The sequence below is a fragment of the Borostomias antarcticus genome (assembly GCF_949987555.1).
Source record: "Borostomias antarcticus genome assembly, chromosome: 11".
Classification (NCBI taxonomy): Eukaryota; Metazoa; Chordata; class Actinopteri; order Stomiiformes; family Stomiidae; genus Borostomias; species Borostomias antarcticus.
Window position 1 is genome coordinate 23,709,870 of NC_140244.1, and position 72,089 is coordinate 23,781,958.

The 72,089-nt window shown below is 42.1% G+C and overlaps 1 protein-coding gene across 1 annotated transcript; it reads right to left on the reverse strand.

The window, feature by feature from the left end:
* Positions 1–3,667: 3,667 nt before the first annotated feature.
* Positions 3,668–44,864, reverse strand: tshz2 (teashirt zinc finger homeobox 2; the record flags this gene model as incomplete). The annotated part of the gene is made up of 2 exons (XM_084445242.1): positions 3,668–6,732; positions 44,825–44,864. 2 exons carry the CDS (start codon positions 44,862–44,864, stop codon positions 3,668–3,670), a joined length of 3,105 nt encoding a protein of 1,034 aa, XP_084301368.1.
* Positions 44,865–72,089: the final 27,225 nt, after the last annotated feature.

Here is a 72,089-nt window from a genome sequence, read left to right on the forward strand (position 1 = left end):
CCTCTCTGAACATTGGTGGAGGAAGGATATCCAGTTGGTTGAGGAATCCAACTATTCTAAAAATGTAAATCAAAGATCTTAATTATGCCTAGTGCCTTATGCATAATGTGTGTGTGATTAGGGCTTGCTGTAAGAAAGGGGGTGATTAGGGTGGATATGTTAAAGATTAGATTAACTGCATTAATATGGAAGCATTTAAGATGAATAAACATAATTAATCTGAATATTTATATGGGTTCTCCGTCGGATTATCTGACACAAAACGTTGATTTCTAACAGCCAATCATCAATGTTTCTACAGATTACATAAATGGCTGCTAATGAGTTTCATCCAACTACAACAAGATGCATTTAAGTTATTTCAAGGGTTTGAGAGTTATGTTATATATTTCACAAAAGGTGTAAGAAAATGATAATTGTGTAATTAATTGTTGTCCTTTGATATAACATTTGTTTCGCTCAAGATAATATAACAGTAATATAACATAGCTTTGCCTGTAGACTAACAATAAATCCTAAAGTGACTTTGACTTATTAGACCAAGTGAAGGTAAGAAACAGCTCATTTCCTCCTGCTGATTGCATTGATGACAGCATTTTTCTTTTGTAGCCTAATGAGAATCACTAGCATGTTGTGCTGATTCCTCTAAACCCACATGTGTAGGCACAGGCCCCAGATAATGACTTATCCACATAGAATGCTGTTAATGATCACACAGAGAACTAAACAACTCCAGTAATATGGAGAAATTCTGAATTATTACAGCTGCAGCGATGCGGCATATCCTTCTCCAATAATACAAGTCAATCTCACATTTTAATTTCAATTAATAAACACAAACGACCAGACTATTGCATTCATTTTTCCAACCTATTCTTCCATATCTTAGATCAGTTGCTGGCTTCAATTTAGAATAAGTTGCTACTGTATAATGTCTCTACCGACGAATGTGAGATCCATTGGTGAGGCGAGGCACTCAATAATTTATAGCTTTAATCAGCTCACTGAGGTGTGTGGTCTATGACAGTAATTATAAATGCAAGGAGAAATTATAGCTGAATACTTTAACTGCATTAGGAGTCATCTGATGAACAACTATGATTGCCTGCTCATTTCCAACAATAGGGGGCAAGTTGGTGTCACAGTATTCAAATCACCATAGCGCCAATGTGCTTTTTCCCATTTGCCATCAAATGTCAGTTGCCTGTTATAAAACAGATATTTGATGGGTGGTGGTAATTGAGGACTTGATTGCTCGAAAAAAGATGAATTGCATAAAATGTTTATGAATTTAGAAGGCAATTATTTTTAATAGCTTAGAAATAATGGGACTGAAGGACTATGTTTAATTGTTATGATACCACTGTGAGGCAGCATTCACAGAAAGGCAATAAAACCAGACAAGATTTCACAAATAAATAGATTAAGAGATGTCAACTAGAAGGGGACAAAGTCTGTTGTCGTGAGTGCCATGTTCTATGTGGTTGTGTGCTGGGGGAGCAGCATCAAAACAGTGTATGTCAACAGGATGGACAAGCTGATCAGGAGGGCGGGCTCTGTCCTGGTGGGGTGAGCCTGGTCGTCTAGAGAGAAGAACGCTCAGATGCTGGCCAAACCTCTGGTCATCATGGACAATGTCTCCCTCCTTAGACAGGACATGTACGTACATTTACTTTTACGTACATTTACATGCACGTACTGTACATTTACTTTTTTACAAACTCTTGCACACCTTAGACTTGTTTGCACAATCTAGGTATGTTATTATGAAAAACTCACTTTTTCAGTGCGTGTACACATACATTAAGGTCTCTGATGGGCCTATTAACACACAAATTGTGAATAATTAATTATTAAGAACTCCAAGTAATTTCTTTGTGGGCATGCCATTCAATAAGCCATTCAGATTTGCCTCCTGTTCTGACATCAGAACAGAACTCATTATACTGCCCCTCCTCCCCCATCTGCAAAAAAAGTTGCAAATAATTTTTAACTAACCATCCTGTCCTGCTGCATTTGCATCGTTTGCACTGCTGGAGGCACGGGCGGTTTGGGGGTGGGGAGCAGCAGCTCATTTGAATTTAAAGCTACAGCCCGTGTAGAACAGGACTGAAACAGAGGGGTATTGAGGCATGCCGAATGCTTAATCGGAGTGGTATTTTTAACAAAAATATTCAAAGACATGTTTTGGAGACCACAGATACTTAGATTAACTTGTTGGAAAGGAGTATTATAAGGGACCTTTTCACTACCTACTGTTATGTTATACACACTTATTTGCACGCTTGTACATTTTGATTTCTGTTCTGTTCTAGTCTGGATTATATTGCTCAATTGTCGTTTTATTATGTCACCGTGAAATTTTCACCCGGGGATTAACAAAGTGTTATTATTATTATTATGATTATTGTTATTATTATTATTATTGATAATAATAATAATATGACTATTACTACTACTACTACTACTACTACTACTACAAGGTGTGCTACTTTTCTACAAAAGCTCTGTCAAATAGTGGTTATGGGTGCAACGCTGTGGTGTTGGATAAAGTATTAGGACAAAACTTTTGAGAAGTAGAGTTTGATTACAAAAGCATTTCTGTACTATTATTAGACCAAACTCAGTCTAATATGAGAAATTACTATATGTATTAAGCAATTTAGAACCATGCATCCTATAAGTAGCCCTGTGTGAATGTACTTGCCTGAGGCAATGTTTCACAGGCAAACTGTCCAGTAGATGCTTGGACATGGCAAACGGGAGACCAGGGTCCCACATCTGTTTACACTATCCTTATTCTAGAGATATAAAGGTGTTACACTATCCTTACCCTAGAGATATAAAGGTGTAACACTATCCTTACTCTAGAGATATAAAGGTGTTACACTATCCTTACTTTAGAGATATAAAGGTGTTACACAATCCTTACCCTAGATATATAGAGGGAAGTCATGTGAAGCTTATGAAGGACAAAGGCAGGTAGCAAATGTTAACTCTTTATTTGAATTGGTAGAAAAAGGTGCAGGTATTATTTGTCTCACTGTTAACCTTTGAACATGAAACACTAATTATTTGTTTCCTTAAAATATATTTACAAGTGAGACATCCTTGTTTCCAAACAACCTAAATTTGTAGTCATGTACAGAATCCGAGGCTAAACATGTGATTAATCATTTATTAAAGTGCTTTTCTGTTCTATCATTGCAACACAAAACATTTTTACATAGCAATACACTGTACAGTTCGATACATGTGTTATCATGTGACTGGCTACCTGTTTTCATCAGCAAATTTAAGCAGGTGTTTCACTGAAGTTGTAAATTACAATTATTCAATTTATTTTCTTTCTTTGAAATACAATTGAAACTTGACATATCATACAAATAAATAGCAGTCAGAGCTATCGCATGCAAACATCAGCAATTAGGTTTCAAGCAGTAATACATTTCATTACTGGTGATGCATTGGAGCAGGGTGCAAAGGTCATCATTTAGTGTTTCCTTAAACTTAAGATTTAGTCTAACCAGTGTTTCTTAGTTTTAATGAAATGTTCTCAATGTCTGTATGCACAATACACAAAGCTACTAGAAAAGATTTTGACATTTCTGACCCGTGTTTAAAAATCAACAAATCTGAACAAAAAGGTGGCAAAAAATGAACACAACTACTCCTTGTTCATTTCCACATATTGTGAGTGGTTCTCAGGCGATTTGCTGTGAGTTTTACTCAAGTGGAGTTTGACTGCATGGTTACTGGCAAATGTCCTACAACAGAGCTTACATTTGAACTTAGAGTCAATGTCCTCCTCAGTGACAAGAACCTCCGTGGCTCTGACACTCAGAGCCTTAGACAGTTCTGGTTCCTCTATCTTGGTCTGATGTTCTATGGGCAGTTTACACATGTCCTTGATTTGGAACCCTAGGTGGGATTCGAGGTGGGAGATGAACATGGGCGGTGTCCTAAACTGGGATGCACAGTCATTGCAGTAGAAGATTGGATGGCCAGTGTCCATATTCTTCAGAAATTTGGTTCCCCCTGTTTTCCTTAGTTGGTACTTCACATTTGCCAACCAATGACTTATGGTGGTCATGGAAAGTCCAGTGAACTTCGAGATGTGCATGCGTTCCTGAGGGCCGAGATCTGCGAGCAGATATTTGCCTTCAGACGTCATGAAGAGGCTGGAGGCGAACTGAGCCTGCAGAATGAGGAGGTGACGGGGGTTCCAGTTGGACTGTCTCCCCTTCCGCTTGTGAACAGAGTACACTTCTGCCGACACATCCTCAAAGCGTCTCACATCTGATTCCAGTTTCATGGAGGGTATTCTTGATGGCATGGAGGGTTTTGGTGTGGTGGCTTTAGGAAGAACCTTAACCATGTCAGCAATGTCAGACAGAGCATATTTCAGTGGAATCGGGGTGGATGGCTGTAGAAGAGAGGGCATTGGCTTGTTGTGTTTAGATTTAGTCAAGTCTATTGGCTGGTCCTCACTAGCAAATAGGAAGGCATTGTTGTCCCTGTTTCTGACAGGGCTGCCAATCATTAATGCTGGTTTCTCAATGCTCCTGTTGAGTTCTGAGAATATAGACTGCATGCGAGCAGACTTGCTATCTGATCTTGGATTGGTGGGCTTATTTGCTTTACCCAAGTGATTGTTAAGAACTGACTGCAGTGCACTTAGAGGGTTTATGCCAAGTATTTCCGGAGTGTCATTGAAAATCTCTGAAGTAGTGCTGCGTCCATTGCTGGCAGGAGGGCTTGGTGTCTTGCCTCTGTCTGAGAAGGCTGGGCTCAACTTCCCTTTGATCACATCACTCCCTTCATTCACGCCGTCTGCATCCAGCTTTGAAGAGGAAGAGGAATCATCCTGACAATCGCTGTCATCATTCTCCAGCTGATCAAACTTCAGATTCTGACTCTCTTTACCATCACTAATGCCAACCTTTTCTTTACCATCACTAATGCCAACCTTTTCTTTTTTGATGTCCACATTTTGATGCTGTGCCTGAGGAGTCTCAACTCCTGCAGCACTCTGATAAAACTTCCCCTTTGGGGCAATCGGCCTCAATTTGGGGTTGAATGTCTGTTTTAGCTGAATGGGCGGAGATGCTGAGAGGGAAGTGTTCTTCATGATCCCAGAGAGTTGGTAGGCAGCGTGGATACTAGGATAGGCACTCCAGCTTGGTGTTCCTGTTTGGGCTTTGTTGATTGCAGAGGCCACAGTGTTGGCTAAAGACTTGAGTATGTCCCCTCCTCCTCCCGATCCCTGCTCAAGATCTTCCTCTCTGAGATATGGATATTTAAAAGCCCCATTGCCTGCTTTTTGATCTTCACTCTCTTGCTTTTCATCTTTAACCTCAGTTTCCTCAATTTTCTCTAATGTGCCTTCCCCCTGGCAATCTTTATCACTCTCCCCTGGGGAGGCGTTTTTCAGGGGCACTTCACTTTCAGTTTCATTAAGAGCAGGTTCAGCAAATACCTGCATCTTCTCTATGGCCAATGGGTCAAGAGCTAACTGTTTCCCCTTCTTAGATGCTGAGTTTGTAACTTTAATGAAATGTCCAGTAACCATCATGTGAGTGGTGAGCTGCTGAAGAGTGTCATGTGAACTCCCACACTCCATGCATTTCAGAATCTGAGACTTACATGTTTCAAACTGCCAAGTGTAGCTAGCACCATTCTGATAACCGTATCGGTTGTTATTTGCATTAGAAATGGCCGCAGCCCTTTGTGCATCACTATAACCAGCTATACCTGTAGTAGAATCAGGAGAACACGGCCTGGCTGCTTCAAAGGCCCGTTTCTTAGCTGGTGGCATTAATTTGTGGGTGATTACTGGGATAGGTTCTTTCAAAGGCACTTTTTGGTAATGTTTAGTTTTTATCATGTGCACACTCAAGTCTTGGAGGGAGTCGAATGAATGGCCGCAGAACATGCACTTCAGAACTTTCTGCGCATCCTCTTTTCCTTCCATGTCTTGCAGATTTCGTTTTCTTGATTTGGAGGAGGAGGCGGAGGGGTTGCTTTGTTTGCCGTGGTTGTTGTCCTTATAATGGCCAGTCTTGTTCATGTGGACTGTGAGCTCTACCAGAGTGTCGTAGGCAGCACTGCAGTCCTTACAGCGGAATCGGCTGGCTCCAGTGAACACCGTGCCACAGGCTTTGCTGCTCTGCCTGTAAAGGTGGACCGAGCTGAAGAGGTTCGGTTTGGACATAGGCTTTGGGGAGAATGTCTGCTGTAAGGTTTTTGAGAGTGCATCCTGGTGCCAATCAAATTCGTTCTTAGTGCTTCCATTAGTGCTGTCACAGTTGGCTTTACTGGCACTTTTGCCAATTTTCAAGTCCATTCCAACACCTGTCCAATAGGAATCCGAGAGAAAATTTGCATAGGCTGCCCTCATTTTTTCTAGACTGCTGTTCATCTCATCCTTTTGTTTTGAGCTGCTGCTCTCTTCTTCCTTTTGGCTTTCAGGTGGTGAAGGATTCTTGAAGTCTGAGAGTCTATCACTGGTGTCACTAAGGCGTGACTCCACCTCAGCCTCTTGATTGGAAAGGACACTAATGGGGGAATTCTGGTAGCTGCAGCTGTTAATGCTTTTGTTGTCTATCTCTTTGTCCTCTGAGGCCTTGGGACTCGTCTTCTCTGAACACTCCTCTTCAGTTGGAGTGTCATTCTCTCCTTCCTCATCTCCAGCAGACTCTTGAAGGTTGGTGTCATCATCAGGTTCGTATACTATGAGAGATATATAGAGATAGATAGAGAGAGAGAGAGAGAGAGAGAGAGAGAGAGACAAAAATGAATTATTTTTAGCGAGATTGTATTATTATTATTTTTTTTTACTTTTCTTGAAATGAGTGTTGTCCATCCAGAACTATATATTAAACATGCAGTGTGTTTGGATCTTCTGAGCTATATACAGTATTCATACTGCAAGTTTGTATTTCCCAACTATTATTTTTTAGGAGTTGGCTTGATATGTTCTTGCATAAGTTGGGTGCAATTTATGTGAAACCTTGGCGCAATTGATGTGAAACCTGTTGTATCAATTAAAAACTACAATATATCAAAACATTGCAAAACATTGATGGCTTTGAGACTTTCGTGAGGATCAACATTAGGCCTTTTCCTCTGCTAACAAAGCGCTGGTGGCTAAACAGCTCCCTCTGATTCACTACAGCCCATTGACTTATAGTGCTGTGTCAAAGGTGTCCATGCCTGATGTGGAGATGTTTACAACAACAATTGGTCACTGAGTGACAAAAGGTAATTGATTTCTCCTGGACTTTGCTAAGTGATATTGCAAATGACCTATTCCAGAGTGATTATCAGTGTCTCTGAACTGTAATGAAAATGTAAGCTTTCTCTTTTGGATAAAATCTGGTCTTGCTTGGATTCACATTATTTGGCTGCAGCACTATGCAGGACGAGAGTCTAATATCTATCAATAAATTAAAAAGCCTGATCCTTGCAATAAGATAGGGTATACATATATTTTAGTATGAGAATTCAGCTGCAATGTATCTGCACAGAACATTTAGCTAGCTTCCTTTTGTACAATATTCCTGTAGTTTAATTTTTTTTTTTAAACTTTATTACTAAGAAACTAAAAAAACAGTAATTGTAAGTGCCCACATTTATCTTCAGAATCAAATACAAAAAAGTGAAATAGAAAGCTAACAATTTTCATAGACCACATTGCAATTGACCATGATGATGTTGACTGCTGCCAATTATCATGTTGTTGGAAAATAGATTTGCTTATTAGTAATACAACCAGACTGTCATCAAATTTTTTGATTACTAGCAATCTGTCACATCATTATATTTCCCTTGACAATCTCATAAACAGCAATTATGATTTTCATTATTCACCTGTTTATGCTCTCAATAAATACTGTAGGGCACAAATATTACAGCATCAATTAACTGATAATTAAACAACAGTATTTCTAATTGACATGTTTACCATCATCCAATTTGTATTGACTCTGATTCAGCATACTCGGCTGTTTTCATGAGACTGGGGATACCCTAAGATCACAATAACAATAACAATTAAGTTATTCTCTGTAAAATACTATTGATTTCAGATCCCTATTTAATTTGACTATCCCACAACATAAAAATATTGCAACTGAAGTGACAACACTTTGGAAGACATCCTGCAATATATGCTACAATGTATTTGTCAGCTTATTCACGTACAATAGCCTGATATATTTTCCTCTTCAAACTCATGTTGGAAGGTTGTGCAAGTTATAACAAATGTGCGTTCAGTTAAATATGAATAGGACATAACCGTCCTGTCCAGGCACTTATGCTTTTTTTTTGTTTTTTTTTAGTTGGGTGCACTCCATGTGGGGCAAGGCTGAATGTGAGCACTCAAGAGTTCTACACTGGGATGGCCCATAGAATGTCTTCCTCCTTCGCATTCTGAAAATAAGACTTTTTAATCAATATTTCACAAGTGCCTCAGGAGAAACCCTGGAGGTGAACTGCTTGCCAGCTAATGGATGGGGATTGAGATGGGATTCAGCCTTTCAAAACAAACATTGAGAATGGGGCCCCATGAACAAGGGCCTCGCACACACGAGAGACTCTTCTGTGACCTTGATCTACCACCAGAGAGATGTTTTGATTGGCCAAGCAAGATCGGTGATGGCCTCCAAAACACCCTTGATGCTGAGGGGAAGAGTACAGAGAAATGTTTCATTTATAATTTTATGTGTATATATATATATATATATATATATACATATATATATATATATACATACAATTATATATATATATATATATATATATCGTTTGTACTGAAAATGACAGCACAATTGGTTATGACAGGTTCCTGGTTATGTCTTTTCTTTTGAAAGGCTTGACAAAGGCTAATACTGTACATAGTTAGGTCTGGAAACAGAATATGGGAGAATGGGGATTTTCTGGCTAGTTGAGATTAATGATGAACTATTTACATAATGCATGGTATGCAAATTAGCTTGACTGAAGGTGACTTGCTGAAGTATTATGGTTTTTCACCACTTCAATCTAAACAAATGCACAGTAAACATGTTGTCCCCCACCCCAGTGATGCATGTTCCTTTGTGGTAACGATGGAGCAGAAATGTTTAATTTCTTTTTGAATGAATATGATACACTAACCTGTAGAAGTGTCCTTGAATAGACAATAATTTTACTGAAACATAGCAGTTTCAGCCTTCAAAGCAAAATGTATTAGCCATACAATTGGCAACTAGAGTACCACTAGAGTTGAGCCCTTACCATCTCATGTGGAAGATGACAATGTATCCAATAAACAGCATATACATATACATATATATATATATATATATATATATATATATAATATATACATAATCTGTTTTTCAAAGTGTGAGGCGTGCTTCCCCTGGAGGGCGCCAGAGTGTTTCAAGGGAAGCACAGAGAAACCCAAACATGACGCGCCAGATGGTTTGCTCACGAGGAGGCTAGAGAAACTAACGTGTAATTTGGTTTTATGTTTTTGAATGAAATGTCATTTTTTAAGAGAAAATTAAAAAAATAATGAGAGAGATGTGTTTACAATTTGAGGATATTGCAGGATGTAAATTTAATAGATGTAATATGAAATATAATGAGCGTAGGCTAGGCCTACTGTCAACTCTGTGTTGTATAATATAAATATATAATTTATATATATAGTATAACTACTGTACCTATATGTATACCTTACAGTCTATAGTAGACGAGTCTATACCAGTCTATTTCATACAGTGTAACTATTTGTAAATTAAATTGAAACAAAATTAAAGAGCAGCATTTCCTGCTGTTCTGGCCCTTAGATCAGATGCTGTGAGTTATAAACATCCAGAGGCACCCATTAACCTTCTAGCAGGGATCATTCCTAGATACCCTCATGTCTATTTCGACTTCTCACATCAGTTTTCCAACCCTTGCTCTCTGCCAAACAGCATGACTCTTGAATGCAAGATCAAATGCAAGGACACAGCAGCTCATGAGGCAATTTGAGGCCAGTCTAGAATCCACACCTCTTACACTGAGATATAGTATGCAGTATAACAGTCTAGAAACCACACCTCTTAGATATATTATGCAGTATAACAGTCTAGAAACCACACCTCTGACACTCATACATAGTATAACTGTCTAGAAACCACACCTCTTACACTGAGATATATTACACAGTCTAACAGTCTAGAAACCACACCTCTTACACTGAGATATAGTATGTAGTATAACAGTCTAGAAACCACACCTCTTACACTGAGATATAGTATGTAGTATAACAGTCTAGAAACCACACCTCTTACATACACCTTCTACAAGAAACGAAAAAATAAACAAACAAACACATGCCACTGAAAACATGACCTCTCACCCTGCCCTGTTGCTGGGGCAGATGTAATAACAGTCTAGAAACCACACCTCTTCACTGAGATAAACTGTAGTGTGCAATAAAGCAATCTATGGAAAAACATTATGGGAGACAATGCAACTGTGAAAACCTCTACATTTTGACAAAATAGTAAAATAAAAGTGCAAGTACAAGACTATATTGATATATTATACATCTTAGTATGCATGCCAATCTTAACTGCTAAATCAACAAATACAAAAATGATCTACTGACAAACTGCTCTGTTTAAACTCGGTAACATTCAGCAAGATTCAGTCTAACTAGGCTTCCAAAACAAGAGGCTAGCATGCCAGGCCTGAGATTTAGCATGTCATAAACCCCTGTAACGCCTCCAATCTGTGTCACTACAAATTTATATCTTCAGACAGGGATATGCAAAGGTCAAAAAACCTAGGGTGTCCATCATAAATCAGCCACTTGAAGTGTTTATAACATTAATCCGTTAGAACAGACTCCTGGCATAACAAAGCTGGATCTCCAGGCACGGCAGTATATTTCGGAGCCAAGTCATTTTTCCTGCCTGATGTTAGAAGTACTTGGAATCATTTCCTGACAAATTGGCTTACGTCTGTTAAAGACACCAATTGGATATGTAAGCTATAGCAATGACCAAATTGCCATTTTTTATAGCACACAATGTTTTCCCTTAAGAATCTATTTTCAAGATCCAATGATTGCACCAGGCATCAGGCACCAGTATGTCTCCTGTAAGAGCATTCCATTTCCAAATTAGTGTGTTACTGTGATAGTCAGAACATCAACATTTATCTCATGGAAGGTCAACGTTTCCCTCATTAATCTGACAAGCCAAAGTGAGCAGCCCGAAGGTTTAGCCAATGGACAGCAGCAAAGGCCTTTGTGAGTATCCACGGTAACACTATCTTCAGAGAAGGTTGGGAAATTCGTATGTGCCGGTGACAGGTCTGCATGTCTGTGCCACTCTCACCACTGCTCTCTTGTTGTCTCAAGCTACAGTTTTTGCTGCTCGCAAATCAATACCTCTTTTTACTTCTCATTGATTGGCTGGCGGTGGGACTGACCTAAGCAGGACTGTTATGACATTTCTAGATTTCCCCCTGTCCTTGGAACAATCAATTACACGCACATGGCAATCAAAACCTCTTTGCAGAAAGAACCTACTTCATGACATTTTCATCTCCTGGATTTATGCCACACTAAGAAAAAAAAAGAGAAGCAGGCCTGCTGTGTCCCACATAAGAATGCAGCACATGTTAACAAAGCAGGTCAGGCAAATCCATCCGTCTCAAGTCAAATTTATCAACGACCTTTATTCAAATAAACTACTGAACTAAAACAATTAGTACTCCACTGTTAAATAGCACCATTTCTTAAAACAGAAAGTGTCACCCATTATACATTTATGTATCATGTGGTTAGTTATCACAAGCTACTGTTTTTTTTGTATGACAGACCCTAGTGTGTTCCAATGGGTTTAATATTTGACAGTGAAACCCAAGTCAGGTGTGTGCCATTTATCAAGATCAATCTGAGGCTTTGTCAGACATCCAGAGGATACTCCGCTGACATTGCTCCGGTTAATTCTTAACTGGATCACGTGATGAATTTAAGGTAGCAGTACAGAGCCTCAGGGCTCTGTGAGCTCTGTAAATACTTCCCTCTTCATTGTTTCTTGTCAGGTTCAGAGACTAATTCTCCCCAAGTCAAGGACACCGTCTAGAACTGTAATCATCTTATTGGTGTTATTACTCAGTTTCTAATGAACAATTACTGGAGGTTAATAGACAACAGAATGGTTCCTTTTTATCTAACGTCTTTCTAACGGCTTAGCTGTAAAGCAAAATATCCATGTGAATATCTCCTTGTTTGAACCTCATCTGGGGACAATCCACTATAATATTCAAGTTTAATGCGTCCTCATGTCCTTCACAGGATTTTTAGTTTAGTTTAGATTAATCACACCAGCGGTGGTTCTATTCGTATTAACGTACTTGTGTTATTAACCCTACATTTAAAACCAACGGTTTAAATGTTGTAAAAGGGAGACATCTACCTCTCCACAGAGTGATTGTCTTAAGATCTCTCTGAAGGTTCTACTGCAAAACCATGCGACTGAAAGATTTGTGTTAATTTTAGTATGCATGAAAGGGATGTTACTTAAAGCGCATTACTTACTTCACTAAACACAGGCTATTCATGCAGATAAATGCCTTGCTTTCATACACCCATATATTAAATATTTAATACTCTAATAGAATCAAATAAAACCTCACATCTCAAAGTAGACATGAACAATGTGATGACAGATTGTGGACACTGCAAATGGCAAGATGTGCTCAGATGGACTCAGTGGCAGATTAATATGATAAAATCACAAAAATGACACCATGTTCTACCATCTGGTTGTTCATTTGGGCAAAAATGATCACAATAATTATGTCAATTAATCAAAAATGTTTTCACAATCAACATTATGTTAATGATGGTAAAACATGGGCAACTTTAGAAAACGCAATTGAGATATTTTGCCTTCAGAATATCTTGTAACAAATCATAACCATGAAACATCTGTGTTTCAAGCCTGTTAGCATACAAACAAGAATTTGGGATGAATTTTTGTGGGGGGAGACAAAATGTAGGGATTTAAGTCGGTCCCTGTGTGTTCTATCGATACTAATCATAATTCTCACTCAGTCACATCAAGCTGGGCTGCCTAGCTCCAGGAGTCCCTTCACTCCATGATGTCACTGAGCGACGCAGCTCTTTTTGATGCCTGCTAGAAGCTTCTGCTCCGAGACGCATCACTCGGCCCGCTGCCTAATTGGAAGTGAGCGGCGGGAGAGCATTGCAATCTGCACTCCAGCACCCAAGTCATCGTTGTGAGTGTGCCACGACGCCGACACCACCGCACATGCAGTTGTCTGGCATTGGCCATGCTAATATTGCCTTGTGGGCATTGCCGTCTAGTTTCCCATTTAATACATAGTGGATAGAATGAATATAAGATTGCTAAGATAACTGATTTTGATGTGTTTTTTTTAATGCCTTACTGTATTGTCTACATGAACCTTTCAGTCCTTCAGCAACAACAAGTGCAATCAAGGCTAACAAACAGCTAGGCTAAAAAACAGCCTGCATAGGGACAGCTAAGCTAAAAACAGCCTGCATACAGACTAATCTAAGATAAAAAATTAAAATAAAATAAAAATCAGCCTGCATAGGGATACCTAGACTAACAAACAGCCTGCATACAGACTAATCTAGACTAACAAACAGCCTGCATACAGACTAATCTAGGCTAACAAACAGCCTGCATACAGACTAATCTAGACTAACAAACAGCCTGCATACGGACTAATCTAGACTAACAAACAGCCTGCATACAGACTGTCTTGAGAACACAAGTGAACCTGTCGTCCCCCATCCATGATGCATGTGTAACCCATCTGTTCCAGCATGCCCAGGGCAGGATTAGAACCTGGGCCTCCTGCTTAGGAGGCAGACATGCTGACAGTTGCACCAATAAGACCGTCCCTCTTGGAGGTACTGTCAGCGGTCCTTCGAGGAGTGAGTTTCACAAGCTACTCCATGTTTCACTCGGTTACACTCATCCTTCCAAATTCACTCCACACCACTGGACATCGGGGTCACACCACCATTGTAACCCATCTGTTCCAGCATGCCCAGGGCGGGATTAGAACCTGGGTCTCCCACTTGGGAGGCGCACTGACATTTGCGCCAATAGGAACGTCCCTCCTGGAGGGACTGTCACTCCTTCGAGGAGAGAGTTTCACCAGCTACTCCATGTTTTACTCGGTTACACATGTTGTCATCATGTAAAGTTGTTGAATTAAATTTCCCCATTCATTGTCTATGGCAGCCGGTTTAATACACATATCTCAGGTTGTTCTGTCAGAGCGCAAGCCTCTCAGCACACGCTCCAATCGCAGAAGCAGGGAGCATTATATTGCCGCCTGTGACAAAATCCCACAACTTTGTTACAGTTGGACAACATATAGTCTATGACCTAGCCACACTTTATCGCTAATTTATCCAGTTTGATCGAAATACCTACAGTTAGATAAGAGTCATATGATCTATGTTGTGAATATTTGCCTATAAGGGTTAGGCCTACTGTTAGCATATCAGAGGGTCCTGCAAATGTGGAATGTGTGAACTCTTGCACCTTTACGGAAAGGTTCAGTGTAATATGACACATACGTAATGAGTATTGTGTTTCATTCGTGCGTCACGAATATACAGACTGTCAACTTGCAAGCTTTTTTTACCTGTCTCACCTGTACAAATGTTTCCATCTAGTGGCGCAAAAAACAAATCCAGGCAACTGGTCCATGCCTATGCACTATGAATTTTGAGAACAAGCACCAAAACAGCTACAGTACTAAACACCTCAAGCTCTGCAATCTGTGGATTTAGAAAGTAGATGGCTGCCCATATTGAATCGACTTCACTTTTACTCAGACACTGAACATAGGTTTTATGTAGAAAACAAAATGTACTTGGCAATGGGCAAAATGAATTGTGGCGAGCACCCCCTGGTGGTGGGCCCTGGTATATGTGTGACGGACACACACACAAAAACACAGGCCAACCCGATTGTTAAACGTGTCTATGCTACGTTTGAGCCTTGCTCAAATGCCCGTTTTAAAAAACAATGCATTTCTATGTGCCAGTTGACCACATACAACACATGCGTGGAGGATTCTACGTTTAAGCATGGCTAAAACGTGAAACTGAGCCGTTTCCACGACTGCTTCTACTTGTCTATTCTATGTTTTCCTTGCGATATCGGGCTGCACGGACGCACACACTACCATATAGCACGCACCCCATATGCACATATGGGGTCAAATTAATACCCCCCACCCCCCTTGATTTCATTTGGTAGGGGACAATTATTCTCTGATGGTAGACGCTAGAGAATTACACATTTGTCATCTGCATACTGGCTTCTATGACAAAAATGCTTGTCACGATTGATAAATAGTTACACAGAGGACCAGAAACAAGCAGCCGAGTGTATAGCTTGGGTGGCCAGGGTGTATTTTCTGCTAGCAGACAGTGAGGAACGGCCTGGACAGAGCCGCATGTCACTTGGTTTCTGAAAAGCCTGTGACACGCTCTCCAGGAGAGACATGATGAGCTCTGATGGTTCCTTTCTGCAGAACAGCAGTTTACCCCTCATTCACCCTCATCAGAGAGAGGACCATCATCTTACTGTACGCCACTCATACCGCTTCGCATATTGGAGGTGACCAGTCAAGCAAACAGGGCGGTACTAATAAAAGACCATCTTGCTTCGGTTCAAATTTCCCTGATTGAATGTCAGTCAGGAATGTTAGTGTGGCAGCCGGGAGAAAGTGGGCCATGGTTTAAAGGACCACTGCCTTGCACACATCAGGCCTTTGTTCAAGCTTTTCTGAGGTACTGGGAGGAGGCTATGATAACTTGCTGTGCATTTATCTATTATTTATATGGAAGCTAGGCCTGTACCCAGTCTAAAAGTGAAAATGATCTGAAAATATATGTACTTTTAATATAAACTATACTGCTTATCCATTTGACATAAAATCTGAATTACAATGTTTACTTTTCAGTTAAGCTTCTTTACTTTTCAGTTAAGCTGTTGTTTTAGCATAATTCACAATCATTTCTGACATGAAATGAAAGGTAAGAGTGTTAAAACAGGCCACTGGTCTCCATATTACTCACTGCTGGCTACATGGCTGCTGGTTCCATTTGTTCTGCTCCCCTGATGTTAGTGGATGTGTACCATCACTGCATCATGACCTTTGCATGAGCCCTAAATGATGGCAATCATCAACAACAACAACAACAACAACAACAAAGAACCTCCTTCAAGGTCAAGTCTTGATGAAACGGATAGTGCAGCTAGAACAGTGTGTACAGTATTATATTAAAAACAATCTACATTTCACCACCTCTCTCCTCCACCACCCTCTCTCTACCCTCCACTACCCTGTCTCTCTCCCTTCCACCACCCTGTCTCTCTCCCCACCACCCGCTTGTCTCTCTCCCTTCCACCACCCTGTCTCTCTCCCCTCCACCCACCTGTCTCTCTCCCTTCCACCACCCTATCTCTCTATTTATTTATTTTATTTTTTTATTTTTTATTTTATTTTATTTTATTTATTCCAACTTCATTATATTAGGAATTATTAGGTACTAGATAGGTACTTATTCTCTTCATTAGGTACAATGAGGCCACACTAGTCTTGCCGCGGTTGTCGGTGTTACTGGTGTTACTCGGTGTTCGGACATCCATGGTGTATTCACCGAGTCATTACTTAACCACCGCCCCACCATTGTTTTCAGCCCCCGCCATTGTTTTACCTATTTAGTTAATTTTCGTCAGCACCAACTCATAAAAAAAAACTCACATTTGTAAAATAGACTAAGTGTGTTATTAATACTTTGGTCTAAGTTATCACCATTACTATGAAACTGTGTCTATGTCTGCCCATCAGCAGCAGAAGTCACAGGCAGCACAGAGCAGTGGGCTGTCAGCCTACTCTGTTTACCATGTGAGGGAAGAGGGTGGTTATTTGTTAAGCTAGAAAGGCTTTATTGATTGTTCTTTTAAAGAATGTATGTATATAATGTCACTTTTAAAGTAATGTTTTAGCTTACCTCCAAATTACTGACTAGTATTTATATAAGCCTATCAACTAGCTGACTAGACGTAGTCAGCTTGGGTATGCAAGCCGCCATCGGTCTTGTTCCTAACCTAGCCACCGAGGACAGGCTGTTGATCCGTCTTATTCCTAACCTAGCAACAGAGGAGTGGCTTTTGCCATAAACTAGTTGGCTAGCTTATTCTAGCAGCCTATTCTAGCAGCCTAGCAGCGTTCTGTTCATAACAACACCGATTTGCGCAAGTACCGTCATGAGTAGCCTAGGCTATCCTCAATTTGCTGTTGTGTATGTCCCCATGCTTGCCTGCAAATGCACAATCACAGTAAAGTAAGATATAAAAGTTACACTCGGTCTAGTGCGTCTTTATAAGTGCTTTAATACAAATACATAACCGTGCTGTTCAAAGTAAGGGAAAGGTCTAACGTTAAAGATCAAACTAAGCGCTCTCTTATTGTAGACGGTGTTACCGGTAATACCGGTGTTGTCCTGGGTTTATTAGTCGGTGGGAAAAAATATACAATCTGGCATCACTAGGCCACACAGTAAATTTGCAACAGGAGTGTGGTACTGTCAGGCTGCTTCGTGGCATGTTTGAAGGGAAAGAAGCATGTCCACCAAACCAGATGCTTCAAACCCTCTGGCTCCTCCTAGAGAGGCAGCAAACCCTTTGCTTCCTCCTAGATATGCTTCAAACCCTCTGCCTGCTCCTAGAGAGGCTTCAAACCCTCTGCCTGCTCCTAGAGGCTTCAAACCCTCTGCTTCCTCCTAGAGAGGCTTCAAACCTTCTGCCTCCTCCTAGAGAGGCTTCAAATCCTCTGCCTCCTCCTAGAGAGGCTTCAAAACCCTTCTCCCATGCAGATCCATTTGAATCGCCAATTTGTTGTCAAATATTGTAATGCAAAATGATTAAGCCTGCTGTTTTCTGCAAAGCACTAACTTCTGGATCTGCCTGGTGCACACTGTCACTTTGACAGCCTGCTCTGAAAACAACGGCTGCCCAAATAATGAAATGTGTTGGCACCCAATCGCTGAAAGTTTCCCCTCAAAACAAGCTTTGTGGATATTCTACAGCGTTGATATCTAGATGTTGATTAGAATGAAAAAATAAGTCAGTGAATGGAGGGCCCAAACAGCCCCCCAGAGGAGGCACATCTACTATTGTGAGAGACTGACAGTCATTCCATTGAGTCAGTGTTGCTGTTTATAAAATCATTTTTCTCTAAAAACTGGTTAAAGAGTACAGTCCTTGTTGAAGTGAGCTGAGCTGAGCAGTAACATGTACAGTAAACCAGTCTGATTTAGAGGAAGGGGCCCACCCACCAATACAGAATTAGTACATATTTAACCAATAATCTGATTTAGAGCAAATGATCCAACACAAGTACTCATTTAACACATATTTCTGTAAGGGAACTTTTGTAAGGACATTTCTGCTTCTGTGTATCAGTCGATGAATATCTAACAAGATGACCTGACTGTGAAACAATATACAGTATATATATTATATTCTATAATAAAAAAAAGAAGTACATTTTCCGTTAAGAAGTGATTATCCGCCTCCTGTTTGAAGGCAAATATGCTTTTGCGTGACGTAGCCAGTTCAGGTCCAAATTAATATATATATAATATATACATACATCTAATTTAATTCTAGAAATTGATTTGATTGATCTATTTTTTAAGTCCCATTTCAAAGAATAATCACTGACATTTTAATGGATATACTGTAGCTAAACAAAAGAGGGGTAGCCTACATTTTAATAAAGTGTTTCTTGATACCTACACATTTTAGGGCTGTTGATATATTTCCATTACAAAGCAACACTAATGTTTTCTCTGTCCTATATCCTCATTTAGGCCAGGAGTCACTGCCGTGACATTTCTCTGGTGTTCAGTCGTAATGGAGGAGGAGTAGGGCGAGCTCGCTGTTAGGCCCGTTTTATTCATTGCATGGGAGAAAGTGGTTAATTTATTGAAAAGAAGGTAGGCAGCCGATGCAGTGGGATGGAACTGATACCCCGCGTGGTGGTAGGGGGGGGGTTATACCCCGCCTGGCTGTAGGTTGTGCACTGAGGAGGGGGGAGGGGGGTGGGGGGGGGTAGGGGGGGGGGGGGGGGGGGAGGTTGAGGGAGGCGGAGACCAGCGCGACGGAGGAACGGCTAATGGAAATGAGTGACAGGCTTTCAGAATGATTTACAACGGGTGGCGCTGCGGCAGAGCCGGCACTTGATGGATGATCCTGAAAGACGGAGACGAACCATAAATCATGTCTTTGAATCATTGACAGAGATAAAGGAGGAGGAGGAAAAGCAATGGCATTGACGTTCATTCTTCCAATAATGTACATTGACGAGTTACACTACAGAGCCTTAATTAAAAAGTGAACACGGGTCCTCTCCCTCCCCCTCCCTCCTGGCTATGTGCTCCTCCATGCCTCTGCTCTCTATGGCGATATCAATGGTAATTAAAGATGTAGTGTCCCAGCCCAGCCCCTGTCCCATAGCCACTTCCTGCTGCTTCCCACAGCAGTCAGATTAGATAAGTGCTCTGCTAAAAGATAATGTCACTGTTCAACAATATCAATGGAGGCCCAGGCCATTTGTTTCTACTTCTGCAAACAGACCAACACACACTGTGAAACACCTATACACCTTACACAGCCTTTTTTCTTCAGAGGATAAATTACACCCAATGCAAATTTGAAGCCAGCTATAGCCTACTACAGAGCATGAATTATATGTTTGAAATTGATTGAGTGTGTTTTTGGTAACCAACATTTCCTTTAAATATTTTATGAACTGATTCAAGCGAAAATAATTAAAACATGACACTTAAGTCGTGGCCTCTTCTCTCGTTAGTGCAGATGACACTTTGAGGAGCAGAAGCCCTATAGGAAGCAGGAAGTCTGAATGAGTGGCATTCCACATCAGCTGAGCTGCCTTAAAGTGCACACAATAGAGCAACGAGGTGAAAGTAATGCTGAACATCTGTCTCATGTGTCCTACACGCACAGGCCGATGGTTCCAGTTCTAATGAAGGCATTAGCAAGGACAGAAAGAGAGAGAGAGAGAGAGAGAGAGAGAGCAAAGGAGAAGGAGAGTAGGAGGAGAGGGATATCAATTCATGCACTAGCTTTCCAAAGGGATTCAGCTGTTGTGGGTTGTCTCACCAAATGAAGATGACTGCCCTACTAATTCAAACAGTTGTGTTTTCCCGTATATACAGTTGTAAGTGTGAATGTATAAATATAGTCAGGATAAAATGAACATACCTATAATGTATTGTTACTAATTAGATCTTAAAATTAGACGACAACAACAACAGCTATACATCATATTGTTTTATGAGAGACTGCTAATGAGAGCAGCATACTAAAGTCTAGAATGCTTTGTACTGGGCCTTAGTACGCGGTGGTGAGATGGGATAAAGTCGCACAACTCCTGGTTTGAGAAAGGTAATGGTGCCCGGTAAGAAGATATAGTTGAAGAGTCTGGGTGAGATAGAAGCCGTGTGAGATTGGACATGTTAGAGTGATGTTAATGTAGTGAGAGTAGGCTACTAGGGCCTGGTGAACTGGCCTATTTGATGGCAGCAGAAGGAGACTGGGGACAGACAGTCAACATACAGCCAAGCGGGTATGAGGATATTCACCTATGGAACTGAAAGACACAAAAAGATCTCTCTCTCTCTCTCTCTCACTCTCTCTGACACACACTCACTCACTCACTCACTCACTCACTCACTCACTCACTCACTCACTCACTCACTCACTCACTCACTCACTCTTTCACTCTTTCACTCTTTCACTCTCTCACTCACTCACTCCCTCTCTCTCTCTCTCTCTTTCTCTCTCTCTCTCTCTCACTCTCTCTCTCACCCCCCCCTCCCTATCGTAAAAGGAGAAAAAGAAAATACATTTTGGCAGGAATACACAATGGTCATCTTGCATTGAAGTGGTGGCAATCATCTTGGTCAAGCAAAAGGCTTGGGTTCAGTGTGAATGCTCTCCAGGCCCGTTCAGACAAATATAATGGGTTTGGAGAAAAGAGATCATTTTCAGTTGAAGATTTGAAGTTGTAGGTATCATGTTTGATCGTATGCTATCAAAACAGAGTTTGATGGACAGCTGAAGTAATTACTTGTCACTCAGCTGTCTGTGTTTTTTCTGTTTTTGTTTTTTTTGTTGAACATGTACCATCTTTTATCTTTTTTTTCCTTCCAAACCCCCCAAAAGCACCAAGACAAATAAACAGTTACACAAGAAGCTACAAACTTGTTAGAATTAAATATATTCAAGGCTTATTTATTCTGTAAATGAAACAAACAAGGCCCACTCTGCTGTGATAACTACTGAACTGAATGAATCAAATAACTTAATGAACTTCTTGACTCTCGAGCAGTCAGTATTTGACTGTGGGCTCCGTGATGTTGAGCGGTCTTAAAAGATGATCCATATTGTAATGAAGCAGGTTCCCTGTTGGCCTGAAGCCCACACTGGAACATAATCAAAGCCAGTCACCAGGGATAACACCGGACTGTAGCTGGGAGCACTGAACAACCACTTCCTCTCCTTAATCTTACAAAAGAAAATGACTGTAAACGAATGTTACAGAAAATATTTCATCAGATACATTACAGATACAGTACACAGAATTATGTGAATTCAAATAGACAAACAGACCAAGCCCACAAACCAAGAGCTGTTGCAGCCCACTGTGCCTGTGCACATGCAGCACGTACTGTTCAAGGCCCACCCCTCTCTCTCTCTCTCTCTCTCTCTCTCTCCCTCTCTCTCTCCCTCTCTCTCTCTCTCCCTCTCTCTCTCTCCCTCCCTCTCTCCCTCTCTCTTCCTGGACCACCCTGTTCGCTGTGTGGCTGCACATGACAGTGTGATGCTGCTCAGTCCTTGGACCCATCGCATTGTTTTTCTTGGACCACGGTGAAAGCAAATAGCAGCTAAAGAGCCCCGGCGCTCGCAGTAAAAACCAAAAACCCGTGCAGTCATTCATCAAAGCCCAGACAACCTGGTACTCCCCCCTACCCAACTACTACCCCCCAAGGCACGGCCATCTCCCTCCACTCTTGGGTTTTAACTAGGACTCCAAATAATTCCAGAAATGACAAATGATACTTATATCTCTGGCCTGTGCCGAATCAATAAGCATGCAGAACAATCCATCTTGAGAGCTATCGACAGATGCAGCTGGACATCTGTAGAGAAGCTCTTGGTGGCTTTGTTCAAGAGCAGGATGCAGAGGGATCACACAACGCGTATGAATTACTAAATATTACAGCTTAAAAGTCAACGGTATTGTTAACGACACCAAAATATTTCATAAAAAGCTAAGCGTAGAGCTAAGACTAAAATATCAGACGAGTCGTCCCACAGAACGAGGGTCACTATTCTTTACGTGTGACCTCATGAACCGGGACAGGGGTTATTTTGACAGCAGCACCTGCACATGTTTACATGGCAGTTGTGTGCAGGCTCTGAGCTGATGGGTGGCGATAGGACCCCTCTCTGGTCCCCTGGCTGGATCCCAGCAGCTGACAGATAGCACTTCAGACCAGCTTTAGCTGCGGCTCCCCTTGAGGGGCTGTGATTGATGACTCGCACCGCCACCTAGATCCATTTTCTCCTCCAATCTGATTCCTCGCAGGTAGTGGATACCCCCCCCCCCCCACACACACACACACACACACACATGCTTGTCCTCCCGCCACCTCCCCCCCTTTCAACATTCAAGAGGGCTTATTTTAATGAGGGCATTTACAAATATAGTGACTATCAAACATCTAGGTACAGTACTGTAGGTGAAGAACATATGCAACACTTTATTCAACCATGTTCATTTTTTCAGTCATCTTGATCTTGAACATTTAGTGATCACAGGAATAATAATGGTGGGATGTTTAGAGGAACAATAGCATGGACCCGAGACGCCTGTAGGTCTAAAGGCATTTAAGAACACTTAGCTTAGCCATCTGCTAGACAATTACACAGAACCAAACAGCCCGCCTCAGCAAATAAGGCTTGGCTCATCAATCACCAGAACGGCCAGAAGTTTGCCTGTTATTCATCCTGATTTAATAACCCCATGAACTGCAGCACTATCCACCACAACACCGTTTCAGACAGCTCAAAATGCACCACACCCCAACACATGAGAGACATGTACAGTAGTTGATAACATTCTATGAGAAAGAAAGCTTCACTGTTTAAAGCTCAGCTACTGTATATTCCGTTTGAAGCAATAACAATATTTAAGCAATAACACATGAGAGGGAGTACTTTATCATATTTATTGGCAGGGCTGTGCTGCAGCAGTGTGTTATGGCTTTTATACAACAGCACTGCATTGTCCTTAAATCTTTTTTTGAAAAATATGGTTTAGTAGTGTTCGATTTCACTGAATTGCATTGCTTTCAGCCCTCCGCAATCCGAAATAGTTCCCTATTGTTTACCATTGCTACTTAACACCAGCTGGGCTGGTCCACAATGTAAACAATGTAAACACAATGTGTGACAAATAAAGATGTTTAAACAGAGCAAGCAAGCTAGCGAGCGGCTAATCTAAACTTATGAGACAGTTGGTGTATCGATCGTGAATCACTCCGCTTTGATACATTATATCACGTGAGTGTAATGACATCCATACAGTAGTATCACATTGTGATACAATGTATCAAATATGTTCTGTATTTGCAGAACAGATACAGTACGTCGAGGTTAATCTGTAACACAGGGCTTGAAGTCAAGGAATTTGAAGCGTTCATTGTTTCCAGTTTCAAGTAGTTTACTTAATTAACATTTGCCCCATGTTTTAATTGTGATCATGGTTTCCCTGGGGACTACAGACAGGGACTGTGTGTGGTAATTGCAAATGTTAATATGAGATGGTGACACAATGTCAAGCCTCTTGGTGGATTTACAGAGCAAAAAAACGCAGATGCTGGCAAGATGATCAGCCATGCTTATCTACTGAACATCATGGACTGGGAGACAGGATGGATGATCAGCCATGCTCATCTACTGAACACCATCGCTTCCCTGCACTTCGGTAATGCTGGAAATGTTCATATGAGGACATAAAAGTGCCGTTAGAGAAACATTACCCTGAGGGATAATTAACACACAGTAGCGTTATACTTTTACTTTTAAAGAGTACGACAGCACAGTTCATGCAGACACTGTGAATGCTACTGTATAGCTCCATATTACCTATTATTATTAAGCCTAAACTGAGTAAAGTGCATTTTTCTAAATGCAGGTCATTCTCAGTGGACTTTCCGAGCCAAGAGTGGCCTCATGGCTGTTTGTGGGTGTTGGCTTGTTCTGTATAGAGGAGTGGTGGACCAGACCACCACCACCACCGTCTCCCTACCGTAACTCTTTTCATTAGCCCACCCAGGGGCGGTGTGGCCATCGGGAGCACCGGAAGTTCTCCTGGTGGACTGGCATGCTAACTGGCCTGGCCTGGCTAGAAGAACCCCCCCCCCCCAAAAAAATTAAATAAATCTGTCAACACCCCCCCCTGCCAACAACTCATCAACAGTTTATAATTTATAATGGGAAAGCAGGACAGCTGCTCATTTCACGTTTACAAAGCAATTGCCGAAACTGAAAGTGTTCCATTTCACTGAGTCGGCGCGTCGCAAGACGGGAGGGGGGGGGGGCAGATCCGGCTTAAAAAGTGGCCTGACTGGGGCTAACTTTCCCGGCCTGAATTATTTCCCCAGTCCGACCCTGAGCCCACCCCTGTCACCTGAGATGTGAATGGGTCTGGCAAGAACCACGTTTTCATTTACCTCAGGCGCCTCTACACTCTTCTTTAGAGGGCAGCGGCAGCCTAACATGTGAAGATAGCGACCTGGGACTCCAGGTTCCTCAGTTCACAAAGCATCAAGATATACAGAGCGTTCTGTGCTCTTCACTCACCGAGTGAACATATCAAAGGTAGCTCTTTTCAAAACACCCCGACAGCATAACATACTGAGACCTTGTGAAGACTGAAAATACATTCCATCACACCTTTATGCTCATACTGGCTTATGTGTTCACAGGGTTTGATGGATCTTGATTATATTGGGCAGCAGGGAGTGGAGATACTTTATAAGCTAAGCTCAACACATCTATTTCTAGCTGAAGACTTGCTGACAGCACATTTAACTTTGTGATCTTCATCTGAGAGACAGTTAAACTTGCTGACAGTTGAATCGCTCTCAGCTCATATTCCAATACCTTCTCGCCCCTGTTCATTAGATGAGGTCTGACCGGGTATCCCTTTCGGATAAAGAACATTTACCGGTAGCTGGGCAGGTAGAAAAAAAAAAACAGTTGCACTCCAGCCAACCTATGAGGACCAGTAATGGTTTTTAGGGGGCTTTTCTTGATGAGATGGAGGCTGGGATTGGGGGCAGTAGCTGTCTATTGAAACGTGATTCATGATGTACTTAGTTCTTGCATGTGCGTTCACAGGTTTGTGGGATTTACACTCAATCAGAGCAGCGGGGGGTGGAGCTATTTTTTCTGAGGATAAGTTAAAGGCCTGACACATTTATTTCTGCTGTTGCAGTTGAAGACTTGGTGACAGCACATCGAAATCATTTGTGTGATCACCGTATTCTAAATGTGAAGCGGAGTAAACGCTGCTGACAGTTGGAACCCAAAACACCTGAACCTCCTCATCCTATGGTTGACAGTAAATGTTTGTTTTTCATTACAAACTGTAGACTGTACCAAAATTAAAAAATTAACAGAATTATAAAACAATCTTAAAACGTTTAGTGAATATTTGTATTCTATTCACTAAATACAAACAGCTCTATTTTGCAATCAGATTTCAACAAAGTATCAGGGTGTTGTATCACTGTGCTACTGTTGAACAAAACAAACACTGTTATCTACACTACATGGACTTGGTGCCACAACAAAAAAGCAATATGTTAGTTTGTCCTATACATCCAGGAAATCTCTCCCACATTGTGTGAACCCCCGAGCTCTGCGCTCTGTCTGCACCTCTCGACCAGAATTCTGTGTGTCTGTAACCTGATTATCTCGCCAACCGGCCTCTGTATGAAGTTGATATGCGGCAGGTGTATTGCTCAGGACCCAAGGATGTGCATGTGTCACGTGCGAAGTTGTTTGGATGAGCGATTATCGCTGCTGTGCCGGTAAAAAGTTGTTCCGTGCGGCACGTTACACTGCCAAAGTCAACCCCATACCAAGGTGGCCTTACAATGGTACCAGGAGCTACCTAGCTATTTACACATAGCCTGCTATTCGCATTGCTAACTGTAGGAATAAAGAAAGGTCTAAATACCTAATGTGCAGAATGATATACATTACAACTGAATGTTATGTTTGTCCTACCACTGGATAGCAAGGGGGGCAAATGTTTACAGGGAAGATGGAAGCTAAGCTAGCTAGCTACAGACCCAGACAGCAATCCGATCAGGGCCATTTGTTCAAAAGACTATTAAGGAAGGGGAGTTGTTTCAATTAGCCTATTGTATGAGTAAATTCATTTTAAATAGTACATTAAAGTAAAAATGTAATAATATGCATAGCAATAGCCTTTATAAGGACTTTGTTGTGAGTTGTACAGGCATGGCCCAGGGCCTCTACGGGCACTGCACTAGTTGAATAAAGCAGGAAGATCGTATTTTTATATAGGTTTAAACGTTTTATGATTGTGCCAGACAATCCAAAGTAACAGTAACTCTTATCCCTATAGAAAAACTCCACCATTTAATGATACACCACTAAGGAGAATCCACACACCTCCAAAAGAGTTGAAATCCCTTTTCCCTCAGCCTCCTCCAGCCCCTATGATAAATGACACCCGTCACTCCGCCTGTGCCAAACAGCACAGAAGGGAATTGTACTGATATATGATTCACAAGAACAGAATATAAGCTCTGCCTTTCTCTACTGCTCCCCCTCTCTCGTCAAGTGGGACAGTCCTGGACAGTATCAAGGCCCAGTCGAGGCCCAGCACAGAAGGAACGAGGCACTAAACCCAACAAGGGAATAGACAGAAAACATACCCCCCCCCATCCCCTTCAAGGACTTGAGCTGCTACTGATTGATGAAAGACACAAGAGCCGTTTCATTAAAATAATAAAGGAATAAACTAGCTGGACCAGATAAAAAAGGAAACATTGAAAGCTGCCCCGAGCAACCTTAAGAGTGTACTTATCAGAAAGAAAGAAAGAAAGAAAGAAAGAAAGAAAGAAAGAAAGAAAGAAAGAAAGAAAGAAAGAAAAAAAGAAAGAAAGAAAGAAAGAAAGAAAGAAAGAAAGAAAGAAAGAAAGAAAGAAAGAAAGAAAGAAAGAAAGAAAGAAAGAAAGAAAGAAAAACATTTCAGAATGTGCAACCTCCTTCTGCCCCCAATTACAATACAGCAAGTAAGGCTAATTACTGCTCTGTGATTATCTGTCCTGAGTGTGAGTGAGTGAATGAGGAAGAGGAAGAAAGACAGGCCATTTTAAAAGTAAACGGGTGGGGAACACAGTGGAGAGACAGAGACAGTCAAAAAACATCCATTGTAGAAAAATACTTTCACCTCTATGATTACATTATAATAATGAATACAATTTAGCCCCTGTTCTTATGGTGTGGCTGGCAGGGAGAAAGAGTGAATGCGAGAGAGAGAGAGAGGGAGAGAGAGAGAGAGAGAGAGAGAGAGAGAGGCCTCTACTACTGCTGCAGCTGTGTGGCTGCTGGCTGTTAGGACAGCCCCCTCAGGCCAGTGCTCTGCTCTGCTCTGCTCAGCGGTAGGCCTCCCACTCGGGCTCTGAGCGCGGGGATGTGCCCAGGGCCAGGACCAGGAGCACTCCATCACCCAGACAGCGACATCCTTTCGCCATCACCATCAGAGGGGCCCCTATGGGGGGGACAGGGATATTTATGGGCAGCGCGTTCACACACACGCCCATGCGGCTGCGATTCCGCTGATATACTGCCGGCTGGACTGTGGGATGGAGCCATATAGTTCATCTCCTCCTCAGTTTTAGCCCCCATCCCGAGCCCTGGAAGTGCTCCTTAGAGCTTTGCAGGTTGGATCTGATGTAGGAAGCAGACTCTCTCAGTCCAGCACATGTAAATCTGTGTTCAAAGATGGCGGATTCGGCTACATTCCGCTGTTTGGCATAGTTACAGGGTTCATAATTCATTGTGCTCATCCCAAAAAAAGTGTGGACAAGTTCAATAAATGTGACCAAAACATGTTGCAGCAGATAGAACATATAGACAGTGTTTGGCAATGTTTGGGTGCTTTTCATTACCAGACATTTTCTGACATTTCTGACATTGACATTTTGAAGACTGGGATGTTTTCCCTGACAGTAGTGTAAGATTACACCTCTTGGTTTTCAGAGATGAATAATTGCAAAGGAAGCCCTTAAAGACCTTATGGTAGATTAGAGAGTGAATTGGAAATGGTTTCAAATTGTCGTTCTAAAGTAAAGAGGCTACTTTGTACCACGAGGGGTTTCTCTCCTGGAGCGGCCAGAGGGATTAACGAAGCCGTAAAAGGTCTCAGTAAAGGCATCAGTAATGTCGCTCTGCCATTAAAAATGGCGAGAAAAACATCTGCTTTGCATTTTCACTCCCTCGCTGCTCATTTGTCTTTCAAACTATCTATGTGCCCTGGTTTTAATATGCTCACCTTTAAACAAATATAATACAATAAAAATAAGGCTGTTTTTAAAGACCTAGGTGTATGAATGTTAATATGAGAGCAGACTGTACTGTAGGTAAATACACATGTACATACATGACCTATTACTGAACAAGCAAACAAATGAAATAGTACAACATAGTGTTTCTATTTCCTTGACATAGCTGACATTATGAGGCAGCTACAATAATTATCTACAGTATCAGAAACAATTTCACCCTGTGCCATTTTGTTCTTGTGCCTACAACAACAAACATGTTGTGTGTCTATGTTCTCCACACACTAAAAGAAAATCATTTAAAAGTGGTTGCATTCACACCCAAGTCACAAAATGGGAGCCCGTGTGGAGTAAACACCTTGATTGCTTTATGGCTGGCCTCTAACCGTCAGAGGCGCTCCTGTGTTGGGTTTCTGGGAAACTCTGGCCTTGCAGTGAGCTCTTTCCCTGCGAGCCCTTTAATAAACCGCAGCCTGCTTCATTAGCCTGCTTTCACACAGTGATTGATTGCTGCCAGTCACAGAAACCCCATCCTCGCTCTGCCTACCTCTCCTCAACCCACTAAATAAGCCACTTTTTCTGCTAGCTACCACCCATCACCCTATTAAAGGAGAGTATTCACAGACAGCCAGATAGGGAGTGGTAGCAGCAGGGAACGGCAATGCAACAGTGGTCCTTTTGTTCAAATGCTACAGTGTAGGTCAAAATCAATTTATGGGATGTACTATACAGGCCTGCATATTCAATTCTTATGAGTTCACATTCTGTTTTGGCATGAGGAGGAGAAAAAAGAACGGTCCCATGTAGGGATTTCACAATGAGCTGTTCATACACATGAAAAGACGTTCAGAAATGCGTAATTAGAAGGAGTAGGTTGGCATTAGTAGAGCCTCTTTTTCTAGATGGGATGGCACTCATTATTCTGGTTTGTAGCTCAACAAATCATATTGTAATCATAAATTCTGACTTGATTCTGACTTGTTATACTCGCTGTATGTTTTATGCTATTTATTCTATGGTAAGTATTTTTGTTACTATTGTCTTTTGATCAGTGCATGTCTAATATGTATTCCTTTAATGTGTCAATGAGATTATACACATACATACATATATATTATGTTTTTATTATATATTTTATAATATATTTCTATTACAGTATATATTTTATCTTTCTTTCTTTCTGAAAACGGAATCTATAGAATACTGTATATACAAGACTGTATATATACTGTATGTATATATATATATTATTATTATTTTTTTTGGGGGGGGGGCTATTTGACTAATATAACATACACTATTCTATAGATTCTGTTTTCAGAAAGAAAGATGATACTTGGGCTAATACTTGCTTTGAGAATTGGTGCGAAAACATTATGTACTTGTAACATTTCCTCGTCTGTATTGCTGCACAGTTTCGAATCTTCCCTTTAGCAGCTAAAATGTATGGCTGTGATCCTTCACAACTCACTGCTGTAGAAGAACAGATAGACAGAGGGGGGAGCTGCTAGATGCTGTTCAGCTGCAGTAATAAAGTCAGTAATATCACTATCTCGCCCTCCTCTCCCAAGAATTGCTATAAACCTATTTCGAAAATTGCACCCATATATTTGAGCGAGACAGTTAGTTCATCCCGATGACAGTGCAAACTTTTAAGGTGAATTATGCCAGTGTCATTCAGAGGAGTTTATCAAAGAGGGTCAATTACTCACAGGCCCAAATCTCAGCCAGAGTCTGGTGCCATAGCCAGCCTGCTGCTAGTGACACAGGACTCAAGATGGAGCCCAGTCATGATCCCACAGAGCTACGACACATTCCACAGACCGCCCAAACACATGTAGCCATACACTGCTGCTACACTACTCAACCTGCTTGGTCTGGACATGTACTGAACTGTGCATCCTTTCTTTCTCAGACACATACTGTACAACAGCACTGCTGCATAGACTATAAGGAACTTTTTACAAATAAAATAATCATCTTAACTCCAAACTCGTAATCTTACTCCTCATAACCTTTCTTTGCACTCATTCAAGTCTCCAGGCGTGCTGATGATCTGGGCGTTGTTACTGTTGTGTCGGTGTCCGTGATTCACTCCGGCAGACTATCAAGAGGAGGAGAAAGGCTGAACGTTCAGTAACAGCGGCTGCACCTACACACCGCACATGTAAAGTTCATGTTGGGCCGAATGAGAGCCCCGAACACTTCCTCCTAGAATAAGCATAAACCGTCCGAACGGCCGCCTGTCACGGATAATGATCAATGTGGGCGGTTTGAAAACCGCAGACGTACTCTGCTCAATACGCCTGTTAGGCAAGGAGCGCATTCCAGAGAGCCCGTCCTGGTTTGAGAGGTGGGATGATCCTCTCACAACGGGCCTAGCTGTCTGTGTACATGTGTGTTTAGGGTCGACATGGCAACCAGAGCCTGTACACTCACACGGAACCCGGCTCTCCACCCTTCAAGCGTGTGATTTCGAGGGGGGGGGGGGGGGCAGGACGCAGAACCCTTAATGGCTCTAATACCACAGGTTTAGATAAGTAGGTGCATGTGTACCCGCTTGTATGACTTCATCAAAGTATAGCGCATAATTACGGAGTTCGGTTATGAGACTGTTAAGTTTCATTATCATTCATTTCCCGTTCCGGAGAAAATAAACATACACCCACCAGTTTAATCACCGGGTTCTCTCAGACCGTGGGAGATATCTCTATCTCTATATCATCGTACAGAGTGAATAGATTTTTTTTTCTATTCATGATGAGAAGCAGATCTCTAAGAGGACGCTTAAGTAGCTCTAAGGCAAAATAATGTATAGGTGACTCATGTGTTTAACTACAGTGTAGATAACGGAGCACAGAGCTCAGACTTTTTCCCCTTTTTTCGTCACTCAGCTCATCTTACATCGATAATCACCAAGCTTTCCTTCTTACGTGGCATGATACCGTGTGACTAGTCCTGTCCAAATGCGAACGAGTTTGCAGGTCTTTGCAGATTTACGTTGTGTTGTAATGCACCCCCTTGGCAGGAAGTCAGCGTGGGGAGGAAAGCCAGCCTTTCATCATTTCCCCCAAATCAGAGGAGGAAATGAATATGGATGCCCTCGGGTGAGAGGGAAGGAAACCCAGGGGTTGATGAGGTCCCTGAAGGATGCGTCTGGACAGTACCGGAACCTCTCGGCTGGGTCGCTGCCAGGTGGGCGGCCTGCCATGGAGTGTGTAGGAAACACATGCAAGAGGCATACATACTGACACACACATACTGTACACACACACACACACACACACACACACACGCACGCACGCACGCATACACTCATACTGTACACACACACACACACACACGCACGCACGCATACACTCATACTGTACACACACACATACACTCATACTGTACACACACACACGCAAGCACATACACTCATACTGTACACACACACACACACACACGCACGCATACACTCATACTGTACACACACACACACACGCACATACAGTACACTCATACTCTACACACCCATACATACACTCATACTGTACACACACACACGCAAGCACATACTCATACTGTACACACACACTCACACACGCGCATACAGTACACTCATACTGTACACACACACGCGTGCACACACAGTTTTCTCACACAGTCAATGAGGACTTCATAAACACATGATTTCAGAACACACACACAAACATACATAAACACACACACACACATGCAAACACACACACAAAGAGATATTACTCAAACCTAGTGCCCAGCAGGTGTTGTTCTGACAGCCACATTTGTCTCTTTGATTGATCAGGCAACAGAACATGACCAGGAAGTCATGAGTCATGATTAAGGACTTTTGGATCATCCTATCGTGGATTTCAGCAAAAGGGAGCAGGAGTAGATAGGGGTACGGGTGAAATGCGGGTGAGTGTGTATAAAGAGTGAAGGGGGTGGTCCCAGAAATTGAAAGTCCTTTGTTCAAATTCAGTCAACCACCGTCACCAAGCGGACCTCGACCAGCCTGACTGAGCTGTTTATGAATGGATGTACAGTGTTGCTCAACCACTACTTGGAAACAGTTGATACATAATGAAACCAGACTGTATGTAGTGTAATAGCGCTCCAGTCCTGCTCTTGTATGTTGTTTCCCAGAACTACCCTGACACTGTCCTTCTAAGGCCAGTCAGTGTTGATGTCACAGCCCCCGGCCATGGCTGTGACCTGTGGGTGACCTCTGTGACGTACTGTAGACATCAACTCCCCACACACAACAGTTACCAGGGAGACAGCACAGCTCGAACATACCACAAACACACACACACACAAATACACACACACACACACACACAGAGAGAAAGACAAGCAGAGCGATATACAGACAGACAGACAAACAGACAGACAGACAAACAGACAGACAGACAGACAGACAGACAGACAGACAGGCAGGCAGACAGACAGACAGACAGACAGACAGACAGACAGACAGACAGACAGACAGACAGACAGACAGACAGACAGACAGACAGACAGGCTAGCAGAAGACAGGAGTGTCAATGTTCTCCGTTTTATCAGACACAATGGCTTTCTGCTCGCTACAACACTGACCACACTAACATGGATAAATGGTAACTTTCTCTGCATCCTTATAATGTCCAGAGGGGACAGGGAGATACAGTACTAGTGTAAATAATACAAATACAACTGCTGTGTCAATATGTGCTTATTGGAGAGAAAATAGTGACCTTGAAAGCTGCAGCAGTTAAGGATTGAATGCAACTCACATTCTTAACCTCATTCAAAACTTTTCACAATTCAGGGACTTCCCCTGACAACAACAAAGAAATGCTAGAATCAATTTAAAATAACTACCTGTGCATGATAACACATTATCAGGTTCAACATAAAATGCTGTCCAGGTCATTCATATTGCCATAAGCCATAGATATTACAGATATTACTCTGTAATGTGTAATAGTATCCTCCACCCCTCCACTGCTCTGCTAGTGCAATGGCTAGCATTAGAGAGCTGATCCCTCCCTGGCTTAGCCACACACTAACTCACTCTGGGCCCACTGGCCAGCAGAGCCTACACTGACTAGCACACCGTAGTCGAGTTTCTGAGGTCACCTAATCACAGTCAATCATTTAGTGAAAGCTGCCCTGGTTTGTGTATAGCTAACATCTGAGAATCACGGAAAGGAACGTAGCCTCCATTCGATTGACAGGATGACTTATGTTTGGCCTGGTTAGAAACCAACCTCCTGAAAGCTTGTCCTGGGAAATATGAGCATGTAAAAGACACAGGACAGGGGAACCTGAAATCCCAGTATCAGGGGTGAGTGTACTGGACGTATCTTCTCATAGTCTCATATCCTATGTGGATGGAGATATCAGTGAGTTATTACTAAGGTCAGTGGTATCGTGAGGTACAGAAAGCAGCTTTGACGACCTGTATAAATACAGGAAGTATAACTTACTGGTTTAATCAAACCCTCTCCATGCTTTGATAACAGCTCCTCTGGAAAACGTCTGCCTGTGTTGACATACCAGAGATGCATTCGTCCAATCAGTCGTAAAACATTTGAAAGCTCAAATCTGGCAGATGACATCAGCCAACAACACCCACATGAGGCGTTCATGATGCGTCAGGTCACTTCCTATACAGGAAGCCTTTGGCATTATGTTTGCTTTCAGCCAGTTAAACTTGGCACACTATTAGACATGCTTCTTCCTGTACAAAGACCTCCCTATGTAATATTAATCATGTGAGGATGAATAGTTGTAAATCCATTCCCTTTGGAAATCCCCCTTTTATACCCTCAGACTGGTGAAAAGGCTTCGAGTTGTGCTTTATAACATTGCTTTAGTCAGAAGGCACCTTTATAACATTGCTTTAGTCAGAAGGCACCTTTATAACATTGCTTTAGTCAGAAGGCACCAGTGTAAGGTCTGACAGGGGCCAAGATCCTACAACTGATACATAAGCCTTATTTCCACTGTCGTGCCGAACCGATACCGTGCTCAAACCGCGCTGCTCCGGACCCGTGGGAACGGTTACAGTGTCGGTTTCCACCTCTCGGGCTGTTGCGTTCCACGGAATGTTGTTTGCGGAACTAACTTTCACATTTCTACTAAAGAACGGTTCTGCTTTACTCAGTACGGTTAGACAACCGTGCCATGGGAGCGGTTCTGCGAACGGTTCTGGGCCCAACCGGTCCCATGTGGAAACACCGTCGGAACGGTTACCCTGCGTGCTCAGAACGGTTCGGCACGACAGTGGAAATAAGGCTATTGTACAATCAGAGAAAATAAAAAGTGTATGACCGCCGTAATCAGACCTGGATCAAATACTTAATGCAATACTGTCAAGTACTGTACATGAGGTGAACTTGATTTAACTTTGCTGTTCAAAAAACAAATAACAGTCCCAGAAAGACAAATCAAACGTTCCTCAATTACTTTACAAATACTTTCAAGGTATTGATCGATGTTATGACCCAGCCTATAATCAACTATGTATATGCTTTGAGACATGGCATTGCAATGGTGGGAATTATATCATAATCAGATTTAAATGGATATTTTGGGGATTTTGTGAAATTAGTTAATCTTCAAGGCTTATAAAAATGCAGCAGAATAATATCTTTGCTTTGCCCACATTCATTTTCTCTCCCTAAATGATACCATTCATCATACACCCATTACAAGGACAGTCAATTTTGAACACATTCCAATTGCCTCTCACTTCTAGATTTGATGATACAGGATGCACATTTCTCACATCTCTGTCTAATGACAGCCTATTTTAAGCACCGGGTTAATAAATACAGTGATACAAGAACATACTTTGTAATTTGTGTTTTTCATTTTCTCTGTCATTTCCATCACATCTTTTTTGAGACGTAAACAAAACATTGTGCAGTGTATTACACAAGGATTACTACACAGTACTGGCAGTGTAACAGCCCCCTGAATTACCCTGTTACAGGCTAGCGCCGTGAGTATGTCCATACCGATGCATTCAGCATGAATATGTTCAGTGGTTCCCCTTAATCAAGCTGTAAGTACAACAGAATTATTTTCTATTCAACACAGACACCTAAGCTGTCACTGCCATTTAATGAGTTTCAATTAAGCTGTTAGTTTCAACAGACTGGCTTAGCACACCAGGCAACTATGTAAAGCATCAAAAGCACCAAGAAGCACAACACAAGCATAGACGTTTCGTGACATGATTTATGGCGCATATTTCTAATATGTAAAATATGGATGTAATATGAGTCATTATTTTGAAAACATCGTCACTGTAAAATGTCTTTAAGCTGCACACATTCAATTAATTTACAACCTTTTTGTCTTCTGTCGATTGATTGATTGATTGATTGATGATATGTTGTGATTAATACATGTTATACAGGACTATACACATGCTTGATTGGTGGTTATAGGAGCAATTTAAGCATTGTTCTCCCAGACGTGATTGGTGGAAATGTGAAAGCCTCTGTTTGACCCGAGTCTGGAGAAATGGAGAACGCAGGCCAGTGAGGTCAGCTGAAGTGATAGAACATTGAGTTGATTCATCAGATCTGCTCCTATGTAATTGCACGGCCTGACAACACATAAAATGTGTCAGCTATAAAGCTGCAAGAAAGCCATCAGCCTCAATGTTAAATGAAGTTACAGAAAATGCAAGGTTCACAATTTCCCAGCTGTTATAGTGGGTCATCCTCCTGTAATCATGCATAGACATGGACATCTTGACACCTCAACTGAAGACATCATGTTTATTTCCTTAACGAATGCAATTTCCAGAGATGCATTTGCTAATCATTTTTGTGATGCTTGTCAGAGAAGTTAGATTTGGAGTGGGCAGTAGAATAATTGCTGTTAAGATAATGCCGTTAGAATAACAGTATGGCCTCTGTATAAAACTAAACACATTAAAGAATAGAGTTGAAGATAATGGCATTTAAAAATAGCACTTTTAAAAACACACGTGCAGGTAGGATTACAGTCCAAATTGATCACATTGACCGAAAAGCACAGACCATGTGGAGTGAAGACAGTTTACCTTTGTAATTGTTACAGATCACACCATTAGCATAATATTGTCATAGCTCCTGCTCCTTTAGACTGTAGCTGCGGAGGGTTAATTTGCATAATAAATCTTAATTGGAGCCCATTAAGGATTTGATTAGAAGCAAATCAGGTACACGGTGCATAACTTCAGATTAATGTTTTCTCTGTGTTTTGTCATTTTCATATTCAGGGACAACTCTGCATTGTTTCTTGAGATGTTACCTGTTATTCTCTGCTATTTATATTTGGTAATTGTACACTCTACTCTTGTTCATGATTATGTTTTAATTCAATTATCTGAAATAAGACAATTCTTCAAAACTTTGAATCTAGTGAGTCAAACTTTTTGTGTATCTAGGTTGGAATGACTTTCTATGTTAATCATATAATGATTCATTCCTGATTAAATGATTCATGATGCTGTCATTGTCTATGAAACTATGAATGTGTGTACCTGCTCATGTCCCTGTAAACACCATACCTCTGAAATGAGAGAGCCCCGTTGTCTCTCTAGCAGCAGGATGTTATCTGTGAATGAGGACACAGCAGATGCAGTAACCTCTTTAAAAAAGCATCTGGGGTTGGTAACCTGATCCAGCACTGATTGTATTGAACAACTTCCTAACCATATGGCCAATATCTAGGCCTCCTGGCTGACTTTACTGTATATAGGTCAACTAATGTCATTGGGTGTCGTCTTTTTACCTGTAGTGTGCATGGAAAGGCACGGGCACTTTGATATGGGTCACGCAATGTGGAGAAACTGCTTATTATTACACACATAGGATAAATCACACTGTTAGCGAGCACAAGCTCTAGTCTACTTCATCATAAACACACACCCTCCATGTAATCAATAGCAGGAGAACAGCCTTGCTGTAAGAACACTAGGCCTCCCCCAAACCTCCTCCATTCTCATCCTCAAAGTCCACACATTCGTACGCGCTGCCCGACCCCAGCAGTTCAGTATCTTCCCTGTTTCACTCTCTTAAATCATTATATCTGTAGGGACCTGGACAAAACACCATAACATCATTTATTTTGTACTTGGTATGTCTGGCAGAAATAATGAGTTTTAGCCTGCTTGCAATAACCTCTCCCAATATCCTAGTTATTGTCGGACTTAATGAGGAAAAAAAACAAAACAAGAAATAGCCTTTTCTGCCGCGATGATCACATGGAAACATTATCCACATGAATCACCCCAACGGCATATCAAATTGTGTCATTTGCCTGGAAACTAGCGCAGGTCTCAGAGGGAAGGAGAGGTGAGCGAGCGGCTGCCGTAGCGAGGTGCAACGCAGCACAGGCACTTGCCTTGAGACCAATCATAACAGCCCCTTTTTTCCACACAGGAGAGCGGAGGAGAGATCACTATGCTCCAGGGCTCAGGAGTCTCTGTTCTTATCACCTAGACAGTGCACCACCCTGTCTGCCTCTCAGACAAACAAAAGCCTCCCAAACTATTAGCTATCCACACCTGTCATGTCCCTGGCATGTGGGTGGAAATGCAATGAGCTCACACACTAAACAATCCTGTATTACTCTTTAGTCGTACTATTGTAAGAGCACTCTAATGCTAGACGATAGGGACAGCTTGGGGAGGGTAGCCCAGGGGGTGTGTTGGGCAATTTTGGGGCCCCAAGCAAAGTTCTGCTTTGGGGGGGCCCTCCTCCTTTATCTGTCATGACTGTTTTAGAGCACACTTCAGCATCTGGAACAATGTAAAAAAAAGAATAGAAAGGCGAATTGCGAATTGTGAATTAAGGCGTTCTTTTGCTACAACAGAACAACAGGATAATTAAAGTAATTTCCTTCCAGTAGCTATTTAAATTGAGAGAAAATGTCACATTTAACTATTATTTTACATTCTATACTGTGGAATGCAAAATATAATGGATACTGTAGCCTTTTAAATTGCAGTAATTTACGTGAGAATACATTGCATACTGAGATGTGAGATGAAAACTAATTTTGGGTGGGAGCAAGTGAAATGAAAACTCCCTCTCTCTCTATATATATACAGTATATATACACTGTTGTATTTAACAGAGAACAAGGCTTCAATGTCTTCCCAGTGGCACCTCATTTAGGTGCTACTTTAGGAGCTCATTTAGGAAAAGGGGTCTAGAGTGAGAATGAACTTAGTTCACATAGTTTAACATAACGGTCCTGAATTTGGCTACAGAAAAAAGCTGATTATCCTTGCATGGGTGTTGATGCGGCCGCTGTTTCATTCAAAAGCAAACATTGTTCCCCTAGTTATTCCTGTCACAAGACTTTAACTTTACAAAATTACTTTTATTTTGGAAAAGGCCTCCCTGTTTGGTGTCTGCCAGGAACATTTTTATTTACTTTCCACTATTGTATGCTAGCTGCAAATATAATGCACCAGCATACCTGAAATACAGTGTAGTTACATTACATTATGCTACATTACAGTCCTTTAGCAGACGCTTTTATCCAAAGCGACTTAAAATAATTGCATTTAATGTACGTAATCAGTGTACTACTACTCGCCAGAACTCACAGGTGCATCTCCAGTGACTAAGAGCATAATCTAGTGCTCAAGTGCAAGAGTAGCAAAATATATAACTGTGATGGATGAGCTTATTTTCTGACTAGAATAAAAACCTGTTATTTTATGCAAGATCAATCGTGTCTTCTAGAGTTAACAGCAATGTGATTTAGGGTTGAAAGCCTAGTCTTGCTAGCTAACTGACTTGCTAGCTAACTGACTTAATATTAGTTAGCTACAGAAATAATGTTACCGACTTAATGATAGGGTCAGCACCATGGATGTATTAAGAGAACTGGACGTGGCATTGAAAGATGGCCGCCCGTTCATTCCAATGAAAGTTGCTCACCCAGCACATGAAGCCAAAAATCCCGCAAAATCACGTCAGGGCGCCCCGACTAGTTGTTGAGCAGGGGGGGGGGCTTGCTAGCGGACAATTTCGTTTGTCGGAGGATTTGTTGGGGGGGGGGGGGGGTTCTAGTGGACGATTCCGTTTGTCGGAAGATTTGTTGAGGGGAGATTTGTGCGCCCCTAGTGCCTCGGCTGCGCCGCCCCTGGCCACAGCACATGCACAATAGTGTTTTTCTTGGCCACGCCTATCCCTTTTCCCCATAGATATACATGGGGAATAAAACTCCGGCTCTTGTAAGCTTCTGATGAAAAATGGACCCAATGATTTAAAACTTAAATTCATTCAAGTCATTTTTGACTTTGAGTGGAAATGTTTGTTTCTTTCCCCCATTTTATTCCCCATCTCCCTATGGGAAAGTTTTTTTGGGCCCAAATGCATCATGTGACTTGCAATACCGAGCTTGGCCACAATGCCAAATGGCTTCACAGCCAAGAGCTGCTCCTGACACTGGTGACGTTGTCTCTATATCTGCCGACCTTCTAGCCAGACCCCCTTGGCGACTTAATTAGTCAAAAGCGACTAGCGACAAATCTAGTCGCTAAGTTTTTCTGGTCATTTGGGGAATGATTGTGTTGACAAAGCTCTGCAAAAGTTTTGACTGTGCACTGCTAGGATACGTTCACTTTGTATTGCTCGCTAGCAGCATCATTGTCTAGGAAAGTTGGTATCTCGAATGTGTCAATAGTTAAAAATACAACATACAAAAAACACACTAGATGTATTATTGTGTGATGTATGAAATGGATGTATGCGTGTCTCTTACTTTATTTGAGAAATTGCAGATTTCCAAGCATTCTTTTAAAATTATTTTCTATATCAAGTTAATGATCAAACTGCGTATTACATTGTACCATCTCTGGCCAGCAGTCAGAAAAGGCCAAGACTAGCCAGTAAGACGTGACATTTGCTAACACATATCCATGAGCCACTAAAAACAATGGTCTTAATTGGTCTGGACCTTGCAGACCTGACAGAAGGCTGCACCTCACCAATGCCATACTTTAATGGTCACTGTTGATGATCGCATCACTCAGCCATTGAATGGAGTGTGGGATGGAATGGCAGAATGAGAGCTTTCACGCATCCTTGATGGCCAAATGATTGTCACCAATGGCCATTTTATAAGAGACCAACTGGAATCCCTTCAGCATATTGTTCATTCTGTCCTCATTCCAGATCCAAGGGCAGGCACTCTGCATAATTTACTATATTTTTCTGTCTTTGTGTCATTTAAATAATGTTAATGCCAACAAATACAAATAGTAATAAAAAAACATGTTAAAAAAAGTGATAATTTTCAATGGAAAATTCAGTGCACTCTTCAAAGTGCACTCTTACACTTTGGTACCATTTTCGTTTGGCTTTTGTCATTCAAATTGGTGCATTTGATTGCCTTTTTTTACCTACATAAACAACATCTGCCTTGATTGTAAGATGTTTCCAGAACAAACCACTTAGGTTTCAGCTAGACAATTCCCACAAGCTGCTGTCAGTCACTTACTGGCACTGCAACACTTAATGCCTTTGTCTGTTCTCCAATTTATCTTGTTAACAGCAAATTGGGCTAACGGTTTGAGGCACAGAGCTATTGTACAACCGATAAGAGAAAATCTTTCATTGCTGCAAAATAAAATATGTCCCCATTCTCTTAAAAAATAGTCCACATACAGTACAAGTACTGTACGTTTCTGGATGTTAAACCAAAACAGATATTGTAACCCCTTTATCCTATGTCATAGTGATGTGTCCTCAACCGTAAAATCTAAAGGTTTTGCATATTCTACATTATACAAGACAGTAACACTTTAAATTACCCTTGAATGTATGCCGAAAAAGTAAATCAAATACAACTGGCCTTTACTTGCATGTCAGTAGTCTCCAATTTACAAATATGCCTATTAATAATACAATTCCCCCAGGAGTGGAGAGGAACCCGGGAAACCAACTGTCCTGTGAATTAATGTGTGAGCAGACCGAGAACGGCCTTTTTACAACACCTTGCAAAATAGAATTTCCACCGAGAGAGACACTACGTCTTTAAGAGCACTACAAAAAAACGAAAGCTATTTCTTGCATCTTCGATGGTCTTATTTCAGTACCCCTCTCTCCTTGTTCCCCCTCCACACATCATTAAACATATTATTATAACATGACTGTCAGCCCGCTCCCTCCTCACTCCATTCTTGCTCTGCCAGGTAATCAATTTGTCGTCACTCTCTGTAACCCCAGTAAAGTCATCAAGCGAAATGAGTTACAGCTGCAAAGAGCCTTCAAGAACACTAAAAAAAAAAAGACAGCGAGAGAAATGACAACACAGCCAGGAATATTCTGCCGCCTGATAGCACATCCCAGGTCCTGAAGATGAAATATTAATGCACAATTTGTTTATCTGCAGGCCTGCATCTCTCCAGTGCCGAGCTGTTAATTTTCTATCGGCACAGACAACGGATCAGTCAGTCATGAACTCTTCACAGCCATTACCGGGAGACATTTTGATTAAGTATTCCTAATGTAGTGGATAGCAAAGAATGAAAACACTCTGCCTGCCAACTTTTGATTGACCATTAAGCCACTGATGAATGTGCCTGTCAAAGAGGAGACAATTACCTCAACAATGAGGAAACTCTTCTGGAAGGCTTATTTCTCTATAGGGCTGACACATTTACCAGATTATAGGCGAGGCAGCTGAGAGCGTGTAAAGGGATCTCTTAGGCATCTTCTCAAAAGTTGTCTGAATAATACTGGGGACATTGTTTTTAAGAAAAGGGATTTTGCAGACTCCGATGTGGGGGGAAAAATGTTTTGTGTCTGAGTATAGGGAATAAGTGAGAATGCATGTTTGAGATGGTGTCGTTCACTCCATATATGTGTGTGTGTGTGTGTGCGTGTGTGTGTGTGTGTGTGTGTTTGTGTGTGTGTGTTTGTGTGTGTGTGTGTGTGACTGTTAGATAAGGGTCTCAGTATTTTTCGTGGGCATAAAGAAGCGCCATTATTGGCAGAGAGGAATCACCATCTGCTTGCACATCCGCCGCCATAATAAAGACTGATAACTCCTCCACTGCCACCATGGAACAGATCGCCCTCATCCATTCACCTCTCTATCCACCACAGATACCCCTCATCCATTCACCTATCTGTCCACCACACATACCCCTCACCCATTCACCTCTCTATCCACCACAGATACCCCTCATCCATTCACCTATCTGTCCACCACACATACACCTCATCCATTCACCTCTCTATCCACCACAGATACCCCTCATCCATTCACCTATCTGTCCACCACACATACCCCTCATCCATTCACCTCTCTATCCACCACAGATACCCCTCATCCATTCACCCCTCTATCCACCACAGATACCCCTCATCCCTTCACCCCTCTATCCACCACAGATACCCCTCATCCATTCACCTCTCTATCCACCACAGATACCCCTCATCCATTCACTTCTATCCATTGGCTCAATTATTTTGAGGCCCTAATTTAGTAACACTCTTGCTAATGTGTAATTACAGTGTGTTGTTAACACTATCAAAAATAAGGTCAAGGATATCCACTCATGTGTGACCCTGGGCCTGGTGGGCATTCAGCTATTATCCACCGAGGACATGAGCTCATACTCTACATTATGTTGCAGTGTGTAATGTGTAACAACATTGTAATTACCTTGCATCAAATTATGCACGTGACTGTATTATAGCCATAAAGTTGAATTTTATATTTGTTGTTGGAGAAGTGGAATAAGGATTTTTCCTATTTCCTCAACAAAGTGAGTCAAAAACATAGAGGAGAGATATTAAGGTAAAGCACTCTTTCAGAGACTGACATTTTGGGGTACTTTTGGAAAATTTGACTGTAATATGACCATGGTCAGTCCCTGTCATCAATGGCATGCACTGAGCTAAAGGCTGGGCATCTGCTCAGGGAGCCAGCCCCCCCCCCCCCCCCCCCCTCCCACCGCCACCCCCCCAGCTCTGAGGCAGGGGTATTCATCACATGAGTGTTTTCATCCAAACACCTTTGTTACAAAAGGTTCACTGTTCCTGGTTTCAGTGTGAAGTGACAAAGAGGCCCATGCCAGACTACTGGGGCGATGTACACATGAACAGATACGAACACAGACATAGGCCTTCACCGTACACATAGTCACATACTGTACACAAACTAACACACACACAGATATTTTGTTTATAACCCTTTTTCATAATAAAGCCTATTACTTGAAACCGATGGAAATCAAATAGCCTACCAATGAACAGTAGCCAAACATGTGACCAGTGACAATGTTTCGTGAATCTGTAACTTTCCAGGGAACAGGAGATGTGGTGAAGCATCACCAGGCTCAAAGCTTATCCCTGCACTATTTCATTCAAAGACGGATCCCTTTTTAATATTTACCCGCTACTTTTGGCTTGAATTGTGTTCTCTATATCTATAAAATGTAAAATGTAAAATGTGTGTATGTGTGTATGTGGGCGCGCGCGTGTGCGTGCGTGCTGTAGAGCGTTCTCCAATGTATGAGATATTAGGAGTTCATGCAAAGTTCATCTGTTTGGATACTCGATGCGCCTCTGACGTTTGGGCTTTCTTTTAGATTCGCGTCTTTCCGCTGTTGAACCGGCTTTATATCAATTGAGTGCAAACTTTTAGAGCACAATAGTATTCAAAGACGGTAATAAAGGTATTAACTGTAAATTACTGTAGCCTGGTCTATATAAGGAAAGCCCATGCACCCTGACGCGGAAAATAACGTCATATTTCTCTCTATTCAAAAAACAGGTTAATAGGCCACGGAAAACTTTTATCAAGGCTCTAACGTTATATCACGTACCGTTGGAGTTGCTCTCCATCGTCCAGAAGCCTATACGGCAAATTGTAATGTTCGACGGATGCGACCATCCTACTCACTATCTTAAATATTGTTACAGTTTTAGTTCACAATTCAATATATCCAACATTTACTTAACATGTATGTTATAAATGTGACAATATTTAATGTTCTTCGGGACCGTTTGATGAGTACCAAGTTCCCCTTACCCGCAGCCCGTTTCGGCGCTTGCTGCTTCCTCCGTGGCATTTTTGAACTCGTAGGCTACTTCACGGTCGCTCTGCCCAGGTGGAATTGGTATACTGCGGGCTATGATAGTCCATGCAGAAATAGAGAGAAAGAGCAAGTCTTTATTTTGCTCTTGGAGTCGGTTACTTCTGCTCTCTCACTGTAGAATCCAGTCAGAGTCGTTGCCTGGGCAAAGCAGATGTCAGAGCGGTTATTTTTCACCTTTTTCCTAGATGTCCTGTAGGGAAGATCGTCTCGTTTTCTTTCCGTTTTGGTCCATCAAAGCAATATGACGACGCCTGTCAGTCAGGTTTGAGAGTACGGTATTGAATATGTGGGAGGACGAGCGTAAAACGTTTGGGTAATGGTATTACGCACGGCACAGGCAGGGTGAGGCGATGCCAGCAAACATCGATCCATAGAACAAACTGAACATTAAAAACTCCTCCCTCCTCGCTTGGACTTGATGGCAGCGAGACATTTGTTACAGTAGATAACCATGAGTTTATTAAAGGGACAGGGGCCAGAGAAAACACCAGGATACTGCGGGGCTGTTTCAACGGGAAAAGGTTACTATAAGTGTCAATGTCAATTCTCTTTTCTTTTTGTGAAATGCTTCACTGTGAAGGAAATACACGATAGACATTTTAAAGTTTTATCCAATAAAATATGTTGAAAGCTAGGCTACGTATAATGAATGATTGAGGGCACCGAGGTCTCACAGGCTACCATAATACTGATGTCATGGGATAAACTGTCGACCACATATCTGAACAATGACCTCACAATTATAAAACACAATAGGCCGGTGTGAACATAGGCCTATTCCCTTTTCCCCTTGAGATAGTAGTTTAAACATGGTTTTAATATATTACTGGGTGAAACATGTCTATTACAGAGGTAACAACAAATAAAGTATATCTGTTACTCAAAAGCCACTCATGACCTAATCAGAGACCAAGTTGAGGTGATGGATGACTTCATTCCAGTGAGACAACGCCCCTTTGTGATTCCGGTTGGCCCTGCATTACAAATGGATTCCTGATAATATTCCATCATCCCATTTTGAGGCTGTCAATCATTTGCCCACAATGGCAGAGACCTCCCTGAACTCAGCCTGAACCTCTGTGATCAATCACAGCTTAGATCCAGACCCAGTCGTACCTGTCTGGCGGCTTTTAACACCCGGTGTGTACACAACATACTGACAGATCCCAGACCAGCGGCCATCTCCCATCAGCTTATCTCTACCAGCATGGCCCCCTTTACCCTGCTAGTGCTCTCGCTCACCTGGCCTCGTCTTCATCCCTCACACCAGTATGTTTATGTGTGTGTGTGTGTGTGTGTGTGTGTGTGTGTGTGTGTGTGTGTGTGTGTGTGCCTGTGTGTGTGTGTGTGTGCGCACGTGTGTGTGTGTTTGCTTGCCTTTGTTTGTTTGGATGAGCCTACTTTGGTGAGAGTGTATGGAACTGGCCTGGTGCAGACCAGCCTCTGCCTTCAACATGTGGTTAAGTGGTTCATAGTATGGTTGAGTGGTTCATAGTGTGGTTGGGTGGTTCATAGTGTGTTTGGGTGGTTCATAGTGTGGTTGGGTGGTTCATAGTGTGGTTGGATGGTTCATAGTGTGGTTGGGTGGTTCATAGTGTGGTTGGATGGTTCATAGTGTGGTTGGGTGGTTCATAGTGTGGTTGGATGGTTCATAGTGGGGTTCATAGTGTGGTTGGGTGGTTCATAGTGTGAGTTGATGGTTCATAGTGTGGCTGGATGGTTCATAGTGTGGTTGGGTGGTTCATAGTGTGGTTGGATGGTTCATAGTGGGGTTCATAGTGTGGTTGGGTGGTTCATAGTGTGAGTTGATGGTTCATAGTGTGGTTGGATGGTTCAAAGTGTGGTTGGGTGGTTCATAGTGTGGTTGGGTGGTTCATAGTGTGGTTGGGTGGTTCATAGTGTGGTTGGGATGTTCATAGTGTGGTTGGGTGGTTGATAGTGTGAGTTGATGGTTCATAGTGTGGTTGAGTGGTTCATAGTGTGGTTCATAGTGTGGTTGGGTGGCTCATAGTGTGGTTGGGTGGTTCATAACGTGGTTGGGTGGTTCATTGTGTGGTTGAGTGGTTCATAGTGTGATTGGGTGGTTCATAGTGTGGTTGAGTGGTTCATAGTGTGATTGGGTGGTTCATAGTGTGGTTGGGGGGTTCATAGTGTGGTTGGGTGGTTCATAGTGTGATTGGGTGGTTCATAGTGTGGTTGGGTGGTTCATAATGTGGTTGGGTTGGTCAGTGGGGTGTCCTCAGGCTCTCTTTGCTTAGACTCAGCCACTGTCCAGTCCACACAAGGCAAAGGTCAAGGGAATAAAACAACAGAATATGATCTGATTTCTTCCTCTTTGTTTTGTACTGTATTCATTAATTGCTCATACAATTAAAAACTTTCTTTTTTTCTTTGTGTAAGTTTCTGATCAGAGTGTAACTCAAACTTGCAGCTGCTGTGCAGATGCTGTGGTTTCTCATCCTCTTAGTCTTTGTGTTTCCTTCACATGGTTGCACTTTTCTCACCTGGCTGCCTAAGGATTTTCCACCCCCTAGTTTGAACAGATTTCAATTTAATGACTATCCACCACTGAAACATTACATACTCTAACAAACATATGTCACTGCGAGTGTTGATGGTGTTTGTTTTTTTTACGTGCCCACTTGTGGCTGCGGTCCTCTATCATTTCCTGCAAGGAAGCAATTAGATGCATTGTGATGCACACATGCTGGGATTGGAGTAAACAAAGCAACATGATGTGCAAGCACTTAGAACTACGTCTGATGGCATGAAAGACAAGGCATTATGAAATCAAATCACATATTTGCGAGCTACCTGAATGGTAATTGCAGATGATGTACTTACTGTATGTAATCTATAATGAAACATTGTCTTGATGTTCAACAAACACAAGAGATGCACAAACATGTGCTCGGACATCACAGAATCCTAGGGTTGTCCAATTTCCAGTGCGTTACATAACATGGATTAGTTATCACTTTAAGTTGCTGTCATAGTAGCCTACCTTTGTATTAGTATGTATATTTATACAGACTGGTGTATGTATATATTCTATATGTATGCATACTGTATGTATATATTTCTTGTAATTTAATTTAATCTATTATTATCTACCTATTAACACCTACAGTATCTATCTATCTATCTATCTATCTATCTATCTATCTATCTGTCTGTCTGTCTCTCTGTCTGTCTGTCTATCTCACTAGTGTGTGCTGGACTGAATAATGATAAGATAAGATACAACTTTATTGTCCAAGGTTGGAAATGTGTCTTTGTTCTCAAAGGCAAAATAACAAACATAAAGACAGCATGTTCACTTGTAGACAAGATCATTATATTTGTAAAATACCAAAGACTGCCTGTATAGCTTGTTTGTGGATTCACAAATTTGACTTCCAAAAACTCACAGAGAGCAGCTTCAACTCCTGACTGTTTCCAATATCACTACACAGTCCTCATTTGCATCTTGTGGTTCAACTATTTAGTTACGCAGGCTTGCTACAAATCCATGCTGCAGTCTAATTAAAATGCTCTACCCATGATGAAAGAAGGAAGGCCTGGGGAATCCAAACCTGTTTTTGATTCAAAGCTGAAATTCCATGTGAGACGGGTAGCCGGTGATTGAAGTCTTGAGAGTCATAATTTTCAAAGAAGAACAACATATGCATATTGTTAAGAGCAGATGCCTGATTTGAAAACCTAAAAGTATAGCACAGCTTGAAAACAAAAAATAATGGACAAATACAACACAGAGTTAGTGTTGTGAGAAAACAAGTCTTTTCTTTCTGTAGCCTATATTCCGTACACACACTTGAATACACAATGTACATAATCACACCAATAGTCAAGTTACACAAGCTTATGGTGATATTAGACATTTTAATACATGCACCTTTTTGACTGACAGTATTTGGTGATTTGAGTCAGCAGTAACACAGTAGTTCACATATTATTTCCTCAGGTACAGTAGTATCACACTGTGAACTATCTATGACCTGAGCAGACTTACCTAATCAGTGCTTATCAAACAATAGCCTTGATATGTCTCAACATACTCTGTATTAACTTTCATAGCGGCTATTGTTATATTCAGTATAACGTGACTTTAAACCCAACATTCAAAACAACCTTTCTAACATTGAGCCACTTGACCTATTTCCTCTCCTGAAATATATTGTTAAAGCAGCCTGGTGAAATGACTTAATTATTCATGGTTGATTTCGAAATGAAGCGCTTTAAGAACATGCTTCCACTGGAGGATTGACACACGCAACGGCGCTCGTACAAGCACACACACACCGAGGCGCACGGGGACCGGGCATGTTCGGAAACACACCCTTGACTGACTCCAGCCAGCGTGTTGTGTGCACATGCATTACTGCAGGAGTGAAGATAAATGCCCTGTCATTGTCTTTAATGATTTATTTCTAACATTTCACTTGATCCTATAAGGTTACACTATATGGCAGGTAATTGCTTATACAGAGGAGAACAAAAGCATTGTGTTTTGTTAAAGTACTGAGCAGTGAGCAGAGTACAACTAACCCTGAGTAGGATGCACTGTCCTAGACTCTCTACATCAATCCGCTGTACTGAACACATTGGTATAGTGTACACCAGGTAAGGGCCATTGTACTGTACATATTCTGTGTGTGTGTGTGTGTGTGTGTGTTTGTGCTTTTCTGTAGGTAAGGCATCAAAACAGCCTGTCACTTGTCCCTTGGCATTGCTCTAGTGTGTGCGGACAGTGTGTTCACCCTGGGTTTGTCAACGCGTGTGTCCAGACCTGACCTGTCGTGTTCAGCACATGGCAGAAGATGCTGATGGACATTTCCACAGTTCCTTCTCAGTGTCCATCACACACAGCGGGACGCCTGCTCGACGCGTCTTCGTTTGAGCCCTCAGAATCCGTTGACAGCTGCAGAGGGTGGTCTGCAGTCCTGCCACCCTGGATTATGTGAGATCTGACCTGAGATATGATCCTGAGCCATGTAGGTGGCCTGCTGTGCATAAATGCTCTATTGTGGTCAGTCAATATTTTTACTAATATATATTTGCTATTTTACTAATAGATTTTGAAAATGGGAAAGAATGAAAAGAAAGATGTTCAAGTCCCATGAAGAAATGTTTTGGGTTCAAACCTAAAGTAACATGTTGGACATTTCTACAGTATGTTTTAGGTAGGTGGGTAGGTACTTTATTAAACCCCAAGGGGAAATATACCAGCCACAATCAAGGGATATTAAAGATGCAAGTGTTTAAGTATATTTTAAGTAACCTAATCATCATATTATTTTGAATTCCTATAGCTTTCTCTATAGGAAAAACAATTTAATCAGCACTGCTATTAAAACCTTTCATTTACTTTTATTGGACCAGGAAATGATTCCCAACACTCTTTCTAATGGAGATGGAGGCAATCAGATAACCGGCATCACCACCCATTGTATCTCTCCCCTTTCTTGAGGAGGACAACAACTGCATCTTTTAATAAACATGTAATAAGAAGGAAAACAGCTGGTAGCTGCATCCCAGATGGCGCCGTTCTTGGCATCTCCAAGGAAGGGACCACACATACAGATGGCTCATTATTCCGGCATTTGGTTATGCATATTGCACACAATTTTTTATTCCAATGCTTAACAACCAGTATAAGCAATACAGGTGTTACTATTTTTCAACGTAACTCTGTAGCAAAGCAGGCTATAGGGATCCGGGGGTTGGTCCTGTTGTTGATGTGGATAAGTTGCGTGCGTCTTGGAGGTTTCCTTGTATCAATATTTCAGTACTGTCTCTGTTTGTGAGATGTCAGGTACATTTTCTGTGAGGAGTGATTCATTGGTTAACTAGCTGTCAGTCTATCTCTGAGGTGGCAGCCGACAGATACATGGACTTCCGCTAGTCATTGTTTAAAACAGGATTATTAGTCATTGTTTAAAACAGGATTATTGATCATGAAGAGCAATGACTAAAACAGTGAGCATAGCTAGCCAGCTATACTATGTGCCAGACCGGATTTCTGCCCTAAATCTTGACCTCATATACTGTTCTACCCATCTTATCTAGTCATACCATTCTCTTGCATCTCAAACTAACTAGGAGATGTGTATCACAGCCAGGATTTGCATAGTGTATTAACTTTCTTCATTCATGTTCAATGTTTGTCACTGGTAAAACTTAATTTGAATGAAAACAAGGCAAAGATTGAGTCCCATGAGAACAAATGTGTTCCTGGTTGGAGGTTTCTTTTTAAGGTTGACTGTTTTAAATTACAGATGCTCTCTAATTGGCTACGGTCAAATAAAACCCGCTTAATGAGGCATTGCATTCATTTGCTTACTTCCTTTCAAGTTGCCTCTCTTTGTATCTCAGAGCAAAGTCTGCTCATATACAGAGACACACATATGCACCCCCCCCCCCCCTCTCTCTCTGTCTCTCTCTCTCTCTCTCTCTCTCTCTCTCTCTTCTTGCTTCAGGCTGGGTATATATATCCGTTCAACCATTATGCCTGGATTGAACAAATAGATACAGTATGAAGGAAATAAATAAGACCTTGGGATTCACACAATGGCCTACAGTTCATTGAGCAAGGATAACATTCACTAGCATGAGCTGCAGTCTCGTGTCTTCATACATTATTTTGATGACCCCTGGCAGGTTTGAACCCTTCGTGTGCAGCACAGTGAAATCAAAGAGAGACTACATATTCTACATAGCCTACAGCACAGGCATGGCATCTCCACTATCTGATGAACTGAGCAAATACTTCTATAATGTGATGATTAAGTGTCAGCTAATCACATTCACAACGAAGGAAAGCGATGTCTCTCAGCGCGTGTGTCCTAAAAGATCCAAGAGATATGCGTTCAGACTTCCGTACACTTGACACTCCATGTGTGCTGGAGCTGTCCTGTCTAATTTATAACAGGGGCCAATGTGACCTTTATCCCGGCAATAACTATAATGCACTTTAGCACATGTCAGTCTCGGGTCAGGATGATCGCTTGTGTCATATGTTTTGCCTTGCATGTAATACAATCACTGAGACCATGATGCTTGGGCAGCATCCCTCTTAACTGTTTAGTGAGTGATTAGTTAAAGTAATTATGTAATTGTAGGGTTATGTTTGTTTTCAACTATAATTACAGTAAATAGTGTAGGATGTATTGTAACAAGATCCAAATTATCACAATGTGATTACATATTTTGAACTTTAAGTAAGCAACAAAGTTAGTTTGTGTTCTACACCAATTAATATCCTTTATTGGGATGAATATAAACAAAGTAAGAAGAGTAGTGATTGTGCACACTTCACAGCGCAGGTAAACTGAATAAAATAACTGTCACGTTTTTGGCTCTAATTTGCTCTCCTGTTCATTTATTGCTCATCAGCTAAGTTGTCAGGTCTGCTACATCCCTTTGATAGCATCACTGACAATTAGCAAGATGATGCCACACAAAGCCATCTGGACAGGCACATTTCTCATTGCTGGGGGAGACAGTGACAAAAATAAATCTCAAGGTCAGTGTTGTCACTTTAAAGATATCCGATTATTTCAGTGGAAAATTTATGGGATTGAAATTATTTTAAGAAGGTTACCGATGGTGTCTTTTTGAGAATGTTTAACTCACAAAGGAAATGAGTGAAGTATTAACTATTTCTAACTGTTTTCCAGTCTTCCAGACATCCGACAGACATTGAAGAAATAGGTAGAAAGGCAGTAAAGATAGATTAGATCCAGTAGATAGATAGATAGATAGATAGATAGATAGATAGATAGATAGATAGATAGATAGATAGATAGATAGATAGATAGATAGATAGATAGATAGATAGATAGATAGATAGATAGATAGATAGATAGATAGATAGATAGATAGATAGATAGATAGATAGATAGATAGATAGATAGATAGATAGATAGATAGATAGATAGATAGATAGATAGATAGATAGATAGACAATGTGACAGTGATATTGACACTTTGGACTGGTTCCAGGCCTGCTTGATGAATGAGAACCGGCTGCAGGCAGTTAAGAGAGACACTGGGTTGCACCGGGGTCAGAAAACCTCCAGGAAATCAGGCCCTGGCAGCTTTACTACCGCTCCAAATATGATAGACCTGACTTGTCATCTTTCCCTCCAGGAGCAGACCCTGAAAAGCCATCAATTACCAGTGGAGGCAGAAAATTGATTCCCCCTTTTTCCATACACAGCAAATGTGACCCATAAATACACATCGCTTTGACATACCTCTTTGTATTAAACATGTGGAAAACAAGGAGCTGGTATGAAGTTATAGTTAGCTGTACACGGTGATTACCATTACATGACTTCAGATGGCTTATTGTTCAACAGTCAATCATTTAAATTGATGGATCAGTACATGTAATCAAGAGTAGTTGCCACTCTTGCTACAAATTTAGCCTCACTGCTATAGTTTTAGCTGTCTGTCCTCAGGTTCAAATGGAGCTTTTGGAAACAAAGGGATCAAATGGTTGTAGTGAAATCAACCAGGCCTTGCTAGACAGACAGGGATGTCGACTTAGATACAATACGTAGAACCTTTATGACATTAGGTAACATCATCAGGTCGTGCTCATCACCAATCCACTTCAGTTACTAATGCATGTGTTAGTCCGGCGTGCTCAGGTCACATGCAGAGCTTTGTGTAGAACACAGGCACCACTGTCATTCCTCAACACTGGCTGACCGTGGCATTATTCCGATTGGAACCGTTTGACTAATAAGCATTTTCAGTTTGTGGCTTTAGTCAATGCCATAGTGAACGTGTAGAGGACACTTTCCTCTTGTCGAGAAGCCGGCCAACATCATTAAATACAATCACTGATCTGGAAAACACTGTGATTTCATTGCAAAAGTCATATAATGGTCTAAAACACAATAACGCAGATGCACTTGTTAATCTGCCGCATGTGAGAAACAAGGTATAACCTGGATGATCCAATTCATTTAAGGGTTTGGTGTAAAATAGTAATGTTGTTTTTGGGGATGTAATCTATGGCCAGGCACTCTGAGGTCTGACTGTTTGCCTGTCCACACAGATGAAGCCTGAGCCAGTCTGAGGAGTAAGCAGGCCAGGTTATCAGTCTGGGATCAAACCTATTTCGGTTTTGCATGGTCATGTAAGTAGGACCTCCTGTTGGTCTTTAAGACCTGGCCTACACCAATACAGACCTCCTCTCTGTGTTCCTTTCATCTCAGTAGGACCGCCTGTACTGTAGGTCTTTAAGACCATGCACCAATACAGACCTCCTCTCTGTGTTCCCTCAGCCCGGCTCCCCAGTCGACTCATCCTGTGGCGGCTTCCACATCAGATGCTGTCCAGCATGCTGGGGTCTCTCATGGTAGGGCTGAGATGCTGTCCAAGGCTGGGGTCTCTCATGGTAGGGCTGAGATGCTGTCCAGCATGCTGGGGTCTCTCATGGTAGGGCTGAGATGCTGTCCAGCATGCTGGGGTCTCTCATGGTAGGGCTGAGATGCTGTCCAAGGCAGGGGTCTCTCATGGTAGGGCTGAGATGCTGTCCAAGGCTGGGGTCTCTCATGGTAGGGCTGAGATGCTGTCCAAGGCTGGGGTCTCTCATGGTAGGGCTGAGATGCTGTCCAAGGCTGGGGTCTCTCATGGTAGGGCTGAGATGCTATCCAAGGCTGGGGTCTCTCATGGTAGGGCTGAGATGCTGTCCAAGGCTGGGGTCTCTCATGGTAGGGCTGAGAGGCTGTCCAAGGCTGGGGTCTCTCATGGTAGGGCTGAGAGGCTGTCCAAGGCTGGGGTCTCTCATGGTAGGGCTGAGAGGCTGTCCAAGGCTGGGGTCTCTCATGGTAGGGCTGAGATGCTGTCCAAGGCTGGGGTCTCTCATGGTAGGGCTGAGATGCTGTCCAGCATGTTGGGGTCTCTCATGGTAGGGCTGAGATGCTGTCCAGCATGCTGGGGTCTCTCATGGTAGGGCTGAGATGCTGTCCAGCATGCTGGGGTCTCTCATGGTAGGGCTGAGATGCTGTCCAGCATGCTGGGGTCTCTCATGGTAGGGCTGAGATGCTGTCCAGCATGCTGGGGTCTCTCATGGTAGGGCTGAGATGCTGTCCAAGGCTGGGGTCTCTCATGGTAGGGCTGAGATGCTGTCCAGCATGCTGGGGTCTCTCATGGTAGGGCTGAGATGCTGTCCAGCATGCTGGGGTCTCTCATGGTAGGGCTGAGATGCTGTCCAAGGCTGGGGTCTCTCATGGTAGGGCTGAGATGCTGTCCAAGGCTGGGGTCTCTCATGGTAGGGCCTGGTGGAGGCTCAACACACATGAGACACCATCATTTGAGAAACATCTGTCACTCTGACAGATAATGAGTCAGGGCACGGGGCCCCTGGGGACATGGAAGTGTCCATATTTTCTTTTTCTTGCATGTCTCTGCAGTTGTTCTGGTGTTTGTATGTATGTATGCACCCGAATTTCCACAAGGGGATCTATCTATCTATCTATCTATCTATCTATCTATCTATCTATCTATCTATCTATCTATCTATCTATCTATCTATCTATCTATCTATCTATCTAGATGTAGATGTATGTATGTATGTATGTATGTATGTGTGTGTGTGTGTGTGTGTGTGTGTGTGTGTGTGTGTGTGTGTGTGTGTGTGTGTGCATGTGTGCGTGTTTTTGTGTGTAGTGATCTGTACTTTATTTCTAATAGAACTCCTACTCACATTGACGATTGACATTTTCAGGGCATTACACTTGAAAGAGCAGCCTGGACAAATAAATACAAACGGCAGAATGATTTATCAGGGGGATTTAAAAAAAATATTTTGATTTACATTTTCCTGTGCTGTGATGTGTCTGAAATTGGTCCCTTGAAACAAAGTCCTACATTTCCATGTTTCAGCCTCTATGAGCTGTCTTCAGTATAGCCTGACCTGGGGCCTGCATCAGCTATCTTTCCCTTGGGCGCTTGCAAAGCCAAGACAACACTGCAATGCTCTCCTTTTCTAATTCTCCCACCTCCTTCTGGCTTAATTGAGAATTTGAACAAACAAATTAATCATTGCAGCCCATAAAAATGACAGGATTCATGCAGTAGCATTCTTCATTCTCTCTAATTTGTTGTGTTGTCGTCCCCCCACCTCTCTCCCATGCCTTTCTTAAACCCCCACAGCATTTTTTATGCTGAATCTGCTAGTTTACCCCCTTATGAAAATTACAAATACTTGTCAAGGTTAACGAGTTAATATTCTCATTCAATATTTATTTTATGGGCGAGAGAGAGCGTCTCCCTTCAGCGCCTGCTCTTCCAGAGCGAAGATAGGTTTGTTAATCAAAATGACAAGGACAGTGTCCTTTTGATAATCCCCTGAATCATCGAGAATAAAAAATGAACTTTATTAATCAGCCGCCCCTGATTAATTGTTATGAAGTGTTGCTCGTCCATTTCCCCTGCATTTTCGTAATTTCCACAGAAGCCCAGCAATCTCCCAGATGATTTGAGGCCTCTGGGCCAAGGATGCACTCAGCAGCTTAGCAGTAAACACCCAGGCAGCACACCCTCTTCCTCCACACTAGGCTTTCTTCCACATTAGTTTTTTCCCTGTTGACTATTGCAAAACAACTTTGCCAACATGTTTCTATATTTTCTTATGATTCTTTTAACTTGATTTGAAACTCATTTTACTATCATTTGAAAACACTTTAGCCCATTGTGCCTGCAGACCGCATCGGTATGGATGATTATGCTCTGACAAAACGGTGCGCAAAATGAATAAAGTATGAATTCATGTTATTATTATTAAAACGAAGATGCCTTCATGACTGACTCTTGAAACATGGTTTACTTACTGTGGTCAAGTGGAGAGCCAATCAGGATGCATTATGATGTGAGGAAGTATGTCACACTGGAACTGATACGGAGACCACACTTGAATATCTAATGACAGATTCGGTAGGTACGTATGTACTGTAGGTACCTGTAGGTCGGTGTCTGGAGACCACTCTTGCATATGTAATGACAGAGTAGGTACAGTGCATCTGGAAAGTGTTGTCAAAATTCTACACACAATACACCATAATGACGTGAAGTGAAAAAAGTTTTTTTTGATTTTTTTGTAAATGTATAAAAAAACACAAAAAAAACATCACATGTACATAAGTATTCACTCCTTTTGCTATGACACTCAAAATTTAGCTCAGTTGCATCCTGTTTCCACTGATCATCCTTGAGATTTCTCCAACTTGATTGGATTGGGGTCCACGAGTGGTAAATTCAATTGATTGGACATGATTTGGAAAGGCACACATCTGTCTATATAAGGCCCCACAGCTGACAGTGCCAAAACTGTCAAACTGAGCGATCAGGGGAGAATGGCCTTGGTCATGGAGGTGACCAAGAACCCGATGGTCACTCTGACAGAGCTCCAGCGCTCCTCTGTGGAGATGAGAGGACAACCATCTCTGCAGCACTCCACCAATCAGGCCTTTATGGTAGAGTGGCAAGACAGAAGCCACTCCTCAGTAAAAGACACATAAGGCACCTAAAGGACTCTCAAACGATGAGAAACAAAATTCTCTGGTCTGATGAAACCAAGATTGAGCTCCTTGGCCTGAATGCCAAGCGTCAAATCACCTGGCCAATACCATCCGTACAGTGAAGCATGGTGGTGGCAGCATCATGCTGTGGGGATTTTTCAGTGACAGGAACTGGGAGACTAGTCAGGATCGTGGGAAAGATGAATGCAACAATGTACAGAGAGACATTCATCCTTGATGAAAACCTGCTCCAGAGTGCTCTGGACCTCAGACTGGGGTGAATGTTCACCTTCTAACATGACAACGACCCTAAGCACGCAGCCAAGATAACAAAGGAGTGGCTTCAGGATAAGTTGGTAAATGTCCTTGATTAGCCCAGCCAGAGCCTTGAACCCGATTGAACCTCTCTGGAGAATGGCTGTGCACGACCCTCCTCATCCAACCTGATGCAGCTTGAGAGGATCTGCGGAAAAGAATGGGAGAAACTGCCCAAAAGTAGGTGTGCCAAGCTTGTAGCGTCATACTCAAGAAGACGAGGCTGTAATTGAGCTACCAAAGGTGCTTCAACAAATGATGGGTTCTAGCGGTGGGGAGCCAGTCGTCATTGCTTCATTCCAACCGGTGACTCTGGTTGCTCTCATGAAGGGATGTAGCAGAGCTCTGAGGGTAGCAGGCTGGCCCCATCCCGACTCCTCGAACGTCTCCAGGTCAGACATAGCCAGGAGGAGACAAGGTGCAGGCTTGGAGGTTGACCCATAGCAGACGGAGCTCCAGAGGGGCAGCCCCGTCACAGCCACAACTTCCGGGAGGGGAAAGTCGAGATGGTTAGCTGCTCTTTCCAATAGCTTCAGGAGATCGCGGTTGAAGGACACAGGCCCGGGATCACCGGAAGAAGAGCTGCTCGCATCAGGGGCTTCATAGGCTGAGTCAACATCAGCCTCTAAAACTCCTTCTTCTTCATCATCAGAGGGAGGAAGGGACAGCATGGGTGCCAGCTGCTGGGACAGAACGCCAATATCCTCTCCCTCGTCTGAACTGCGCTCTGTGGGTGCAGCGGTCAAAGAAGTGTGCTAGGCGAAGCCTCTGTAGAGGCTTCAGTTGAGCGCAGGTCTGGCAGTCAGGAGAAGGCACCACACCTGCCCTGCCATGCTGCGGCCCCATGCAGCAGAAGCAGAGTGAATGTCCCACGTCGCTGTTGAGTGAACCGTAACCACAGAATCCGCAGAATGTTCTAATTGGTCGCAGGTGCATGCACGTTTTTTTCTTCAGTCAACATAGCTAGCTACAATTATAAGGAGCTTGCCCTGTGGGGCGCAGCTCCACGAAATAGAACTGTAGCCTACATATCAAATTAGACAAAAAGCATTCAAATGGATCAGACGCTGATCGTGAAACTGAGGCCTTAGCAGCTAGGCCTACCATGAGCGCAGCCATCTTGATATCTAGCTAGCATGTCAGAAAATGTCTGAGGAAATGTTCAAGTAGGCTCTATCTTGATAAACTGACCACCGGTTTGAAGTTTAAACAACTAAATTATGGCCTAAAAATAAGACAAGTCTGATGATAATTCCACAAGAACAGTCCAGATTACAGCTGTTGCGCAGCACTGAATCAAGGCCGGGCGAAAATGATTTTGTGGAGGAAGAGGAAGGAGGAACAGGAGGACACAAATAAAAAATACATGAGGGTCTCTGCCTGGACCCTAATTATTTAAAACTTCTTAAATTAAAAATATCTTCAAATCATGTCTGAGATCCACAATGCCTGAGTAGGCATTAGCATGTTTATGCATCACCCAGGGCTTAAATTCATGTCATTGTTCATTTCAGTCATGTTCTGGGTCAAGGGAGAAGCTGGCAGTTTGGCCTTTGCTTAGCTTTTTAATAAAATTCTTAAGTTCTACAAAATGTTCTCAAACAAACTTAAATCACACATGAGGCATGTGGCAGCCATCAAACCAGTGTCAAAGTAGTCATCTTCCTTCTATCTATCTGCTCATTTTCCTTCAATCTATCTGCTCCATAAGTGACAAACTGTCTGGGGTTTGTAATGTTTTTTGGCTTGTCTTGCTAATTAGATTGACTGCAGGTGTGCTCATTCACAGATGAGTTAGATTAATTTGCAGATTGCAGTAGGGTCGGCAAAATTGGGCGGGGTTGCCAACAGATGTCTCTGATTGGTGGAGCTTGCTGTTACTATGGAATGAGACAGTGCTGTTGCTGGTTTGTGGGTAGTATATTTGTTTAACGATATGGCAGCAATAGTTTAGGGGAGAGAATGAGTACAGAATTTAAAATACTCTCAAAAATCTGATAAAATGCAAAAAAAATGTCACACTACATCTACCGCGTTACGGAAAGTTTGTCATTTTTTCCTGTAGCGCCACCATCAGTACTATTGGCCCACTATCTAGCATGGTCCTAGCATAGCTGCCCCTTCCAAACAGTGAATGTGCGTTATCTGACCTGCTTTGGTAGCTAGGCTAGTGCTGGGGTGTCAGGGGGCTGGGGAGGTTCGCCGGCTAATTCCTAACCTACTACAAGGCAGGGCTACATTGGTCTAGGGTGCGTGGTGATCTTAACTCCTAATCTACTGCAAGGAACGGCTACATTGGTCAAGGGTAAATGGTGATCTTAACTCCTAACCTACTACAAGGTCTAGGGTGCATGGTGATCTTAACTCCTAACCTACTACAAGGTCTAGGGTGCATGGTAATCTTAACTCCTAACCTACTACAAGGTCTAGGGTGCATGGTGATCTTAACTCCTAACCTACTACAAGGTCTAGGGTGCATGGTGATCTTAACTCCTAACCTACTACAAGGTCTAGGGTGCATGGTGATCTTAACTCCTAACCTACTACAAGGTCTAGGGTGCATGGTGATCTTAACTCCTAACCTACTACAAGGTCTAGGGTGCGTGGTGATCTTAACAACCCTCCAGTGTTCTCCTCCCTGTCCCCATTACTAGAATAGTCTGTTGTGCCGGCACCTCAACAGACAATAGGGACTTTAAGCAACGACCGCTACGACGGGCCTCTACGCTGACCCGAAAAGAATCAGTGCTCGATAGATAAACCTGCCTGCCGTAGCAGCTGATTCTACACGGCAAAACCCTCCTGTTTCGTGTAGTGGCTACAATGTCTCGACTCGTCTCTACTAGACGCTTCGCAGTAGGGACCACTCGGCTGTTTGCTTAACGATTTTGACCGCTACGGCGATAGCGTCATAGCAGATCTATTTCCGGTCAGTCCTGAAAACCGTCGTTGCTTAAAGTCCCTATTGGCTGTGAGGAGGAGGGCCTCCCGAGTCGCCCCTCCCGTCCTCCTCCTCTCCCGGACCTGGCCTGGCCGGCGTTATCCAGGCCAGCCCCCCCCTTCTCCCCGGGCAGAAAGTAGCCTACATAGTCCCAATCTCTTTGTGTGGCGAGGTGAGTTGGCCCAAACTGAGCTCACATAAACCCAATGCTCACTCCTCTGCCGACTCCATGGCTGACTCGGCACTTCTTTTTTCAGGTCACCCGGTCTTACCAGACCACCACCCACGGCACACCCACACAATCAGCACTGCCCGGGGTCGCCAGCGTTGGTTACTATGACCCCACTAACAGACATATACTAAGATTAACAATATATGGGATTTAACTAATAAACACTCATTTAAAACGTATCATGATGGTTTCTTTCTTGTGACATGTTCAAAGTGAATATTTAGGCTATTGCTTCAGTTTTGCAGCAGGACTTTGGACATGAATGACTAAGCCCGTTGACTATGCAACAAGAAACGCAAAGGGCCCCCTGAGCTCTTGGGCCCCTGGGCCTCGGCCCGGTAGGTAATATGTCTTTGTGGGTCATGGGTTTAATCACTGATATTTGATACAGTAGATATATAGATAAATAGATAGATACAGAGTAGACAGACAGACAGACAGAGAGACAGAGACAGATAGAACAACTATGAGGGGAATATAATGGCACATTTTCAACACACACTTTGCACAAGGGAAGTGTAATCCCAAAATATCCAACAGATCATCTTAAATCAAAGATTCTTAAAGAAGTGGGTCAATATTATGCAATTATTATTGCATAATATTGAATGTTTATAATTAATATGTAAAATGAAGTGCAGATCTAATTTACTGTACACGTGGTGCTCATTTGCTCTGAACTACTGTCCATGAAACAGAATACACAAAAGCTAGGATTTTTATATCTTAAAAGCTAAGTTTCATATCTTAAGGGTGCCTCACTTTCTTTCTCCTCAATGCTTATTATTACTGGAAGAGGCACAGATGTAGAAAGGATGTAACAAGAGACCTCATTTAACAAGACCCTCATTAACCAAATATGTCTTCATTCAGTGATGTTAGCCTAAAACAGTAAGTATAAAATTGTTGTTGTATCTTTGATTTTCAAGAAATAGAGCTTAAGAAAATAAAATCAATGGGTTTGGGCTTTGAATTTCAGTCCTTAGTAGTTGTGTGGGGGGCGGGTACAGTAGCTCACACGCAATTAATTGCGGAGGTGTTTTATCCATCAGAATGAATAATTGAATAGGATTCTTAATAGGTATGCCAGACTAGGCAAGGGGTGGGACAAGACAAAGCTTTGTTGAAGGACTTAACATTCAGTTCTGTCTGATCAGAACGGTCTTCCTCTGTCTCCAGGGTGTTTGTGTGTCACCACTACAGGTCAAGAAGAAAACAAACTACTGACTAGGAATTGCAACATGAGGAATTCATAGGAAAGAAGATATTCAAGAGAAGTTGAAGCAGTTGTGGGATAGGAATTCCCAGTCTAGTGCATGGTTTGACATATATTCCTACGCTCACTGAGATGAAAGTCTGTTAACCTTTTCATGGGAACATTACATTAATTAATTTATGTTGACGGGATCGCATTATTACACATTATCTTTGTGAGTAAAGCTGGTATGTAAATAGCACAGAGCTGTACTTGACATACATACATAACCTGGAGACACATGTACCTGAGACACAACAATAGTACTGATTCGCCAGTAACACACTGTAAGTTAATATGATTCTCTAGTAAGTTAAGATGATTTTCCAGTAAGTTAAAATGATTATCCAGTAACATACTGCAAGATACAGTACAGTAAGACGATTTCCCAGTAACATGCCTACTGTAAGTTAAGATGATTCTCCAGTATCATGCTGTAAGTTAAGCATACTGTAAGATTCTCCAGTATAAGTGCATTTTTATGCAATGGAACAGTTACAGTCAGCCAAACTTCAATAATTCGCCCTACCACGTGAACAGTTATGCATCAACTACTCTTTGTCCCTGCCATATTTATCTCTCAAAAATTCAACTTAAATTGATTCAAACTGCTTGTGAGGAGGGACCATAACGAAGGATTATATACGATAAACAGGGAATAGTTTTCATCTGGATTACTCCTACTGTATTTCTGGATTATATCCACAAGCAAGATAATCTTAGCCTTTATTACTATTTCCCAATATCAGTCAGTAGGCCTACTTCAAATCATGATCCCAGTTCACAACACTAAAACACAGAACAAAACAGTAAATTGATGGTGGCTGAAGTGTATTCCTGTGACAGTTTGAACTGTTTCTCCTGTGTGCTATCCTCACTGCTGGGAAAGAATGTGAACTCCAGACTTGGAGCCCCTCATGCTCAAGATGACATTAAAAAGTGTCAGATGCAATAAGAGGAGTCCACAAGCGCATACTTTCCCATCCTTCTTATTTGTGTACTCCCACTTCAAGACATAAATTAGGGAAGGTGGTTATTCCTTTTTATTAACCATCTAAGACTTACACATCTGGGGAAAGAAGAGCTGATATGCAGGAGGCCAAGTTTCCCAAATTTCAACAATAACTCCAGCTTGAGATATTGCAATATTAATATTTTGACAGTACAGGCTCCCTCAACAACATGTGACAAGACCTTCTTTTTTTTTTTTACTCCAATTTTCCACCAACGATTTCACAAATATATCAGTACATTGTACATTTCCCACATGTAGTTGATCTATGGGCTATGGGAACAAAAGACACTGCTTCAATGACAAGTGCGGAGTACATCAGCCAGTCCTCCTTTTCAAGTAATTCCAGCCCTGGCTATTCAGGGTTTGCCCTGTGGCGAGACTGAGCACTTCATTCTCCAGAAATAGCCATAGCTCATCTTTCACAAGGACTCAGGTCGGAGTCTTATCAGAGAGAGGAGGTTCATTTGAATCTCTGTCTCCTCAATAACCCTGGCAATCATGATGCTCAGTTAATATTGAAGTTCTGGGAGAGCGCTCGGTGTTGTCCTTCCCCTGGGTCGGTGGCGCCCAGACCAAACACCATACTTGTCATCAAACATCTTATCACACAACTTTATCTGCCAACAATGGCCGACATTTGCACTTAAGCATTTTCCACCTTGTACAGACTGTGCTCTTCTGCTTGGACTCATAGTTTCTATCCCGATAGTATTCATATGGGAAAACAGCCTTGTTGTGTTTCTCTTTTGGAAGAAGCACAAATGTCGTCAGTGGATACATGTTGACCATATCAACATTAACACTAATTGACCCTTTTGAGAAAAATAATCCAATGCCATTGACCAGACAGGACACAGTCTGCTGTATCAATCAATCAATCAATCAAAGCTATATTTGTATAGCACATTTCATACCCAGAGGCAACACAATGCGCTTTACAGAGAACAAGGGAGGTGGGCATACGTCCCACCCCTACATATTCCAGAGGGAAGCAAAAAAAATAGTATCACCCGGGAGCCAGTATAGTGAGCTGTAAAAATTCTTTCCTGACCCCTCTCAACAAGGCAAGCAAGCAATCGAGCAAGCTCCAGGAGTATGTTTGTCTAACAGCTAAGAACATTTATAAAGCAATAAATTACATTAAATTACATTTTCAGAGTAAGAGAGGCTAAAAACATAATAGGAGAGATTGCAAGCTGCTCTAGTGACATCCTGTTTACATGTTCTCCAATGGAGCCTATACAATCTGAATTCCCTCATGCAGTCATTGTCAATTATATCAGAATAACATGGCCAGCCTATCCAAGACACTGAAAATGTGCACCACATTTACACAGTTAAATCTAATTTGAGAATAAGACATAAAATATAAAAATATTTAAAAAAAATCCTCATCTAAATGTGAAAAAGGCATTGTGATGAAATAAAGACATGCCAGTCATTTCCTCTATGACATATTTGTTCTTTAACAGCAAATCGATGGCTCGGGAAGCATGGCACCTGCATACAGAACAATGAGGAGATGAAGCGAAGATTGTCTTCATTAGGCACATTAACATTCACAGAAAGTAGCAAACCTGACACCACAGAGGACTTGGTAACCTTTTCTCATATTAGATTTTTCCCCCCACTTTTTAACACAATTAAAGTCCAGCAATGACTTAATTAATGCTGCTTTCTGTCAGGCTCTTTGAAGAACTGTCAATTTGGCCCAGGTCTGCCTGTCAGTGGGGAAGGAAGACAGTCATCACACTCTCGCGAGTCAGTCAGTAGTATCACAGCACCGGAGGAAGCCACACTCCCAGACACCTCGCCAAATTGATTATTTTAAGGGCTTTCTTGCAGATTATCCTTGTCTCTTCCTCGGCAAGTGTCAAATCTCGAGTAAATCTAAGTTTGGTTTAGGTTTTGCGCGTTATTATTGTCGCTTGTTGTTCTCAATGGTCCTTACTATTCAATCGACACCTGTTTTAATTATATGAATTGTTTTCAGTGTTAACATGAACTGGAAATCAATGAATCGGCACAGAAAATGCAGAGACAAATTATGAGAAGAATAAACTGGATCATCACTGTTGAATATCAAAGATAGAAGATTATTGCTGTATTAAAATCCCACCATACCCTTCCATAATATCACCTTCAAAATCATCAAGTTCTGAAGTTATACTGTAAATGACAGCAGTGCATCAGAGTGGTGGCAGTATAGGACGAGACAGTAGAAAGCAGCCAGGAGGATGAAAGGGGGGCATTTCCCTGAGAACCAGAACTGTCTTCAAGTGGAAGCCACAAGCTGTCCAAACAAGATGACTGTAAATGGCTGCTGCTAATGACTGACTCTCCTCCTCTTCAAAAATAGCTTTCCACTTCCGCTCATGAAATGGCAGTGACCAGAATTGTGGTAATGATTGCCCAGTCAGACTCATACAGTAGTGGTTTTTCACTATACTGAGTAAACTAAAACCTAGAACCACATAGATTCCTGTGGGCTAATACTGTGTGGGTGGACATTATAACATAGTGCTTGGCCTACTACTGGGAAACATTTTACATTGTTTAATAAATGTTAATGTACTAATATACATAAACATGTTTTAGTATTTTAGTATGCAGAGCCTCATTGTGTCTTATTGCTGTCTTCATTTTTATTGCTGTCTTCATTTTTTGTCTCTTCTTTTTGGTAAAAGTTTTGAAATGGTGGCATGATTTTGGATCCAGAAAGCAACATATGATTCTAAACATTCCTTTCCCTGCCTATCTTATGGGTACGACCAGAAGGTCCTTAGTTGGTATTAATGAACCAATACCTATGATCATACCGTACTAGGGGCAGCTCGCTTGGCAGGTGCTGGCACAGAGAACCAGATGAAAATAGTCCGCTTTGGCTCTTTTCAAGAAAAAAAAACAAAAAACAATGGGAAGCTTCACAAGGTAATCATGCCATAGTATGGGAAGGGGATACTAATTGGAATTATACTACTGGAGGCATGGAGCTCATTAAAACCTTGAGCACTACCTCATGATAAACAGTCACTTTAAGAGGTGGCACTAATGTGATGTGGCAAAGGCTTTATTTCTCACTTTCCAATGAACACATCTCATGTTTAAGCTCCTTATATACACTCAGCAGCACCGTTTGGAATGTAAGGCTTCCTTAATTGCCACTGGAAATGAGTCAGATACTCAGAAAGCCACTGTCCATGGCGCCACGCTGACTGGTATATCACAATACTGTTCAGCACAAGGGTTTGCTGCTCTCCTCAGGTGTGTATGAAGTAAGTTTTCTGTTTTTTTGTTGTTGTTTTAATTATGTACATTCACATACATTTGCATGTGCATGTTTCATTTTCTATGATTGCTCAGTTTATCAATGGTTTAGTATCTTTTAGGTTTTCGAAGTACCAATATCACTGTGTACGTGTGAAGTACTCATATACTGTATTCTATTCTTCAGCCCTGTAGGTCATTAAAATGCAGATGAATTCACAAAACCATAATACCCACCATGTCATGGACTATGCCAAGCCAGGATGAAAATCAGGCTCATTTAAGTTGATGAGAAATTGGTCTTTACCCAAAATAACTTTATATCCCCCGCATTTCAACCACACTTCGTTAGCTACATCTTGCTCAGGCGGATTTCTTTGCGCCATTTTGACTGTATTCAAATCTCTTTAATACCATCTCATGTTTAAAGACTGGTCATAAATCCCATATCAGCTCTTAATGACCACTGCCGGCCAGCCCGTAATATGTCATTGTTCGCAGCCGATCACCCAGTGGGGAATAGACCATGCCAGTCTTTGTAATTGCACACAAAGAAAGATTTATACCACCATTATGCACACCCATGAGAAATAATTCAAACATATCATTGAAAAAAAGCATGCCCCGTTGCTAATTCCAAATCCTCTATTGGACATACAGATATTCTATAACTTCTGCTGATGTACTATTACTCCATTACAATAAAAATCTCAAATGCAAATTAAAATTGTATTTTTCTCACATGAGTAGCTGGAATGCAGGTTCTTGTGCTGTAAAGCAGTTTGAAATTAAATAAAGGAAGTGTACTGTTAAAGTGAATGACTCTACTGCTTGGGGGATAGACTACATCGGCCTGCTTATTTAAAAGGTCTATCCCAGGGAAGGGAAATATGAGGCTACATTTTCTCTCTTTTGATCCATTTGTACGACATGGTACGCATCTTAAATCAAAGCCCCCGTGCTACAAGCAGTTCTACTTTTCCAGGTATTTCAAATCCTCCAATGGCTCTGAGACGCAGTGATTGGAGGAGCTGTTAACCAAACTCCCACAGTGTCTCCATTGCTTTGTTGTGATACCTTTGCTGTATTCTCCTGAGAGGGGAGCCAGGTGTTACCTGAGCAGTAGGCTGACGGTGGTTTGATCACCTAGGTGAACATGGAGCTGAGTGGATTTCCTGTACCCAGGGGGGGGAGGGGGAAGCGTAGCACCAACTGAACAAGACCAGTGTTTGACTTTGCCTAATGAATTACATTGATGGGCACAGTTTCATCATGCTTGTTTTCCTAACAGGATTTGATAGTTACTCAAATGTCAGTTGGTGTTCTAATATAAACCATGACATTGGGACCAGTTAGAGGATGTAGATTAGTCTTGTTGTACGTTGTAGTCATATAATCTTGTGTTTTTGTAGGGATGATGCAATATAGCTGGTTACCTCCACCCCAGAGACAGCGCAGGGCGAGAGGTAATGTTTTTGACGGCGTGTTGGTTCATTTATTTATTGGTTGGTTTTCTTAGCAGGATTACGCAGAAACTACCAGACCGATTTTCATGACAATAGGCCAACTTAGAACCATTATATTTTGGAGTGGAATCGACTCAGGGGCAGATCCACAAATTAAACCTTTGACAGTGGTTTTGACTGGGAGATGCAGGGGGGAGTGCCCTAATTTTTTGGACTTAGGCTCAGGAGTGAAAAAACCCATTCATTGTCAATCACGACAATGCATTCATGGGTGGAGGTCTGTGCTCTCCGAGCACCATTTCGACTTCACAACTGTTTTCCGATTAATTACTGTTGTGTATTAATTCAAGATGATTGATACTGTAAGTGATTCATGTAATATGGAGCCACAGAACTACTTGTTATTGTGTAGTAATAGGGGTGTTGTCCGGTTTTGATAGCATCTATATAATATGAGCATGCGCACATTCGCGCGCTCTCTGTCGTGCGCTCCCCTTCAAGATGGATTGGTTCATGTTCTGGACCGCTGAGAGGACCAAGTAATAAAGAATGCTTTTCTTTAAATACGTACAGTTCTGTCTCCGCCTCTAGGACAAAACAATTACTCGGTTCTTCATAGCTAATTCCATGCCCACTATTGTCTATATTATATGGCCCACTCAACCAAATCTCAATGATCGCCACAGCAGAGAGATCACACACCTTTTTTTTCTATGTCCCTGTCTCAGGCCAACAGATAAGAGAGGAAGAGAGGAAGTTGAAATGCCTTGCTGGTGTCAGCCATCAAAAGCAGGCCAGTCATGCACACTCCTGTTTCTGAGTCTACTGAGACTATTCCAGACCGGGGACTCATTGTCCTTCCTCCAGCAGGCTGCTGCTGTCGCGTGGCTCTGGGGGCTCACTCACCAGTGACAGGCCCAGTCAGATCATACCCCCACAATCAAATACACTTTTATTAGATCTGTCTTGCAGAGCGGCACTCCACTGCAAAAACATGTTTTGTTCTCTTTAACCTATTCCACCGGGGACCCAAACCAGCAGTGACACTGTCGTTTGTGAGCAATGCGGTATGACTCCCTTGTGGTACAAATGTCAGATTATACCGTGAAGTACTAGTTATCCTCCCTAAATATAGCCTCTCTGGTATCGTAGCCTGTCGCAAGGAATTCATGGCTTCACACACATGGCCTTTAGTGCAGCTGGAGACTCTGTCACAAACCTTAACAAGTGGCCAGGATGAGACTAATTGTAAATTCATAACTGTCTTCAAACTCCTTGTAATTCCGGAGAAGCGACACCTGCTCCTGCTTGATCTTGACTCTTATTGTATGCTGTGCACTTTCACGTCTCTGCGGACACCCAGTGACGGCATATGGAATTTGCCTTCACTTATTAAGCCTGTATTTAAGATGTATTAGATTCAAATATGCACATGCATTTAAAATGAATGACTACATCAAACCTGAAACCCACGACTAGTACTGATGTGACAAAGACATGGGTTTGATACTGACAAGAGCTACTTCATAGCCTAGCCTTGCTAATAAGCCTAAGATATTTATATCATAACACTTTCTATTAAAGGTTGTACAGCATTAATAAACCATCAATCAATAGTTTACAAACTCACTATTACCTTTACTATTTATTACTCACTGTTCTCTTTAGGTGGTCCTCGGACAAGCCCTACAGTGGCTTTTCCATGCAGTCTTCCCGATATTACATTTGACAAACTGTCAGTTATATAACAGATAACACTTGTTTCATCATGGCTGACACCGAGTGCACATCGTCCTCTATTTTTTTCAGGCCATTTTCCTCGGAGCAATCGCCGTCCCCAGAGCAACGCAGCAGAGTTCTGTCTCTGAGGGAGCAGTGGGCTGCTGTTGTTCAACTACACCATTGCAGTATCCACTCTACACAAATAAACAACTAGACTATATGTCAAGAACACACCTGTGAAAGATACACCATGATCTAGCCTAGTTGCTTTGCACAAGTGATGTTGTGGGATTAGCATGTTATGTGGGTGGTAACGTTTGCTAGCCAGCCAAGCTTTGGAGAGGATGGGCGATTAGCATGTTGGCTAGCTAACGTTAGCTTGCTGTCACTGCAGTTCTCAGACTTGGAATTCATTAAATGAGAGGATCGGCACATTCATTGACCTATATTAAACTTTTCAATGTGGGGAAAAAAGCACATCATTATTTTATTGTGTTGTTGACAAGTTGCTATTGCCATCTACAGTGTAGCCTACTTCTGGCTTTGTTCTCAACACAAAGTTTGGAAAACGCATCTGGCTTCCGTTGGCCTGCGGACCTGGCAGCCACAAGGGCACACTACTGTAGCTACTGTCCGTCATTCAACCTTCATACGAATGAATGACTTCCGGTCTCAAGATTCAACATTATTTTATTTGTCACATGTAATGTACAGTGTACAGTCACAGCAAAATGTTGCTGCCAGCTCCAAGATTATACTACAGATAATCTCTAATACTCAATAACAAATGACAAATTTACAAGGTACAATTTACAACAAGAACCAGGTCCAGTCTGGCTTATATGCATGGCTGGCTTGTTTCTCTTAAGGACTGGTAGGACGGAAGCTAGTCATGCCACTGAAATAGCTGTAAATTGAAATGACATGAAATAATGTCTGATAAATTAAGATAGGTCTTGTCGCCTGGACACATCAGTTCCAATGCTTCCAATGCTAATCCATCACAATAAGAGCGGGATAGCCAGTTAGCACATCAACTAGCAGCAGCTTCCAGAACATTAATGGTAGCGGTCAGTGGCTAAAGCAGTTACACTGATGATTCCTGTAATGTTAGCTATTTTGCTGCAATTGGTTCAACTTCTGTTTCTGGACAACAGTAATTAACTGCTGTATGCACTTCCCTTTAGGTGGTGAAGTAAGTAGATGGTAATCTCTGAGAATGTCCCGCTCTGACGACTACTCTACTTGTGCAGTGGAGATCAGGTTGGTTTTGGTGTCCCTCTTGATTTTGGTGTGCTGAGACTACTGCCTCTTGTGGTGCCAACAGAGAGATGCAGACCAACATTTTCAGGAGGGAGGGAGTGATAACCCAACAAACGCTATAGTAGGTGCTCTGGCTTCCAGCCATGCACAAAAATAACATTTTACAAATTAACAACAGGGTCTCTGTCAATCCGTCAGTGCGTCAAGTTATGCATGTGGTGTGATGTGTTTATTCTGTAAGCACATGAATAAACACATTTTTAAACGGCCAAAACAGCCTGGAGCTCAGACAGTGGAGGTGATTATGGACTTCATGAAGAACCCAGCCCCACCTCATCACCCTGGGTAACTCCCCAGTTGACTCTTTGAAGTCCTTCCGCTTCCTGGGCACCATCATCTCCCAGGACCTCAAGTGAGAGCTAAACATCATCAGCTCCCTCACCAAGAAGGCACAGCAAAGCATGTACTTCCTGAGGCAGCTGAAAAATTCAACCTGCCAAAGCCTATGATCGTACACTTCTACACCGCCATTATTGAGTCCATTCTCACCTCCTCCATCATCACCTGGTACGCTGCTGCCACTGCTAAGGACAAGTCCAGACTGCATCGTGTTATCCGCTCTGCTGAGAGAGGGATTGGCTGCAGCCTCCCATCCCTCCAGGAACTGCTTGCCTCCAGGGCCAAGAAAGATTGTGGCCGACCCCTCCCACCGTGGTCACAAACTCTTTGAATCACTCCCCTCTAGAAGGAGGCTGCGGTCCATCAGGACCAAAACCTCTCGGCACAAAAAATGTTTGTTCCCGAACTGACACAGTACTATTTTGTATATTATTTTGTACATTATTGTAGATTGTACTATTGTTATTTATTGTTTTTGCCACTGTATTTTGCACTGTATATATTGAATTGTTTTTTCCACCAGTATTTTGCACTGTCCTGTCTTGTCATTTCACGTTGTCTATTGTTTATAGTTCATAGTCAAGCACCAACAGACCTAAGCAAATTCCTAGTACGTGAAAACCATACCTGGCAATAAACCGATTCTGATTCTGATCAGGGTACTGCATGAAGATGGATAGTTTCTCTCCTCTTCTCTATAATATGCTTCCATTCAAAGTTGTTATACCCTCAATACCAGTTTTACATTGACATAAACAGTGAAAATCACAGTTATCAGTTTTGAATG